Below are 62324 nucleotides of genomic sequence, written 5' to 3'. Positions count from 1 at the left end.
AAATTAACTTATCTCTCCCATACTCGGCTTGATATTGCATATGCAGTACGTGTGCTAAGTCAGTTCATGCACAACCCAAGTAAAGATCACATGAGAGCGGTGATTCACATTCTCCAATATCTAAAGTCATTTCTAGGAAAGGGACTTATGTTTACAAAGAACAACTATTTGTTGATTGAGGGGTACGCAAGTGCTGACTGGGCTGGTACAATTTCGGATAGGAAGTCTACCTTTGGGTATTTTACATTTGTCGGTGGTAATCGAGTCACCTGGAAAAGTAAGAAGCAGAATGTGGTCGCTCTATCTAGTGCTGAAACGAAATAACGAGGTATGGTAAAAGGGGTGTGTGAACTCCTCTGGCTAAGGAATCTATTAATTGAAATAGTCTTTGCGCCTGATCATGAAATTGATTTAGTTTGTGATAATAAAGCAGTGATTGCTATTGCTCATAATCCAGTTCAACATGATCGAACAAAGCATATATAAGTTGATCGACACTTTATTAAAGAAAATCTGGAAGCAAAGATAATTCGATTTCCTTTTGTCAAATCTGAAGATCAACTAGTAGATATACTTACAAAAGTAGTATGTAGTAGAAATTTTCATGACTCGCTCAACAGGTTGGGATTGTGAGTCATCTACTCACCAACTTGAGGGTGAGTGTTGGAGTGAGTTAGGAAAGATAATCATTGAGTTGGCAGCATTCAATTCTTATTATAATTAGCGGATCATTTGTTAGGAATATAATCTCTAAATTATGATAGGATAGACGGTATTAATTAGCATTTAATTTTTTACTATAATTCATATTACGTTGTATCATTATATAATGTATGTATTGATGAACAATAATATAGCGAGAAAATCTTCTACCTAAAAGTTTGAAATTTTCTGCCTAAAGGTTTGACAGTTCCTTCAATTGATAATGGTTGGAAGTGAGCAACTTACATTCCCTTTCAACTTTACTTGAATTGTTTGTCCCAAGGATTCTCTAATCTGCACATTCACTTTCTTGGAGGTTGTTCATTCATTTCTTTGAACATCCAAAGAGTCAAGGTCGATAACTTTGGTGGCAAAAGAACTGATGCACTTTTGGTGGCAAAAGATGTTCCTTGTTTTAAGATGATCGGTCCGATTTTACAAAAAAATTTTCTTATACCATAGTTAAAAATTGAACCGTGCATGCCTAGAAGATAACTAAACGTCCTTACCATTACATCATAGTCCCAGGGGCTGTTGGAGAGAAGGGAAAAAAGAAATTGATAATTGAGTGAAGATAATTATATTAATTGTTTAATTCTTTGTATATGATATGTTTGTACAGAGTATAAATGAAAAACGATGGTTGCATTAATGATATTACGATGATAGAGTGGTTGATAAATGAAAGGATCTGAATGTTTGTTCCATGTGGTAATATTTCTATGCTATTAGAGAAATTCACACTCAAACAAAAAAAAAAAAAAAACTCAAAAAGACATTTTTAAAATTCATCAAGATATATCCTAATATTCTATCAATTTTTTATACTCTAACAAATATTGCTATGAAATATTATTTATTATGAAACCAAAAATTTTAAAATCACAAGTAGAGACTTGCATGGTCAAACACATTACACACATTAATGTGCGAATGGAAATTATTATGATCATAATAATGTTAATCATACCAGTATATTAAGTAAGACTTAATATAAATTTTTAGCGGTCTTTAGGGCACAACACACGAGCGCGATATTCTCCAAGTGCCCATATCGGAAATATATTTCGAAATGCTGCATAGCTGTTTGTCATATTTTTATTGGAGACTCCGATAATCTCCTACACGAACAAGAGAAAAGATTAAATATTACTAAGTTCTTGAGCAATGCAACAGGAAATATTGCAAACAACAAGAATGAAAGGGGAATTACAAAACAACTAGCAGATAAATTACACGTGAATTTTTGAAAATCAAGATATACATGAATATAAAATTTGTCATTAAGCTTGATGTTTTATTTTAAGAAAAGTGTCTTACTTGTTGGGGAAATTCGCCATTCTCCATTTGCATATTTATTAATACCTTTGCTGCTCTATGCAATGGTTTTGGATCTCTATCACCCTGATCCAACACAAATTTGAAAAAAAAATAATAATAATGTTACCTCATCTATTACATCATTAAGTTCAAGAACATATTATTAACACAAAAACTAAGTGGTTTCCATAATGAAAAAAAAAATTAAGGAAATAGTTATGAATGATGGATATAGATTCGTGTATGAGTTTTAAATATTTTGGAGAATGGAGAGGCATTTTTAGATTCTTGTGTGATAGTCATGTGCTTCAAGAAAATTTTATAAAGGGTGAACAATAATGTATAAGAATGTTGATATAGAAAGGTAAGATTATTTGAAAAAATAGGATTTGGATGCCACTGTACTATAATTTTTACCCGGCCCGAGCTAGAACTGTAATTGACCAGACTTGTAACCGGGCTAGTTATGATTCCAGCTCAAATTAATCGCTGTTCTAAATAATTAGAAAAAGAGACACTTATTTATTTATTAATTAATTTATAATCAATTATCTCTAAATAATATTATATATTAATTAATTATTTAATAACTAAACTAATTAATATTTTTTACTATATAATTATTCTTAATAAGTCCCAGGCTAGAACCGGTGGTTCCGAATTATCAAACCGTTGAATCGTTGATTTCATACCAGGGTTGGGTCTAACTTTTGAAGTTATCACAATGAAATATACAATATTTCTTATGCTAACCCTTTGAGCAACCCCCAATACTCCATGTCAACAACAACCTCATCTCCAAATTCTAACCTTCTTGCACATGGTAATTTTGAACATTTGAATTATTTCAACTTGGATCTTAAGACAAGAATAATCTTCATTGAATACAACATTTCACTCATTTTGCATTAACTTGGACACTATTTTCATTATTTTCTTCCTATTGACCATACTTCCAATCTTTCCCCATAGGGATTTTATATGTTGTACCATTCACTCGATAAAATTAAAAATTGCTTGCAAATTTGTAGTCCTAGGAAATCCAAGCCCTCATAAGATTTGTAATCAACAGAAAACTGACCTGTCCAGCATCAATTAGAGCTAGCATGGCCCAGCTTGTATTCACTGCATGAACCCTGTTGCCCTCAAGATTTGTGTAGACCTGCTCAAAGAGAACACTAGAAATATCTAAGTCACTCACCATCTAGATAATGTGAAATCTAAAGTGGTCAGTAACTTTCAGAATCAATCAAGATGCAAATGTGACACAATTATTATAATTGTAAGGTAACTTATATAGAAAAATTGGAATTTGATGAATTATAGTGAGCTTCTGTGTTTGTTGTCTTAGCTTGAACCTAGACATCATTCAACATGTTAAAAAAAAAAACAGAGAATATTATACACAAAAATGAACTAGAACCCATATATTGATGCTGATTCTGGGAAGAAACTTGAAAAGATAAATGGGTAATAAATTATGAATTAACCTTGTTTACACAGGAAAGGTAGCTCTCTCCCCAACCACCAGAATCCAGTTGTTTAGATAACAGAAAGTTGCATGCCTTTCGGATACAAGAGCTGCTCTCGTATGTCCTTCCAGCAGCAACTAATCCCTCTACTCCAAACCATGTGCCGTAAGTGAAGCAAACACCCCAAGATCCATACCTATTAATTAGAAGTAGTTAACAGTCTACTCAAAGTTTTAAAAAATGACAAAAGAGAGTCCTACAAAATATATTTAAAGGAGACAAGCAACTATATATAAATGCAAACCATGAACCATCGTCTCGCTGCATCTTTTCAAGAAAACGTGCTGATTTATTAATGCAATTATCTATCTCCTCTCTCCGGTGGCCTGGATATATCTTTCTAAATGATGTCAATGCCTGAATCGCTGATGAGGTGCATTCAACATACCTGTAAAAGACATTTGCATTTCAACTACATATAAAAAAATTGAAGTAATAAATAGGAAATGTTATATTAAGAAATAAAAGTGATGTAATCTTACGAATAGTCGATAAAAATGTCTCCAAATGTTTCAGAAGGGTTAAGAATCTGTACGAGAAAAAACAAGAAGAGATTTACAAAGTCAAGATTAGCATGACTTTGGTAGAAGATTGTCCTAGTTTTATAGATAAAAATTCAAAGTTATTATGAACCAATCAAACAGACATAAATACTTTCTGCGGTATATCTAAGGCTAATGCTTATCAAGATCATCATTGTGAATCAAACATGAGGTTTATAGTCGAGTTTGCCTTGGAAGGAAAGTTGATATATACAAGGCCAACAACTAAAGATAGATTTTTTTTTGTAAAATTACACATTGTTCCATTTCCCAACTCTGTCCCACGAAATCTCGCATTTTACACAACTGGAAAGTGTGGAAAATGTCCCTGGATTTACTTTTTTCTTCTAAAACTAGAAAGAGATCAGTTTGTTGAGAAAATTTCACTTTTTATTCTTGAAATTGTAAAGGAACATACAATAAGATATTTCAGATATAAACTAGCCACTCCAATTTGTATGTGCCAAAGTTCATTTCTTTCCTTTATTTTTTTGCTATCGTGTTCCTCTCAAGCTTCCCTTGACTATCCAAAATTTCTATGGTTCTTGAATTAACATAACAATGCCTTGAACTAATGATCTAAGGAATTAATTTCAATTTTACATCTTTAAAAATACTTTTAATAAGTGTTCATGTGTCTCATCTCATCAACCTTTATGCCTCAATTTAATTGGAAAATTAACAACTTCAAGGATAAGCCCGCGTTATATATATAAACAACTCCTATTTGTCCAAAGTGAATTAATCTATGAGCAAATTCCAAATTCATGATTGAGAAACATATGCAGAATGCAATAACCACAAAATGTTCTTGGAATACATACCTCCAACCAAGCATAGGATCTTGTAAGTTCATAACTGGCAAAACCATCCTTGTTCTGCAACATGACTACAATTAGAAGAAAAGTTACTGTTAAGTATTTGCATCTATTTCTAGTGGTATTACCATTAGTGAAAGGATGATATTAACAGCATCATAAAGCTTCCTTGCTTCAATTGGATCACCAACAATCTCTGGAGAAACCTTAGATAACAAGAGGACAGCCTATAGAAGAAAGATTAGCATCTCCATCATGAAATTTAGCTTGACAATAGAAGATAGCAGTTACCTTAAGTCCTTCTGCTGTGCAATCTGAGACAGACCACCCTTGATCTGCAGTGGAAAAGGGCCATGCACCTTTGGAGATGTGGCGATACCAAAAATCAAGATCACCAGGGCAATCTTCAAGGATCTTCAATCAGAAAAAAGTGAAAATCTAATGTATTTACATATATAATAAAGGGTAAATATTCAGCAGAACTTTGCATACTTTGAGAACTTTGTTAAAAAATGCTAACCTGTGAACTTTTTAAAAATTCACGAGCCTTCTTGAGTGTTAAACCAAATTCCTCAAAAAGATCAGTTGACATAATTGCATGAATAGCAAAAGCTGTGTCCCACAACTGGCTACCATTATAGCCCTACAAAATTAACAATATGGCATCAACTTCTTTAACGCATACAAAAAAAGGTACCACACACACTATTCAGAACTGTACATGGTTATAGGAAGTAAAAAAACTAATAAGAGTACATGCGCTGCATATTCTAGCGTACCTGCATTTTCATTCCATCTTCAGCTACCCATAGATAATCATATATTCGTGGAAGATGTAACTTAAATGCCTTTGAATTTGGGTCTTCAATCCAAACACAAAGCATATTAAGTACCTATATAGATGAAGTTTCAGAAGAAAGCAACATTTCTCACATAATTGCTGCATAAATTGTAAAACGTTTACCGTGTTGGTCAGAAAGAAAAACTGGCTTGAGTTTTTCATTCACATTCTATTTAACTCATATACTAAAATTCTACAAAAAAAAAAAAACTTGGATTTAGGAACGAAATTTAGGGACAAAAATTTTTTATCCCAAATCTGCAACAAATTTAGCGGCAAAACAAGAAATTGTCACTAATTAGCAACGAAATAGTTTTATCACAAATTAGCAACAAATTATATTTCGTTGTAAAATTTATTGCCAATTAGGGGCGAAATTCAATATTTGTTGCAAACTTTGAGACAAAATTCTAGATTCATTGCAAATTTTGCAACGAAATTAATATTCGTTGCAAACTCTACGATGAATTAAGGATTCCTCACAGAATGCGCGAAAATTAAAAATAAAAATAAAAGTATCTGAAATCGGTCGATGGACCAAAAGATCTCGAAATGACATGAAATCAGTTTCTATGTATTCATCTAATTCTCCTGATTACATCCATACCTTCAAATATCAATTTGACTTCATATATTGATATTAATAAATTTTTGAACATGAACTAGATTTTTCACATACATTCATGTTCAAAAAATCACTAATCTTAATATATTGGATCAAATTAATATTTAAAGGAATATAATCAGGAGAACTAGAGGAAGATTTTATGTCATTCGAACTCTCTAGGTCTATCAATTGGATTTGGACATATTTATTTATTTATTATTAAAAAAAGGCCCATTCTATGACAATACAAGGATTCGTCGTTAAATTTGAGACGAATCCATGGATTCATCGTAGAATGAGCATATTTTCAAAAAAAAAATGTCTCAAGATGGTTGATGGACCTAGAGAGCTCAGAATAATATAAAATCAATTTCTATGTATTCTTTTAGTTCTCTAGATTAGCCCCCAGGGCGTAGCGCAGACGGTGGGCGCATGGTATCTCTGGCGTAATGGCCAGGGGTAGATTCTCAGGAACTGACGACCTGAGGTTTACCCCGCCATGCGCCTATGGCCTGTGTACTTGCATGAACCTCCCTCCATATCCGTGGGGCCGGCACTAGGGGGGCCGCTAAGGTAGTGGATCTACCCTTTTTAGTTCTCTAGATTATATTCATGCATTCAAACAACAATTTGACTAAAAATATTAAGATCAATGATATTTTTAAACATGAATGTATCTAAAAAATCTAATTCATGTTTAAAAATTCACTAATCTCAATATATTAGGCACAATTGATGTTTAAAAACATGGATATAATCAGGAGAATTAGACAAGCATGTAAGAACTGGTTTCATATCCTATCGAGTTCTCTATGTTCATCAATCGACTTCAGACATATTTTTTTGCATTTGTCAGAGAATGAGCATTTTTTTTAAAAAATGTCCGAAGCTGGTTAAGACCTAGAGAGCTCGGAATAATATGAAACCAATTCCTATGTATTCCTCTAGTTCATGTTCAAAAAATCATGTTCCTAGGAGTTCGGAATAATATAAAACCAACTTCCATGTGTCCGAAAAATTAATTCATGTTTAACAATTCATCGATCTCAATATATTAAGTAAAATTGATGTTTGAAAGTATATAATCAGGAGAATTAGAGGAACACATAAGAACTAGTTTCATATCATTATGCGCTCTCTAGATTCATCAATCGGCTTCAGACATTTTCTTTTTGAAAAAATGTCATTCTACAACAAATCCATAGATTTGTCGCAAAATGAGCATTTTAAAAAAAAAAATGTTTGAAGTCAATTGATAGACCTAGAAAGCTTCAAATAATATAAAACCAGTTTCTATGTATTCCTCTAGTTCTTTTGATTATATTCATGTCTTTAAATATCAATTTCACTCATATATTAATTAGATAAATGATTTTTAAATATAAATGTGTCTAAAAAATATAATTCATGTTAAAAAATTCATTGATTCAATATATTAGGTAAAATTAATGTTTGAAAACATAGATATAATCAGGAAAATTAGACAGACATGTATGAACTGATTTCATATCATTCTGAACTCTCTAGATCTATGAACTAGCATTGGATATTTTTATTTTTATTTTTTTAAAAAAATGATCATTCTACGATAAATCCATGGATTCATCCCCAAATCTGTGATGAAACCGTGGATTCGTCGCAGAATGAGCACTTTTTTGATAAAAAAAAAAAAATAAATATGTCTAAAGTCGTTTGATGGATCTAGAGAGCTAAGAATGATATGAAACTAGTTTTTATATGTTCGTCTAATTCTCTTGATTATATCTATGCCTTCAAATATCAACTTGACCATATATATTGAGATCGGTGATTGTTTGAAAACGAATATGTCTGAAAAATCTAATTCATGATAAAAATTCATTGATCTCAATATATTATGTAAAATTGATATTTGAAGGTATGGATATAATCAAGAGAATTAGATGAACATATACAAATTTGTTTCATATCATTCCGAGTTTTGTAGATCCATCAAACTGCTTTAGACTTTTTTTTAAAAAAAGATGCTCATTTTGCGATGAATCCATGGATTCATCACAGATTTGCCGATGAATCTATGAATTTGTTGCAAATGGGCATTTTTTAAAAAATAAAAATAAATATATCTGAAGCTGGTTGATTAACCTAGAGAACTCAAAATGATATGAAATCAGTTCCTATATGTTTCTATAATTCTTCTAATTATATCCATGTCTTTACAAATCAATTTGACCTAATATATTTTTTTTTATGTCTAAGTCAATAGATGGACTTTAAACGACGGATGCCTTAGTTAAAATCCTAAAAAGAGTTATTGATTGAACATGTTAGAGTTATTTTGATATTAAAAAATTATTACTCTCAATATATTTGGTAAAATTTATATTTTAAGGTATGGATATAATCAGGAGAATTAGACGAGCATATAGAACTAGTTTCATGTCATTCTAAGCTTTTTAAATCCATCAACCAACTTCAGATATATTTTTCTTTTTTAAAAAAATGCCCATTATACAATGAATACTGAGCTCTCTAGGTCTATCAATCTACTTTGGACATATTTATTTATTTATTTTTAAAATGCCCATTCTACAATGAATCTATGGATTCGCTGTAAATTGGTGATAAATCAACGGATTCGTCATAAAATGGGCATGTTTTCACAAAAAGAAAAAAATGTCCAAAGCCGATTGATCGATTTAAAGAACTCAAAAATACATTAAACTAATTCTTATATATTACTCTAGTTATATTCATATCTTCAAATATCAATTTGACTCAATATATTAAGATTAATAATTTTTGAATACTAATATGTCTGAAAAATCTAATTCGTGTTCAAAAATTCATTTATCTCAATATAATAGGTAAAATTGATGTTTGAATGTATAGATATAATGTGAAGAATTAAATGAGGGCATCTCAGCAAAAAGGAATTTCTCATAGAGAAGACCTCAAGTTGGGGTCTTCTACGTTCATTTGGTGATGAACTTTTTAATCGCAAAATGTTATTGTGTATCAAAATTCTGGGACGAAAACATGTTTTTGTCCCAGAACCTATGACAAAATTCTATTTTCGTCACAAATATGTGACGAAAACAATCTAAGATGAAAAATATGTTTTTGTCATAGATTTGGGACAAAAAAATTTTTTTTCCCAAATATGCGACAAAAAGTGTTTCGTCGTAGATTTAAAGTTCATGAAGCCGTGCACTGGATTCTTATTGTTCCCAGGATTTTGGTGACGAAAACTAATTCGTCGCAAATCTGGAATAAAAATCAATTTTCGACCTAGAATCTATGATGAAAATAGATTTTCGGTGCAGATTTGAAGTTCACCGAATTTGCGACGAAAATAATTCATCGTAAATTTGCGACGGAAATATGTTTCGTCATAGATTTAAAATCATAAAACTTTGTGACAAATTAATTTTCGTCGCAGATTTGCAATGAAATCTGCAAGTTCTTTTGACAGTAAAAGAATCTATTGTTTGCTATAAAAATTAACAGAAATCAACTTCTGCAAAAAGTTCTTTTGACTTACCTTGTTAACTGGACCAAGGCAAATATATCTACTATTCTCATCTTCATAATGAATATGCTGGATAGCAGTATTTATAGCCTTCTCTCTCAACTTGCTACAAGGCCAACGCATTAAAATAGGTTCAACAATTTTATGAAGGAATGCCCAAACCATGTCTTGTATAAATGGATGTGGATAGTATAAATCTTCCTGAAACATACATCACCAAGCCACAAAATAATGAGCATTTAGTATATACTCATTAATAAGCATCACAACTAATTATAGTCACCAATTACAAAGTTATTTAATTCATTTATTTAAGCATTAGCAGGATTTTCTGGTAAATTAATATACTTTGTAGTTGATCCTATCTAATGGGATAAGACTTAATTGTTGTTGTTGTTATTTGGTAAATGCACTTTGTACTTAAGAAATTTGAGGATGAATATATATTTAAACAAAAATTTAATATATAGTTAGATCAGATGCATGATTGAATATAATCAAGACCATATATATACTATGAATTTGTTTGGTAAATGCACTTTGTGCTTAAGAAATTTGAGGATGAAAAGGTAGACAGGATTACCTTCTAGTCATTTATGGAGGGAAAATGGGGATACAATTACCTCTGATCTATTAAGAGATAAATAACCAAAGCAATAAAAAAATGACTAGTGAGTGGGGCAATAGATTTCAGGAGTATCCCATTGAGGGTAAGGAGTTGACAAGAGGTAGATGATGAAGCAATTAAATTCTATGGAGAGAAGAGACAGTAAAATAAAAGCTACCACCATCATGAGAGGAGCAAGCCTATGGACATTTAAGTCAATGATTCCAAGTTCTTGAGATTTACAACTAGACAAAAAAAACCAATTGCTCTTGAAATCAACAGAGAAATAGAGGATGATCCAATTCAATAAATCACTCATTTAACAGCTTTGAAGAAAGAAATTATAGAGAACAAAAAGTACAACATTTCATGTGGGCAAGGCATCCATCATTATTCAAGTATCCATGAACCAATTTTATGCTAGGAATCTCAGGGATGCTTGGATAAGAAGTTGGAAGTTAAAGATACTTGGTTGAGAGGATCCTAAATTACTCCCAAAGAAATCTACCTAGACAATGGGAGGAGTAAGGACATATGTTGAGATAATAAACTAACAAGCATTCTCAGCACATATCTTCGACCAATTGGCACTTAGACAATCATAAATATGTTAGCACCATAATATACATGAAGATAGTGTATGCTTCAAAATGGAGCGCTAAATAAAAAACCCTTCATCCAATACGAGTTCAGGATGTCATCACACATAAATATCAAGAAATGCAGTTTAGGTCATGAAAAAGTATGAAATGTGTTCATATCCCCATGCTACAAAATATTGCATAAAAGAGACCCTGTTTGTATTATAATGCTAGAAGTCAGAATGCACATTCACAAGGGAATCATTATAGACCTTATATGCCCATGCTACAAAATAATGCATAAAAGCAACCTCTTCTGTATTACGCACTATGATAGCAGTCGAGGGGCTCATTGTAGAACTTAACGTTTGGTTCATTACTAATAGACAGTCTAGCTAGCATCTCATTTCTACTGATAGTAATCTAAAATTCACCGTATCTCTTCCCATCAACATTTATTTGGACTAGATGTACTTATGATAAGAATCGCACAACCATAGAACTATTAGTTAATGTAAGACACATTTAGGTACACTATATAGGAAAAAGATGCAATGACATGCATGATAACAGTACATCCAATTAGTCAGAACTAGGAGAATAAGGAGTAGAGGAATTGCACACCTTTGCACATTCATTACGAGCATGATTCCAATCTATTTGGTCATATGGGCAATGGAATAGCTCATTTCTTAGTGATAAGATTATTGGTGTAATTGGGCCAGTAAATCTTTTCCCGTATATATATGACATGGGCAAGTAAACCATCCGGCAATGGCACCACATTCGTCCTATAAAACAAAAATATTTGATAAAGTTCAGAGCTTTGTTGTACCATTCAGATTTATAGTTTGGAAATGAAAATTGATTGTATAAAGGCACCATACTAACATTTAAATGCCTAAAAATATAACCATGATTAGAGCTTGCTAGATTCCTTCTCTTAATGCAATCTCTTCTTTGAACTTATCTTATTTGATGCATCCTAAAGGTCATTTAAACCACTTGATAGTAACAATAGTCTAGTCTTTATTCCACTAAGTGGAGTGAGTTATATAAATCCTCCTACGTTATTGGACTCAATCTCCTAGTATATCATCATCTATATTTAAATAAATTCTATCCACTTTTATCGTTGTTAACCAAGTTTTCTTTGTCTCCCTCTTCCTCTATTAATGTGCATATTTATCATGCTTCTCACATTACCTAACTGGAGTACTTATTGAACACCTAAGTATGTGTCATTACCCTCTTAAACGCATCTATTGGACTTTTTCCACATTCAAACCATAGATTGCTTATATAAATGAAACTTTCTAATACATAAATGCTAAGAATACATATGGCCATGATTATATTTGACATGATGCCTTCCCTAGATGTTATCTTTTTTCCACTTGTTTGAAAGAAACTATTTGCTGAATTATAAATGCCAGTACTCAAACCACCTGACGCATCTAGATATTCCTACCTTGTAGAACAACAAACAAACCAAATGGAGGGAGGAATGCATGCATGATGATGCCATCCGTGGCTAAAAAGGCATAGACATAGTAGAGTAGGTCTTCCATGTATAGAAGTGAAATTGACACTTGTTTCTCAAAATAGAATGGACATTCTACTTATGTTTTATTTGTCAAAGATTTCTGCAGGTGATATCTGTGGATGATGGAATTAATTAAGTAATACAACTAGTCGGTAGAGGAATAAACCGCATGGAATGATGTTCTTAAAAATTCATAAAGGAATGGCAACCCTAATAGAGAGATAATGGAGTTCTCAAATATATACAAAAAATTTGCACCATATATAAAATTACCATCATAGTAATGCAATTTCATACAAAAAAGTTGAAACCTTCTCTAATCTCCACCTTACTAGTCATATAGTTCATCTTAACCCTAGTAAGTATCCTACACAACTTTTGAATAGTGAGACTATCTATGTAGAAATTTGGTCTTTAAATTTCCAAGTTGCATAAAAGTTACCTCTATCCAATAAGTTTTATGCTGTAACGAAAACTATATATTAGGCACATTGCCTGCAATAGAAAATTGTATAGTATATGTTATCACGAATGTATGAAGAGTTACGAAACAAGTCTTGAGAATTGAAAAGGTTTTAGTATTGTTTCAGTTGTGCTCAGAATCATATCTGAAGTTCATGTCTAATGAGCAAAAGTCCTCATATATGTTGTTATTTACTATTACAAGAGCAGGCAGTAAGTGATTGTGACAACATTCTCCACAATACAGAATTTTCATGTTCTACTAGTTACCATTCAGCTTATCTAAGACATCATCTTTGTTTTTGCATCCTCTTTTTAGTTGGAACTAGATATTCTACTCATTGTTCTCTAACAAATGCATACCTGGATGAACAGGTACAAAGTATGGCAGTAACCACATTTCTGGTGGTAAAGGGTTGTTACCAGCCCAGTCAAACACTCCAAGCACCTGAATGAAATTCAGTACGTAGGAGTCAAAGCTCTTCTCTTGGACATGTGATATAAGTAACAACTAGAACGAAAAGTGGTAAAAAAATCCTATTAGGTTTCATTAGTATCACCAAATGTTTCCATGGCAGGAACCCCATTGGAAGCAATGCATGTGGCTATAACTGAATGTAACCGCCCCACAAATGCTTAGTTTAGTGAGGTAACTATCTTTGGCTTGTGGAATACATGGATATCAAGCTTTAATATAAAAGAAAGTCACTATTACTTACGGATAACCACATCTTTCCCCATGATGTTGTACAAGTTGCACTTCCATGGTCTAAGATCCATTTTCTCCCTTTTTCCATTGCCCCATCTCCATCATCAGGTCCTTGCCCAAGCAACCTTAAAGTAACATAAGTCAATGTCGAACCAAACATAGTACTCTCACCCTCAATATGCAAACCCCACCCTCCATCTCTGTTCTGCAACACATAAGCAGACACAAATGACAATTTAGCAAAGAATTTAGATCAAGTTTATCAAAAAAAATGTCAAGAATATGAAACCTGATGGTTGTAGAGATAACGACGGATCTCCTTCTGGTGTTCAGGTGTCAGAACAGTATTTAGAGTTCCAGTAACTTGTAAAGTTATTATCTGCACAAATCAACAGGCAAAAATTTAGTAGACACCTGATATGAATAATAAAATTGCGTATCTTATCTGGTAAGACATATCTAGAGCCAAAATTCAAGTCTTGTCCAACAATAGACTGAGTCAAGTTTTCAGAAAAATAAAACTTCATAAGAGTAATCAAGGCACAATATTGAAGAAGCATAATCTAGAAAAAGGGTCATATTAAAATATTCAAGGCACAATATTTTATAATTTTCCATATTAAAATATTCAAGCAAATTTAAATACCAATCCCGGCAACAAAAACATTGGGCCTGCAAAATCCCCAGGCCAGTGTCCATCATGTGCTTGGTGAGTAGAAAAAACGCTAATGGCCTTTTTTAAGGAAGTGACTAGAGCTTCTTCCGTGACATCTTCATCATCTTCAATCCTGATGATAGGATACTTCATCTCAAGTGGATTCTCCTTTGCGAACTGCAATAAAGTAAAGAAAATAATAACTGCAATCACTTCCATAAAAAGAAAAATACAGAGGCATAGTTTTTCCAAAACTGAAAACATATTGCCATATTTTCGAAATAAAGTTAAAAGATTTCATGAACCAGCTAGCAACTAAACGTTGGAACCTGGAATTTAATTATGCCATATAAACAACTCAAAATTATGGTGTCATTTCTTTTCTCAGTGGGAAAAGAATCTGCAAGAGTTGTTTTTTTTTTTTTTTTTTTTTGACCCAAATGAAAGAAATGACTTACACAATTGAGTCCAAATATTAGATGTGCAATGTCCAAACCACCATCCACTGGCACCTTAGCGAGCTCGTGGGTGTTCCTAGAGCTATGGTGTCGTAGTAAGATATCCAGGTTATCACCCAGGTACTCGCGGTTCGTTCCCCAACTGTAACGTATTTACTGAAATTTTTCCTCCAAATGGGGGGCACAACCAAAGGATGTTGGACTTCTGGGCTGGTCGCAGTCTGTGCTTCTCGATTTATCCTGGTAACCGGTGGAAAACTTCCGTGGGATCGTGCCGGTCACCCCAAGGATAATCAATGAGACTAACTGGAATTATCATTTTCTTAACTAGCCCGTGGGAGGCAGAGTCCAAATATTACAATATACATGGTAGGTGGCCAAGGAGGAATATTGTGTCCCATAATCTTCCTATCCCATTAGTTAAATGACAAAAGAAAAATGTCATTTTGAAGCGAAAAAAAAAACCTTGGTTAGAGTTTGGGGGTTAGGGTGAGATGGGATCTTCTATCCCATAATCTCCCGGTCCTCTTGTCCCATTAGTTGAACGATAGAAGAAAAATATCGTTTTAAATAAAAAAAAATAAAATCTTTGTTTAGGGTTTAGGATTTAAGATGTTTAAATGTCTTTCCTATCATCACTCCAGCTCCATCGATAACTCTAAATCCTAAACCTTAAACTCTAACCCTTAAATTCTGAACCTCAAATCTTAAACAGACATTTTATTTTTTCAATTCAAAATGATATTTTTCTTCTATCGTTTAATTAATGGGAAGGGGAGACAAGGCAATTATTTTTTCTGAACCTCATGGCCTTATGGCCAGGATTCAATCATCTCTCCCGACCGCCTAACTGGGATCGATCCACCTCTCCCTATCATTCAACAAGGATCGAGCCTTCTCTCTCTCTACCATTGACCGTGGATAGAGTCATCTCTCACAAATTTTATAGTTGGGTATGCATTGGTCACATGTCCTTGCCCTCAGCTTTAGCCAAATGATCTTGCTTCAAATTGACAGCATGACCTCATATCTCATTCTTTTAGCTAGGCTACCTGGCCTCAGCACTTCATTCATCAAGCTCGGCCACACGACCCCACCTCAGTCATTTAGCTATGTCGCACGACCTCAACTCTCATTACTTTATCCTTGTCCACACGATCAAACACTATTGTTCAATGCTCGGTCATTCAATGGCCGCTTAGCCTCAACCTTAGCTACAACTGTTTAAGGGGATGCATCCATAGCTTCTTGCTTAAGGACTACCCAAGTAAAGTTGCCAACTTCTTGACTCAACTACGCCACTTGGCCTCAAGGTGCATTCAGGGATCCAGATCGGCCACCCGATCACCATGTAGATACTTGGCAACCCAACCACCATGGAGGACTTGGAATTAGACCTCTATGTAAGTACTCGACCACCCAACCCCTACGCTCAATAATCTAATGTAGGTACTCAGCCACCCAATCACCATGTAGATACTTGGCAACCCAACTACCATGGAGGACTTGGAATTAGACCTCTATGTAAGTACTCGACCACCCGACCCCTACGCTCAATAATCTGATGTAGGTACTCAGCCACCCAACCCCTGCACTCGACAACTGGACCTTTAGACTCTTTAGCCCGACTTATGCACTTGGCAAACCGACTCCTGCACTCAACAATCCGGTGGAGGTACTTGGAAACCTAACCTCTGCACTCAGCAGTCCAACTTCTGTATAGATACTCAGCAACTGAACCTCTACATTTTCATTCTTACTTTTTTATTACAACTGTTGGATGGGTGAATAAACTAGAGGGAGTGAATAGCCTGCAGTTAAAAATTAACACTTCTCTTGCTAACTAACTAGCAAAGACACATCTAATTAAACATAAATAGAAGACATAAAAGAAATAAGAGGCAAAGGGTTACTTGTTGCAACCTACGTGGTTGTTAATCCAAGATAATGAAAGCTCAACTAAAATCTTCTTCGTGAAAACAGAGTAGCCTCTTACAAACTTTGGAAGCTCAAAAACAAATCAGAAACTGATTACCGAGTGTGTTATTAACTTAGAGGACAAGGCATCCATTTATAGCCTAGTGGTTGAAATGACTATTTGCTGACGTGGCACTTCCTGGGCGCCTTGAAGCAATCCGGGAGCCCAAATTCAGTTGAGTTGATACACATGTCAACGGATCTCTCTAACAGTCCTGACCTTCCCAAGCTCCTAGAAGGGATCCGGGCACCTGGAATCTACTGACGTAGACTCCATACTGATCTGGTTTGACAACAGCTCTGCTAACGTGGCTACCCATTCAAGGTGCTTGGAATGAATCCAAGTGCTTGGAATCTGGGCGCCTAAAATAGATCCGAGCGCTTGGAATGGTCAACTCAGAAGTTGACCATTCTTACATCCGCTTGCTTGGGTGATGCTCTGGTCACCCAAAGTTAAGCTCACCCTAACCCAACTTTAGCGTTCTCCTCAAATAGGATATTTCCTCAGCTTCTCATCCCCGGGTGTGTCGTGCGCGCTCTTCTCGTCTCTCAGTGTACTTTTTCATAGCTTCTCATCCCTCGGATGTACCGAGCCCTTCAACTCTCTTTCAGTATCATCTTCTCACTCACGGCGTCATCTGCTTGACTTTTTATGTTCCTAAGTCCGTGCATACTTAGACACAATGCATCAAATCAGCAAGACTTAATTTAATTTGGTTGACCATATCAAAACTAATCCAGAGTATTTACAATATTCCCCATTTTTTATGTGCATCAACCCAAATTAAGTTTAGGGTAAAATAAATAAATAATTTCAAAAATAATAACATTAAATATTGCAACTAAGTATAAGAAAGAAAATTATAAGTGTAGATGTTTACAAGAAAGAAACTTGTAAACTTCCCCTTAACTTAACCCCTATAATTTTCCCCTCTTTGATCACATCGAAAAATAAGGAAAAAATATGATGAAAATGATAAAAAAAAAACTTAAAAATTTTCTCGAGATTGTACATAGATAATCCAAGGTTATGTCTTTTTACCAAAATTATTTTGCACAGAAAATAATTTCTAAGAATTAAACCTCATTTTTGAAAAAATAATTTAAAAATAATTTTTAAGTTTTGAAATATCCTCAAAATTTTATTCAATATCAAACAGAACTATTTAGACCATTAAAGAATTTTCACAAGAAAACTATTTTTATTTTAACCAAAATAATTATTTTTATACAGAAATATGCATTTTGAAATAAGATGCTTAAAAATATATTTTGACTTGTAAAAATGTTGCTAATTTTTCTAAACATTCAAAATACAATGGTTATCTACAAAAAAAAAAAAAAAAAAAAAATCAAGTTTTCCAAAATTTATTTTTTTTAAAAAATTAATATTAAAATTCATTTTTGGGTAAAGAATTTATAAAAAATTATATATTGATTAAAAATTTTAAAAATATTTATACTAATAGATAACATTTTTTTTTATCATAAAAAAATTTGAAATGAATTAAAATCAGACAGAATGCTTGTGAAAAATTATTTCCAAGTAAATACTAACTTTCTAGCAATTAAAAAATTTAATAAGTTAGAACAAATTTAGCAATACAAAATAAATTATTGCCTAGTAGATTAATTAAATATTTTTTTAGAATATTATTTCTTGAAATTTTTATAATTTAACCCCTATGATTACTAAAATGCCAATTAAATCTTTCATAATATCTAATATTTCTTTTTGGAGCTAATGAATTTGAACCTATAGAATCTTTTTCTGATTTTAATTTTCTATTTGTTCATTTAATTTTATATTTCCAGTTATAACTTTATTAAATTCTTTCTTTAAGCATGCATGGTCTTTCTTTCATTTTATATACTTGGTCCTAGTTTTATATAATAATCTACTTAGCAATTTAATAGCTTCATACAATTGGTCAGAAGGTAAGAAACGTAACTCATAGTTTAATACTCTCCTACATCGATGCTCTCTTCTGAAGTAGTTTCATCGTCTTCCTTTTGGTAGCTAGCCATTAGTGCTAGACTGACATATTCTTCTGTCTCAGACTCAAATGAAGACAATTTGCTCCACATCGCTTTGAGGTTCTTGTGCTTTAACTATCTTGACTCTTTGTCTTTTTCTTTTTATTTTGTTTTCAATTTTGGACAATTGTCCTTGATATTCCTTTCTTCTAAGTAAAATGTAAGTTTAGTAGGTTAGGTAGACTTATAGGAGTGTAGCTTGATTCCAAGAGATTGACCCTTAGGTGATAGATTTGGAGGAGGGACCTCCAAGCAAAAGGAAAGCCTAATAGGTCAGGTAGACTTACATATATAGGTTAGGTTGTTTGTTTGTATTTGTATGCTTGTTTTACAGGAATCTAAAGCTTGAAGTAAAATAAAGAGCAGACAAATGCAAATGAGTGAACTAGACTTGACTCGGGTCGAATTGGAACCAAATCGGTTCAATAGACAAACCGGTGATTTGGTAGACCGAATGGGTTCGGTCCAAATTGCTGAGTTATGAAATGCTGACATAGAAGATGATGTGGTAAAAGATATTATTCATCTTTATAATTTGGATGAGGATAATGATAAGTTAGATGATGTGGATAGAGATAAAGCTTCATCTAGATAAGAGTTTATCCAGATAATGATCTAATCCAACTCTATAAAGGATGACGGCTAATCTGGAAGTCCTGAGCGCATCACACTCCTCCTCGAGCTCCTCGGCCGTAAAACTGCACAATATAGCTTTCTGAATGCAAAGATAGTAGTAGTATGAAGAATTGATACCTTGAATGTAAAGTCTTCATCTTCTTTCAAATCTGGTGGACCGGCTAGATGGGTAAATAACATATAATTAAAAATTAACACTTCTCTTACTAACTAACTAGCAATGAAACACCTAATTAAACAGAAATAGAAAGCATAAAAGAAATAAGAGACAGATACTTGCTTACAATGTAGGTGGTTGTTAATATAAGACAATAAAAGCTTAACTAAAATCTTCTTTGTGAAGGTGGAGTAGCCTCTTATAAACTTTGGAAGCTCAAAAGAAAATTAGAAAAATGATTATTGAGTGTTTTATTAACTTAGAGGACAATGCCTATATTTATAGCATACTTGTTGAAATAACAGTTTGTTGATGTGACACTTCCCAGGCGTCTAGAAGCAATCCAAGCGCCTAGACTCGGTTGAGTCGATCCACTTGGCAACGGGTCTCTCTAATGATCCTGGGCTTCCTAGGTGCCTAGAAGGGATCTGGGCACCTGGAGTATGCTAATATGGACTCCGTGCTAATCCACTTTGACAATGGCTCTACTGACATGGTCGCCCATTCAGGGTGCCTGGAATGAATCCATGCGCTTAGAATCCGAGAGCTGGAATAGATCCATGAGTCTAGAATGGTCATCTCAGAAGTTGACCATTCTTCCATCCGCTCGCTTGGGTGATACTCCAACTGTTTAGAGTTGAGCTCATCTGAACTTAACTCTGTCCTTCCCCTCGAGCAAGTTTTCTCCCCGACTTCTCATCCCTTGGGTGCATTGGGTACATCCTTCTCATCCACCAGTGTATGTAAGATCTAGTAGGCTAGCTAGGAGGCGGGTGAATAGCCCACAATTAAGGTTAAAAATTTTTCTTGCTTCTAAACTTAGCAAGGAGAAACACTCGTTCATGTAAATAAAATGAATGTATAAAATTAAAGAAACGAGGCAGAATTTACTTGGTTTGAACCGAAGAGGTTGCTAATCCAAGGTGATGCAGAGCTCCACTAAATGATCTCATTTTGACAAATACGGAGTAGCCTCTTAAAATCGTTGAAAGCGCAGAATGACAAAACATAATTAATGAACTGAAAGTATAAGTATGTTATTTTGAACTTCGAGAACCAGAGCTCTATTTGTAGCTTACTAGTTGCAACTAGTTGTTTACTGACGTGGCACATTCCGAGCTCCTGGACTCGGTCCAAGCGCTTGGACGTGGTCGACTTGATCTACTCTGCAATGACTCTTCATCAATGATTTATCGGTTCTTGGGTGCCTGGACCCGATCTGGGCACCTAGAGTTTGCTGATGTAGACTTTATTCTAATCCTCTTCGACAATAGCTCACTGATGTGGTAGTACATTCTAGGATCTTGGACCTAGTCCGGGCGCTTGGAGTCCGGGCACCTAAACACGGTCATCTCAGAGTTGACCTTGGATGATTCTCCGACCATCCAAAGTTGAGCTCATCTGAGCTCAACTCTAGCCTTCTCCTCGAGTAGTCTTCCTCTCGGTTTCTTGTCCCTCAAAAGTATCGAGCAGGTCCTTTTCGTCTGCCGATGTACTCTTCCATAACTTTTCATCCCTCGGATGCACTGAGCCCGTCGACTCGCTTCCCGTGTCATCTTTCTCGCTCGCTACATCTTCAACTTGACTTCTCGTATTCTTAAGTTTCTACACACTTAGACACAAGGCATCAAACAGCAGAGTCTAACTTAACTCGGTTGATCAAATCAAAACTCACCTAGGATACTTACAATATACTCTTCCGCAGCTCCTCATCCCTCAGATGCACCGAACCCATAAACTCCCTTCTCGTGTCATCCTTCTCGCTTGTTGCGTCTTTCGCTCAACTTCTTACGTTCCTAAGTCCCTTTACACTTAGACACAAGGCATCAAATCTGCATGACCTAACTTAACTCGGTTGACCACATCAAAGCTAACCTAGGGTACTTACAATAACAATATGATTTTGTCTTTTGATTGTTTTACATCCTTGCTATCTTATTCTCTTTTTACTGCTTTAAGGCCACCCAACCTTAACTCTGTAGCACAATCCAAATTCTATTATGTTGCTCATTGGTCGCACAACCTCAGCCTCTATAGCCTAGCCACGACTCTCAGTGCTTCAGCCTACCACGACCTAACTTTAGTTCTTGATCTAGGTTGCTTGACCAAATTATGTTTTCCTACTTAATCGTCATAGCCCTAGCCCTTCATTTATCTATCTTAGTCACAGCCAGACAATCTGACGTCTCTTGCTAAGCATTCAGTTATTCAGCAGCTACATGGCCTTATGTCAATCCTCCAGCTTGGCCACATGACCTCAACTCACAGTCTCAGGCCTAGTCACGTTGCCTTATTTCATTCTCTTAGCTTATCCACATGGTGACTATCATGACCATACAACTTTGTTTTTGTTATTCCACCTAGGTCATAGGACCCCCATTGTGCTATGTTGCTTCATGGCCTCAGGGTCTTAGCTTTATTCCTTAGGCCACACGGTCTCAAGCTAGGTCGCACAACCTAACTCTGTTCCTTAGCATTTAGCAGTTCAGTGGCCGCATGGCCTCAATTCAATTTTTCCTCTTAGCCACATGGCTCTGACGGAGTTATTTTACCGAACAAGCCTGAGTTAGTTAATCAGTCTTTACTACACAGTCTCAGCTCGTTTAATGGCCCCATACATCTCAGCCTCACTGCTTAGTGTTCTCCCAATCTCTCACAGAGCTTGGTTTAATTATTTGGATTGTCTCTACTTTAGCTCCCATCCTCATGGTCTATGGGATTAAGCACCTCTCCCTAGATAGGGAGGGATCAATGTGAGCAATAATATGACATAGAACTGACCTTCTTGGTATTCTTATTTGTTAGAGTGTATACTAAAAGTCTAGATTTTTATAAATATTTATTTTTGAAATAAAAGAATCACATTAGCCAAATGTCTACATTTATATACTAATTATAGTTGTTCAAGTAATTTATATTGTAGATAACATGGTGTGTGGTGTTACACACAGAAGATTATGTTATCAGTTCCTTATAAATTATAAACAGTAGCTCATGACTAAGATGAATAGGAACAAACCATTGGAATAGTCGTAGTGTAATTTAGTTTTAGTTTATCTTGACTATAAAATTACACTAGTACACTATAAGTGTATTGAGATCATTTGAGGTAGCTTCTTTTTGTACTGACTAAATAAAAGAACAAAACCTCTGTTATTATGGAAGTGTGTGCTCTTAATCCTAATATAATAATAAGCACATATACTTAATATTTATTTCTTTAATTTATCAAAGGGTGCGATTTAGTTCGATAAATCAATAGTTCCGATAAGTTGGGAAATAATATTATTTATAGTGTGTGTTGTTGATTATAAAAGAAAACTGTGTCCTAGGAATCTAGGTTGATGATGTCCCCAAGAGGAGCTCATAAGGATTGTCATGTAAACCCTGCAGGTTAATTTAGTTCAACATGACAATGAAGTTGAGTGGTACTACTCTTGGACTAGATATTAATTAAAGTGAGTTGTCAGTAACTCATTTAATTAGTGGACATTCAATATCTTAAACACAGGGAGACTAACACACTCATGATAAGAAAGAGCCCAAAATGTAATTTAGGATTGGTGCGGTAGTTCAATAATAGCTCTTTAGTGGTATGAGTTATTATTGATGAACTTGAGTTGGGTGTTTGGGGTGAACACGGGAAGCTTAAGTTCATCAGGAGACCATAACCAACTCCTCCTCTCGGTCCCTATTGTAGCCTCTTATATATAGCCTTATATTCATCCAAAGCCTAGCCTCTTAGCCCATGCTAGGGGTCAGCCCCTATTCTTGCTTGGAGCCCAAGCAAGGGGCCGACCAAGCCAAGCTTGGTGCTTGAGCTAGGGTCGGCCAAGCCTTGCTTGGTGCCCAAGCAAGGAGCCGACCAAGTGTGAAAAGGGAAGAGGGATTTTATTAAAAAAAAAAACTTTGATAAAATCTTTCCTTTTATGTTTCATCCACATGATTTTAAAATCTTTCCTTTTATAGATTTTCTACAAAGGATTAAAAGATATATTAGATATCTTTCCTTATTTGTAGTTATCTATAATGTGAAAGAAAGATTTTAATTTTTGACAAAACTTTTCTTTTTGTAACCATGATATAAAAGGAGTTTTATTTTTTTCTCTTATCTTTTATAGATATCCATATAAGGATTTAAAATAGAGAGATTTTAATTTATAAAATGTTCCTTTTATAACCAACCACAAAAGGAATTTATAAAAGAGAGATTTTAATTTTTATTTAAAATCTTTCCTTGTTTGGTTTTACAAGAGGTGGCCGACCATTAAGAGGAATTAAAGGAAGTTTTATTTTTGTTATAAAACTTTCCTTTTTTGGATTCACCAAGGAATATAAAAGAGGGGGAGAGGGTGCCTTCATGAGACACACAACCTATTCTATTGTTCCTCTCCTCCATCCTTGGTGGCCGACCCTACCTCTTCTCCTTTTCTTCTTCATTGTGGCCGGCGGCATCTTCTTTTGTGGAGCACTTGGTGGCCAGTAGCTTGGAGGTGAAGAAGTAGAGGAAGGAGACATTGTTTTCTATCATCCCTTGGAGCATTGTGGTGGTGGCCGAAACTTGGAAGCAAGGAGGGCTTTGATGGTTTTCTTCTTGGTAGATCGTCGACCACACGACGTCCAAAAAAAGAAGAGGAATATAATATAAGATCAAGAGGTTGTTGCTTACAAAGAAAGGTATAACTAGTAGTTTTATTCCGCATCATGCTAGTTTTCTTTGTATGGATTTTGAAATACCAAACACAAGAGGCTAATGAATCTAGGATATCGAATTTATGTTTTCCATTCTGTGTTTCTTTTGTTTTTTAAACTTGTGATTCGATTGTTCTTTTTAGTTAAACCTAGGGTTACTATAAGGAAATTAAATATTGAATTTCGTTGAAAGACTTTGTCTAGGAAGTGGTGATTGCTCCCATATCCAAGAAGGCCTAGTGTCTCTCCATGTTTAACCTGGAAGCCGATCTCTGAAATTAATATTTAATTGAATTTGTAACATGGGTGGATTTGGATTAATAATATTAAGCATCGTTTGTGATCCAAGTCTAAACCTCTAAGAACATATAAGTTGAATTTGGAATCAATAATGTTAAGTTCTGTTTACGATTCCAAATTTAATTTCTAAAGAACATAATAGGTTGTTAGGAATGGTTCAGGACTTGTACAAAATTTTTGTACAGGGGAACCAGTACGATATTCCGGATAGCAACCAACAATTTGTATCAGAGCTAGGGTTTGCCTCTGTGTGTTTGGTTTTCAGTTTAATTATGCACATGTCATATATATTTTAGGCAGGATAATAGTAGGATATGTTAACTCTGTGGTTGTAGACTTCAACTATTTTGGCTTAATGTGATTATGTGTGATTTGACCCTTGTACATGTCAAGGGTATTTTATTGTGTGTGCATAATTGTATTTATTAAATACAATAAGAGCTGTATTAGCCCTAGGATTTTATATTTTTTTGTTTGATCTAGACTTCATGTACATTCCCTTGAGGAATATAGGATTGATATATGTAAAATTCTATTTTTGTCACATATCGTATCCTTGCAAGACGTGGTACTATTGGAGCACCAAAGGCACAGCAGAAAAGGAAGCTCGATGGACCCGACGACATGAAACCTAGGGCTGACAGCACACGGAGGACAGTGATAGAAGAAGTTATAATAGTTGGAAAATTAATTTCCATATTTATTACTTTTATTTACTGTGATGTGTGTGTGCATGTGATGTGTACTTGCATGATAAAATCCTCATCTTAAAAAACTAAGTGGGAGAGGGATTAGTAAATAAATTTCACAATCTCCATTACTGGTTTGTAAGTGATGCAACAAACTTGCGTGTTGACTCTGAGTGCCTCCCTCCACAACGGATGAGTTTGTTTGCGGATCACTAGATCAAACTTCTTTTATGGATGGTTATAGGAAATTATTTAGGAGCGTGTGATCTTCTCCAACTGAAGGGGCACAATTCTATTTAATGGACTAAGTATCAAGTAATGGTATGCACTTAGACACATTTAATAGTATACTCCCCAACAGAGTCACTGCTATTATTTATGTGACTAAAGGGATACCAACTATTAATTTTATTTGTCATAAAATTAGGATGACAAGATAATAAAATTAATGGGTAAAATCTCCTCTTGCAAATGTTGAATTTGTATACGTCCACACTAACGTGGCATGCATAATTCACGGTGTTTTGAGGTGTTGGTAAATTTAAATAATATTGTTTGAGGAATCAATATTATTCTAAATTTAGAGTCTTGACTAAAAGTTTATTTTGTGATTCTTAGGATGTCTTTCAACCCACTGACTATTATACTGAAAGAGAACAAACTTACTGGTCTCAATTACATAGATTGGAAAAGAAACCTTGACATTGTTCTTACTACTGAAGGCTATAAGTTTGTACTGTTAGAGGTCTGGCCTAATATGCCTAATAGTGATTCTAGTGAAGAGGAGATTGAGAATCATATGAAATGGGTAAAAATAGATGAGATGGCGTGGTGTTACATTATGGCTTCAATGTCAAATGTGTTGCAACATCAGTATCAGGACTTACCAACTGCTTATGATATGATGAACAATCTCAAGGAACTTTTCGGACACCAGAGTCAGGCTGCTAGGCAAGAGGCAATGAGAAAATTGATGACAACCACTATGTCAGAAGGGACACCCGTAAGAGATCATATCCTAAAGATAATGACTTACTTGAACGAGATACAAATCCTTGGAGCTGAAATCGATGGGGAAACCTAGGTCGATATTATTCTCCAAATGTTACCCAAAAGTTTTGAGCAGTTCCGCCTGAACTATAATATGAATAAGAGGATGTATTCATTGGCAAAACTACTGACAGAACTTCAGGCAGCAGAAGGGTTATTTTGTCATAATTCTTAAATTCACTTTGCTGAAAATATTTCTACTTCTAAGTCGAAAGGCAAGAAGAAGAATAAGAAACAAGCTGGCTCAGTAAAGAAGGTGAATAGATCTCTAGGTACTGGACCGAAAGCTGGAGCAAAGAAGCCGAAAGGCAAGTGCTTTATTTGCAAGTAGATTGGACATTGGAAGGTGGACTATCCTCATAGGAGAGAGAACAATAAAGGTATATCTTATTCTCTAGTAGTTGAAACATGTTTAGCGGTATTATTTACCAGCACCTGGTGTGTAGATACAGGAGCCACTGATCATGTCTGCAATACATTGCAGGGGTTCCAAGAAACTCGGCGACTATTTGAGGGAGAGATAACCGTCTACATGGGAAATGCTACAAAAGTGGCGGCTGTTGCAGTGGTAGACATCTACTTATCATTCGATAGGAATAGAACTTTGGTTTTAAGAAATTATCTTTATGTACTAACTTTTAGAAAGAATTTAATTTCAGTTTCTAAATTGTTTGTGGATGAATATTCTGTTTCTTTTGATGACAAAGTAATTATCAAGAAGAATAGAGTTATTATCTGTTCTGGTACATTAGTAAGCAATTTGTATACTTTAAATCCAATTTCTCCCACAAAGTAGCAAATGGAAATTAATAACACATCTTCTAATTCTAATAAGAGAAATGAACCTTCGGAAATGAACCAAACATATCTTTGGCATCTGAGGCTTGGTCATATTAACTTAAGTAGGATTCAAAAGCTAATAGCCGATGGACTCTTAGGTTCGTTAGTGTTGGAAAACTTTCCAACTTGTGAATCTTGCTTGGAAGGTAAAATGACCAAGAGACCTTTTAAGGCCAAGGGGTATAAAGCCAAAGATGTGTTAGAATTGGTTCATTTTGATTTGTGTGGTCCTATGTCTATCCAGGTAAGAGGTGGTTTCGAATATTTTATCTCTTTCATAGACGACTATTTGAGATATGGATACATTTACTTGATGTGCCGCAAGTCTGAATGCTTTGATAAGTTCAAAGAGTATAAGGCTGATGTGGAGAAACGTCATGGTAAAAGTATCAAGACACTACGGTCTGATCGTGGTGGCGAATACCTCTTTGGAGAGTTTAGGAATTACTTATCAGAGGATGGGATTCAATCCCAATTGTCTGCACCTGGTACACCCCAACAGAATGGTGTGGTAGAACGAAGGAATATGACTCTTATAGAAATGGTTAGATCAATAATGAGTTATTCAGAATTACCAAATTCATTTTGGGGATATGCTCTGGAAATAGCAATGTACATTCTGAATATGGTACTTTCTAAATCAATACCCTCTACTCCCATGGAATTATGGAATGGGCGTAAGCCTAGTCTGAGTTATATTCGGATATGGGGTAGCCCAGCACATGTGCTGAAGGGAGATACTGACAAGTTGGAATCACATACAGAAGTTTGTATGTTTGTGGGATATCCTAAGGAAATGAAAGGTGGTTTGCTTTATAATCCTAAAAATCAGAAGATCATTGTTAGCACCAATGCTCAATTTTTAGAGGAAGATTATGTAATGAACCACAAGCCCATGAGTGAAATTGTTCTAGAAGAAATTTGAGAGGACACGTCTAGTCTAGTACCAACAGTACAAGATGAAATATCACAAGAAACTACAACACGTATCACAAATGATACACAACCACAGACAGTGCCTCGTCGTAGTGGGAGGGTTGTGAGGCATCCTGAAAGATTCATGTTTTTGGGAGAGTCTTCGGACTTGATCCCTGATAAACATGAACCTGATCCCCGGACATATGACGAAACACTCCAAGATAAAGATGCAGTATCTTGACAAAAAGCAATGAATTCAGAAATAGAGTCCATGTACTCTAACAAAGTCTGAGAGCTAGTAGAACCATCAAATAGTGTAAAAGCTATTGGATGTAAGTGGATCTACAAAAGGAAAAAAGGGACAGACGGGAAGGTGGAAACCTTCAAAGAAAGGCTTGTTGCGAAGGGGTATACTCAGAAAGAGGGTATCGATTATGAGGAAACCTTTTTATCGGTAGTCATTCTTAAGTTTATCCGGATACTCTTATCTATTGTCGCTCATATGGATTATGAGGTTTGGCAATTGGATGTCAAGATAGTTTTCCTTAACGGAAGTCTTGAAGAAAACATTCATATGAAGCAACCAGAGGGGTTCGTTGAAAAAGGAAAAGAGCATCTAGTGTGCAAGCTAAATCGATCCATTTATGGACTGAAGCAAGCTTCAAGATCTTGGAACATCCGATTTAATGAAGTAATCAAGTCGTATGAATTTATTCAGTGTCCGGATGAGTCTTGTGTATACAAGAAGTGTGATGGAAACGTGGTAGTATTTCTTGTATTATACGTAGATGACATTTTGTTAGTTGGAAACAATATCAAAGTGTTGTCGGAAGTAAGGGTACAATTGTCCTTGCTCGTTTTAGCATGCAAGACTCCAAGAAAGGTTTTCTACCTTTTAGACATGGAGTAGCTTTATCTAAAGAGATATCTCCAAAGACATTAAAGGAGATGAGGACATGAAGACAGTTCCTTATGCTTCGGCTGTCGGAAGCCTAATGTACGCTATGCTGTATACGAGACCGGATATCTGTTTTGCCGTGAGCATGGTTAGCAGATATCAAAATAACCCTGGATAAGGACATTGGACTGCTGTAAAGCATATATTAAAGTACCTGAGAAGGACTAGAGATTATATACTATTTTACCAGTCAGATGATTTGCTCCCTATGAGTTACACGGATTCTGACTTCCAATCAGATAGGGACAATAGTAAGTCTACATCAGGCTATATATTTAATTTAGGAGGTGGAGCCATTTCATGGAGGAGTGTTAAGCAAAAATGCGTTTTAGACTCAACCATGGAAGCTGAGTATGTGGCAGCCTTTGAGGCAGCTAAAGAAGTTGTATCGCTCAGGAACTTCTTGATGGACTTAGATGTGATTCCTGGTTTGCCCAAAATCATCACAATTTATTGTGATAATAGCGGTGTAATAGCAAACTCGAAGGAACCACGAGCCCATAAGGAGAGTAAACACATAGAGCACAAGTACCACCTGATACGAGACATCGTGAATCGAGGAGAAGTTGTTGTCGCCAAGATTGTATCAACAGATAACCTGGCAGATCCTTTAACTAAGGCCCTTCCGGCGAAAGCTTTTGATCGGCATGTTGAAGAAATGAGAATAAGATGTATGGCAGCATTTATGACATCATAGTCTTTTAGTATAAGTGAGAGATTGTTAGAGTGTATACTAAAAGCCTATCTTTTTGTAAACATTTATTTTTGAAATAAAAGAATCACATTGGTCAAATGTCTACATTTATATGCTAAGTGTAGTTGTTCAAGTAATTTATATTGTAGATAACATGGTGTGTGATGTCACACATAGAAGATCATGTTATCAGTTCCTTATAAATTATAAACAGTAGCTCACGACTAAGATGAATAGGAACAAATCATTGGAATAGTCATAGTGTAATTTGGTATTAGTTTATCTTGACTATAAAATTACACTAGTACACTATAAGTGTATTGAGCAGGACCATTTGAGGTAACTTCTTTTTGTACTGACTAAATAAAAGAACAAGACCTCTGTTATTATGGAAGTGTGTACTCTTTATCCTAATATAATAACAAGCACATATACTTAATATTTATTTCTTTAATTTATCAAAGGGTGTGATTTAGTTCGATAAATCAATAGGCCTGATAAGTTGAGAAAAATATTATTTATAGTGTGTGTTGTTGATTATAGAAGGAAACTGTGCCCTAGGAATATAGGTTGATGATGTCCCCAAGAGGAGCTCATAAGGATTGCCATGTAAACCCTGCAGGTCGACTTAGTTCGACATGACAATGAAGTTGAGTGGTACAACTCTTGGAACTAGATATTAATTAAAGTGAGTTGCCAGTAACCCATTTAATTAGTGGGCATTCGATATCTTGAACACAGGAAGACTAATACACTCATGATAAGAAGCCCAAAATGTAATTTGGGATTGATGCGGTAATTCAATAATAGCTCTTTAGTGGTATGAGTTATTATTGATGAATTTGAGTTGTGTCTTTGGGGTGAATACGGGAAGCTCAAGTTCATCGGGAGACCATAACCAATTCCTCCTCTCGGTCTCTATTGTAGCCTCTTATATATAGCCTTATATCCACCCAAAGCCTAGCCTCTTGCCCATGCTAGGGGTCGGCCCCTATCCTTGCTTGGAGCCCAAGCAAGGGGCCGACCAAGCCAAGCTTGGTGCTTGAGCTAGGTCCGACCAAGCCTTGCTTGGTGCCCAAGCAAGGGGCCAACCATGTGTGAAAAGGGAAGAGGGATTTTATTAAAAATAAAATTTTGATAAAATCTTTCCTTTTATGTTTCATCCACATGGTTTTAAAAGAGAGTTTTAAATTTTAAAATCTTTCCTTTTATAGATTTTCTACAAAGGATTAAAAGATATATTAGATATCTTTCCTTATTTGTAGTTATCTATAATGTGAAAGAAAGATTTTAATTTTTGACAAAACTTTTCTTTTTGTAACCATGATATAAAAGGAGTTTTATTTTTATCTCTTATCTTTTATAGATATCCATATAAGGATTTAAAAGAGAGAGATTTTAATTTATAAAACGTTCCTTTTATAGCCAACCACAAAAGGGATTTATAAAAGAGAGATTTTAATTTTTGTTTAAAATATTTCCTTGTTTGGTTTTACAAGAGGTGGCTGACCATTAAGAGGAATTAAAGGAAGTTTTATTTTTGTTATAAAACTTTCTTTTTTTGGATTCACCAAGGAATATAAAAGAGGGGGAGAGGGTGCCTTCATGAGACACACAACCTATTCTATTGTTCCTCTCCTCCATCCTTGGTAGCCGACCCTACCTCTTCTCCTTCTCTTCTTCATTGTGGCCGGCAGCATCTTATTTTGTGGAACACTTGGTGGCCAGTAGCTTGGAGGTGAAGAAGTAGAGGAAGGAGACATTGTTTTCTAGAATCCCTTGGAGCATTGTGGTGGTGGCCGAAACTTGGAAGCAAGGAGGGCTTTGATGGTTTTCTTCTTGGTAGATCATCGCCCACACGACGTCAAAAAAAAAAAGAAAGAGGAATACAATAGAAGATCAAGAGGTTGTTGCTTACAAAGAAAAGATATAACTAGTAGTTTTATTCCGCATCATACTAGTTTTCTTTGTATGGATTTTGAAATACCAAACACAAGAGGCTAATGAATCTAGGCTATCGAATTTATGTTTTCGATTATGTGTTTCTTTTGTTTTTTGAACTTGTGATTCGATTGTTCTTTTTGGTTAAACCTAGGGTTACTATAAGGAAATTAAATATTGAATTTCGTTAAAAGGCTTTGTCTAGGAAGTGGTGGTTGCTCCTATATCCAAGAAGGCCTAGTATCTCGCCATGTTTAACCTGGAAGCCGATCTCTAAAATTAATATTTAATTGAATTTGTAACATGGGTAGATTTGGATTAATAATGTTAAGCATCGTTTGCTATCCAAGTCTAAACATCTAAGAACAGATAAGTTGAATTTGGAATCAATAATGTTAAGTTCTGTTTGCGATTCCAAATATAATTTCTAAAGAACACAATAGGTTGTTAGGAATGGTTCAGGACTTGTACAATTTTTTTGTACAGGGGAAGCAGTACGATATTCCGGATAGCAACCAACATTATTATCCTCGAGCAGGATGGATCTTCTGGTCTCTTTGGCATTCTTAGGGTTATCTCCGAACCAATTGGACTTTTGGCCATTCAACTATTCGTATATGCCCAGGGATTGAGTTCCTCTCCCTGGTTCGAGCTGATTGGTTTTTGGTCTTCTGGGTATTCTCATTATTACCCCCAAGTGGGATTGGGCTTCTACTTTTCTTAGTATTCTTATTATTATTCTCGTTCAGGATTGATCAGACTTTAGATCTTCTTGGTATTCTTATGTCCTTACAATGGTGGGATCAAGCTCCTCTCCCTAATTGGGATTGATCGAATTTCTAGTCTTCTTAATATTCTTACTTATTCCCATGACCGAGGGATCAAACTTCTCTCCTCGGTCTAGGCTGATTGGACTTATAGTATTCTAGACATTATCCTCGATGTATTTGAAAGAGCCCATTTGACTAAGATAATTTCTCTACCTACAAAGGCAATCAATACTCATTCTCAGTATCCTCCTACCAATTAATCAGACTTGAAGGGAGAACCTATTATGCATCATGGCTAAACTCAACCGAGCCATCTCTCTCTTTTACACCTTTACATGGGTCAACGCCCTCTAAGGGCTCCACTTTCTCCCGACCTCTCCATACTGCTTGATTACAGCAACTCCTAAACATATACTCCAACTATGTCGAGTGGACCTTCTCCGACCACAACCTCCAACAAGTACTGGGATGGTCGTCATCATTGCCCCATACTTAATCGGACTTCATTCGACTCTTCTCCTCAATCCGACTTGCAAGAGGAACATGTGATGGTATCCAGGGTTTCCTGCCCATGTTGACTACCTCTCCATAGCCCAACACGTCTTGAAACCCCTTCTTCCCTAGCCTTACTTATTTGATCCTCATGTAGAGGAATCTATGCTAAGTTAATCCTCTTCGACCCAACTCTTCTATCTAACTTCCACTCCTTAGTTTGACTTGGAAGAGAGACATGCGATGGTATATGGAGTTACTCCCGAGCACCTGACCTCACTTCCTAATTTGTTAGTCTCCTTTCCCGAGCACTGCCAACTCGCCAGTCTTCTTTCTTGAGCGCTCGGAGTTCATCCAACAACGTTCCATTCAGACTTGGAAAAGTCACTAGGGAATTGCACTCCTGAGCACTCAGCGTTCATCTAACTTTGTCCCTTTCGGACTCTGGAAGGTCACTTGGAGTCTATTCTCCGAGCACTTGGCATTCATCTAGCGATTTTCCATTCGAACATAGGAAGCCCAATCGCAGCAACCTACTACTCGGACTCAACCTCGGACAACTCGCTCACACCTAACCAATGACCCAACAACCTTCGAAAACTCAAACAAAATGTGACATATGGCCAACGGCCCGACAGTGTCAGAGGTACAATCCAATGGATGTTATCCCAACTGCCCTACCATCCTTCATGCGACCCGCCTATGGGTGTCATCTCGCTCATGTGGCAACCCACGTGGAGATTTCATTCCGTCCGCTATATAAAGACTAATGGACATAAGCAGGGACGATCCTAATAATTTTTGGGACTGAGTCTACTTTGTTTTTTTTATAAAAAAAGTTCCTAAATTATAATGGGAATTCATATTCTTTTAGTTTCATATTAACCTAAAAATATTTTTGCAACTGTATTTATTGATATCTCTATAATTATTTTTTTAATCTTTAGCTTTTTTTGTTTGAACCCATATATGTGCTTAGGAGGCATGGTTAACCTAAAAATTCAACAAATAATTTAAAGGAATATCTTTTGCTTATGTTAGAATTTTGTGAGGCATTTTTAGTAAGCATATAAATTCATACCTTAAGGGAAGATTTCTTACCATACATTAATGTAATTCCTAGTATTATCATAAAGTAGAGAAAATAACAAAGACTCCATTTAAAAAGCTCACTTTATATTCTTTGGTTGGGTTATGGTCTACAGAATTAATAGAGTCATAAACACTTTTTTTCTTAAATTTAAAATCTCAAAAAACATACCCAAATCTCGTGTTCAGCTATTAAGCAAGTCGAGATATTTACTCCTACTTTTGAAAATAAAATATTCTAAATTAATAATCAAAAGAAGTAAGTGGGAAAAGAAATCGAATCTTTTAACTATTAAAAAATGATTCTACCAATAGGTGTTTTGTCACTTTTTAAGAACGGAAAAGGGGGAAAGAAATGATAAAGAGTTCTTCAATCAGGTCGTAAGAAGTATTAAAGTGCGAGGGATTGTATATTTAGTGAATTTACACTAATATATATAATAGGTTTTTTTCTTTAAAATTATGGGTCCCTAAAACAAATAGGCATGAGTCGGACGTCTCTTTTGCCTTGCACGACCCTCTTGGTAAGTGAAGGTATGATGGATTTTTTTTTCTCACGCATAGAAACTACTCTTCTCCACTTAAGCCTCTCTCCCATTCTCTCATGCGTGGCTTTGACTTGATCATCAGAGGGGGTCATATCAGTTGCAATACATAGACATTACAGAAAAAATATTTGTATAGGAACGATTTTTTTTTTTTTTTTTTTTTGACTTTTAAGAGTGACTTTCAATTATTCCTATATTTTTACCAATGATTTGAAAACTGCTCCTCTTGTCGCTGTCCCTATATCCTATCGAAGCGGTTTTCGTAACCATTGGTAAAAATTAAAAAATCGTTCATATTATACTTTATAGGTATGATTTGAAATCGATTTTACACGTTATATATATAACAACGATTTCAAACCACTTCTATAGCTATATATTCAAGAGGGGTTCAAATCACTTTAAAACTCTTTAAGTGTTAGAATGATTTTAAATCGTTATTACACACCATGGATATCTTCGAATCTAGTCTCCTAAATTAGAACCTAATCTCCTAAGCAACTAGACTACAACTATTAATATTTTTATGTGTTAGTTAATTATTTAATAACTAGTCAATAGTTTCTTTTGTTATATTGTTATTCTTAGTAATTAGGAGAAGATTAAGAGACATATTTATTTATTTATTTATTTATTTATAATCGCTTACTGATAGATAATTTTATATGCTAGTTAATTATTAAATAATTAATTAATAATTTTATTTTACTATATATTTATTTTTAATAAATCCAACAATGTTATGTTTAGTAAATGATTTTGATTATCTATGGGAATATGAGACTAAGATGATCTATGGAAAGGACTTTGGTTCTAGTTGATGCTGGAAAGGAAAAAATTTAGATTAGCTTTACTTGCTATTAGAGGTTAATAAAAGCAAAAATTTAAGAGAAAAAATAGCAAGGTTAATATATTTTTAAAATAATGGTTCTATATAAATAATAATAATATTTAATAATATTCCAATCATAAATAATCTAATATTATTTTTTAATTTTAAAATAAATAATTTTTAATAAATGTCATTATAAAATATTTATAAAAAAAAATATTAAAGTTATATTCTAGTAGTGCGAATTGGAGGATGGATAGAATCGAAAGGTTTTTCAGAGTGAGATTTAGAATTTTGGAGTTGAATAGAGGAAGAAGAAAAGTTTTTGACGTGAGATTTAAGTTCAGAGTTGAATAGAAAAAGAGGAAAGATTTTTGACATGAGATTTAGAATTTCAGAGAAGATAGAGGAAGATGAAGGTGTGGAGGTTGTGTGCGATGCCGGGAATGAAAGTTATCAGTTTAGGAAAAAAATATTAAGGAAAAAATTTTAAAAAAAATACATATAAGAAAAGAAAGAAAATTTATTTATATAAAATTAAAAATTTTCTTTAACAAAAATAAAAATAAGAAAAGAATGGAAACCGATATAAATAAAATGAAGATTTTATAAGTTATTTAAAGGTTAATTTGTTTGACTAATAAATATTTATATTAAATAAATAAATTTAAATTTGAGATGTACAAAATAAAATTATATTAAGTAAATTGTACATTTTAAATGTTATTTTTTTAAAAAAATATTGATCAATTTTAACTTCAATAAGTTTAAAGAATGACTGCTAAAAATGTATTATTTGATAACTGTTATTAGATATTAGAGCAATAGAAATAGTTAGTAGCAGCGTTTAACATAGAACCACTGCTAAATGTACCCAATATTAGTAGTTTCAAGATTGCTTTAATAGTTGAATCATTAAGAGTGGTTTCAACAGTGATTTATTCAAATCGGTGTTAGAACTATTCAACAAGAGCTAGCGGTTGCAAAATCGTTCTAAAAAGGTAAGACATTAGAAATGATTTAGTTCAAACTGTTTCTATTGTTTGATTTTTAAGAATGGTGTTAAAATCGCTCCTAATAAATCATTCCTATACAGATATTTTTTTTTATAGTGGGAGTTAGATGACTCTTTTGCCTCCTAATAGACACGACAAGTATGATGAATTTTTTTTCCCACACGGAGACTACCCTTCTCTACTTAAGCGTGCGCACGCTCTTTCTCTCTCTCTCTCTCTCTCTCTCTCTCTCTCTCTCTCTCTCTCTCAGCCCTAAAGATAAGTCCCATATCTCAGCTTAACTTGATCATTAGAGGGACCACACCAGCTAGAACGCTTGCCCTCACTAATGTGCTTTGCTTCATAGGCACCGGATCTTGGCCAGCTAGGAGACGGCTGTAGCTTCAACTCCAAAGGCATTGGGAGAGGAGAAGCCCGAGCAAGTGAAGAAGAAGGACGCCATCAATTTTTTTTTAAAAAAATAAAAAATACTTTCACATATATACACTTGAAGAATAAGAAAATAATTCCTGCAACTTTTATCGTTTATCTACATCGTGCTAACAATTTTAGATTCGGGACAAAAACCAAATTGGCATTTCAAATGATTGGATTAATTCTTGGATGTTAATACCCAACTATTTCGATCGATAGCAAATCCATCTGCTTTTGGAACTGAATATGTTTGCATTACGTACCTGCAACCGCATGAGCAGATCGGCGCTGTGTTTCTTCTCAAACCGGCTCTTGCGGAAAGCTTCTCGCGCCCTCTCCACCTCCTCGATTTCCTCGGGCGTGCCGAGGCTGGGGTCGAACTCCCACACCTGTCTGCCGACGTGATTGTTGGTCGTGCGCAACCAGGGGCTGCCGCCCTCCGCCACCTTGAGCTTCCACATGTCGGGTGGAAGAAGGAGTTCACCGAAGGGTATCGGAGTGGAAGAAGGTGGGTGTAGAAGCTCTGAAGCTGCCGTGCGCTTCGCTCTTGGCTGGGATGGCGAGCATGTGAAGCTCAAGGACTCTTTATAACTAACGTTAAGTTTCATATTAATACGAAATGTCGAAAAATTGGAGGGGTATAATGACATTATAAAAATAATTCTATATCTCATAATCATAACCAGTATAAATTTTCAAATAAAATAAGAAACGTCCTCATGTTTATCTCGTGCTTAATTAGACTAAGTTTATCAAATAGGCCGATCAAACCGACTGCTCCGGTTCGACCTATCGACGCCGACGATCTCTCCCTCTCACTCATCTTGCCTCTACGTCTTGTGCTTCGTGTTGAACGGCAATGAAGGTCGATCGATCTCCAACTGCCAACGGTGAGGATCTACCATTCAAACACCCAAATAAATAAATAAATAAATAATTTCTTTTCCCTTAGGGATTAATTGTTCCTCCTTTCTCCATGCTTCCTTGATTGTTTTAAACACTTTCTCTCGGATGGATCTAATGACTAGCATATGAAATATTATCACTAATGAGATTTGGGGTTCGAATCTCGGTAAAGTCGAGGTAAATGTCTCTCTTATGTGCTAGTCACTATTCCAAAAATTAGTAGTCGTTCATGATTTATCTCCTCCGTGTTGACCTTGGGACGAGTTGATGGAGACACTGAGGACGAACAAATTCACCTTTTGCCATTAATGGATTGTTTTAAATACGCATGCTTTGATGCCCATCTCTCTCCCTCTCTCTATATGCCAAAAAACTGTTGGATTCTTTTTTTTCTTATTTATCTCTTGATTAAGGATATGTTCTTAAGTAATGTAATAATAATAACATAAAAAAATTATTTCTTTCCAGAATTTATTTTATTTTTTTTCAAATGCACTCAAGAGGCTCAATTCATAGAAATATTCTTAATATTTTTAAGCTATTATCATCTTAGTCCTAACCATGAACCTCACTAATTAATTAATTAATTAACATGAAGGAAATGACGGCGTGGAAGAAGGTACATCATATAGGCAATACATTGTTTTTCCTATCAAGTAATGATATAAATAGTTTGAGTGTGAAATAACAACTGTTTGAATCTATTGAAATGGAATTTAGCAGTTTTAAAATGAAAAAGGGTGTTTTGAAAAAGAATAAGAAGGTAAACTCGAAGGGCGTTAATGAAAATTTTCCATTACATATTTACATGAAGAAGGAAAAGGAAAACAAATATAAGTCCTTGAATAATGCATTAGCAAAAATCAACCAAGAATAATATTCTTATTTATTATTATAGTTAGGAACGATACCAGCTAGAGGGTGAATAATTTGTTTCATTTTTTTCAAATTTGAATGACAATAAAAACTTGAAGCAAAGATATTCTATAATGTTAATATTTAGATTTTAATTTACTTAGTATCCATCTTATTAAGATGACTAATCTAAGGGTCCACTTATTTCTCAACGTTTCACTATAAAAATCTCCTTTTCGGAGACTTTCCGGAGGTAGAGACGCCTCGTACGAGCTGTTCTTACAAGAACACAACAACAAAATGCAAACAAGATTACAAACTAAATCGAAAACGACTTTACAACAATGAATATTACTTTGTTTGCTCTTTTCTTACTTTGAATTACCTCTTGGTGGTAGGAAATATAGTAGTACTTGTCTCCCAAACACACAAGAACTGGCGTCTTCAAAACATCGTGAAACTCTCTTTTCTAGGATTCCTTTTAGGTTGGAAAATATCTTTGAATCGATTGGTCTTACCTCGAATCGCTTGTCACATCGAATAAGACCATTCAAACCTGCAGAACAACTCTTTTTTACTTGACCAATCAATTGTGAGTTATACTAATTGATTGCAATCGGTTCACTAATTGATTCTGAAGCCTTCTGTTCTCTCAAAAAAGTATTGATACTCGGCCAATTGATTGATAAGGCTGAATCAATTAGGCTAATCGATTTGATAGCATTATGTTTCCTTGTGAAACAACTACCAATCGATTATGATTCCTTACGTCCCAATCGATTGCTTCAATCAATTCCAAATCTTATTGTGCTTTATGAAAAATGCTACTAGATTGCTTTAATCGATTAGCATTGCTCAATCAATCAATCCAATCGATTTGAACATACAAAGCCAAAATTTCAAGTTTGGGGTTTGCCAATCGATTCCATTTCCTGACAATCGATTACTAACCCTAATTTTAGCTTTTCCAAGACTGAAGTCACGTCTTGCTTGTATCCGATTGACCTTAACATACTATGACTTCCTTTACCTAACATCTAGTCATTCGTGACCTGCTGGGACTTATTGTTGCCTAGCATCTAGTCACACTTAACCTGCAAGGGCTTCTTCAACAAGTGTTTGGTCCTCCTTGACCCACTTGAACTTTCTCTTGCCAATTTTTCATTAGACTTTCTATCACCAAGTGTCCGGTCAACCTTTAACCCACTTAGGCTTTGCCCTTGCCAACCTTCTCGTTAGACTTTCTCTTACTTAATCTCAAGTTAAGACTAGTTACTCGGTATATTTCTCACCTGCCTAACCATAAGTTAGGAGTTTTCATTGTCTAACCTCCAGTTAGAACTAGTCACTAGGTAGACTTCTCACCTACCTAGCTTCCAATTAAGACTTTCCATTACCTAACATCCAGTTAGGATTTTCTAAGTCAAGTATCCAATCCTCCCTTAACTTACTTGACTTCTCTCTCACATATTATCAAATATTGAAGCTCATGTTCAAGTCAATTCAAATATAGTTAATCTGATCAACCTTTATCCGAGCACGATTACACCAATAATTATTATACATTTCACATATTTTCACTTTATTCTTTCCCATCGTAATATTAATATGTAAAATAAAATTGGGGAAGTCTGAAAAAAAAATATTACAATCAAAAGATTGACCTAGGAATAAAAAGAAATAGTGAAGAGTAAAAAGTAGAAATGTGAGAAAATAATTGCATTAAATTTTTTTAAAAAATATTGTAAAAAAAACTAAAGAAGTAAAAAAAATATAAAACTAGAGAATGTTGACAAATTGTTAGTGTAATCATTCTCCAGGTCAATGTTGCCTAGTTTGACTAAGCTCGAGTGGAGTCAAGCTTCAGTTTCGATGTTTGAACAATATATTGTGGATAACATGTTTGGACAATATATTGTGGGATATATATGAGAGAAGTCAAGTAGGTTATGGAGGATCGACACTTGATTGTTAAAGTCATAATTAGGGTTAGACAATAGTAAAGTCCTAGCGGGGCTTAGGTAAGGAAAGTCCAAACTAGGATTAGGCAAGAATAATGTCCTAACTGTGGTTAGGGAAAGAAAAATCTAAGTAGGTCAAGGAGGACCGCATGTTGACAACGGAAACTGCGGTTAGATAAAAAAAAAGTCTGAGTAGGTCAAGGAGGACCGTACGTTGGTAAAGCAAAATCCAAACTGCGATTAGGCAAAGAAAAGTCTAAGTATGTCAAGGAGGACTGCACATTGTCAAAGAAAGTCTTAACTACGGTTAGGCAAATAAGTCCAAGTGGATCAAGGAGGATCGCAAGTTCACAAAGGAAAGTCCTAACTGCAGTTAGACAAAGAGAAGTCCAAGTGGGTCAAGGGATCACACGTTGGCAAGGTAAAGTCTTAACTACGGTTAGGCAAGAGGAAAATCTAAGTGGGTCAAGGAAGACCGCACTTGGTGACCTGAAGTCCAACAAAAAGTTGGAAAAGTCTAAGTGGGTCAAAAGGTTGACTAGACACTTGGTAGAGAAGTCCAAATAGGTCACGGTTGACCAGAGATTGGGCAAGGGAACCCTAGACTTGGGTTAAGAAAGTTAGGTTTGGGTAATCTGAGATGTAGAGGCGCTCTCAATCGATCCACTAATCCATTGAGAGCTGCGCCTATCAATCAATGGATCTATTGGGTGCATTTTCTTCGCGATGCACAGAAGCATGGTGAATCGATCTGGTGATCGATTCACCTTGAACTTAATTGATTGGGTAATCGATTAGGAAAAGCTTGTGGTAAATAGAGAGCTTCTGGATCGATCGACTGATCGATTGAACTGCTCCAATCGATTAGGCGATCGATTGGGCACACTTTTGTCGTGAAGCATAGTAGCTTCCTCATGAGAGCGTGATTGATTGGGTGATCGATCAAGAGGAGCTTAATTGATCAGGTGCTCAAGTGGGAGGCGAACAAGAGAGCTGTTGTGAGGTTTGGATGGCTAGATGTGCTCGTATCTCATGTGACAATCGATTGGGGGTAAGGTCAATCAATTAGAAATCCTAGATCGTGAGGTATAAAGGCATTTGTGAAGATTCAAATGCAACTCTTCATATCCACTATTAGATTTTGAGGAATGTCCTAAGGTAATTATAAATATAGATTCACTATTTGAGTACATATTATATATTTGAATGATCTTAAACTAATTTACTGGATATTCACAATACAATTCATAGCATAAGAAAATTTATGATTGGATCACAACTTGTGATTATTTCTACATATGCAATTATAAACATATTAAAATTTTTCTAGTCATCGAATTGGTACATTTAGACATTATCAATTTTGTAAGACTAGCACGGATTATACTCATTGGTTTGACCAAGCAGCTATTTCTCACTAGTTGGACACATTGGGATGTTGAGAGTTAGACATGGATGCTAGTTGTGGTAACTAATTTATTGAAGTGACTTACTATAAACCTTCGTATGGTTCTCTACATATATGGATATATCTGTGAAGTTCTTACTACAGCTCGATTGTAAGTTTCCTTAGACTTGAGGTATACAAGTCATCTTAGTTATGGAAACTTATACTTTGACATCTTAAGCAAACATCTCTTGGAGGTGTGAACCCGAGATGATTAGGTACAAATCAAAGTGTCCAAAGGTATTTGGATAGCTCATAGAGGATTTACCCTCCTTATGTGGAGACGTATACCCTATGATCACTTGTTAGGATTATTACTCAAAGTCTTTGGCTAAAGCATCACATGTTAAGAGTATATGACTCTTGTACACATGTATGAGTAATTTGAATCCGCAGAACAAGGAAGTATTACTTAGGCTAAGTGTGACGAAGTCAGCCTAGTGGGGCAGACACATAGACCATGTTATAAACCAAGTGGGTATAAACGAGTGAAAGGAATGAGATACGACTCACTCTAACTTATGAAGGGTTCAGAATTAATTATGAGATCAACTGTGATTTTTAGTTAATTGGGAATCATGATGTACTACTAGGTGTCACTCATGATCGTTCCATAATTAAGTAGTTAATTATGGACGACCAAGATAAATCGGGAACTTATTAGGTCACGTAAACTATAAGTCTCTAGAAGACATAAAACAAGTTAGAGAATATGATTCTTAGATCAAGAGATAAATGTTTGGTTGGACCATATATAAAATAAATATAGAAATATTTATTGAAACGAAAGCATGGATGTGCCACATCTCTTATGAAAGAGTTGGACCCTATTTGATTCAGTTATGAACCAATTTAGTTTAGCTATGAGCCAACTTGATTTAGTTGTGAATCAAACTAAGAGGTTAATGGGCTAATTTTTGGTTAAAACATAATGGATTGGATTTAGACTTTCTAATACAACTTATTAAAGAAGACTATATATTAATATGGTTAAGAGAGAATTAATACACAATTCATTATTGGCTTAATTATGTTTTGAAAATCTAAACCCAATACCTCTCTCTCTCCCTCTCTCTTGCCACTGACCACAACAAGAGGGTCTCCTCTTGTTGTCGTGAGCCATCTAAAGGAAGAAAATCTTCCTTTAGCTTCTTCCTATTCTTGCTCCTCTTTCGCTTGTGTCTAGTACCTTCCGAAAGCGAAGCTTGTTCTCTTTGAATTATCTTGAAGAGCTCAACGTGGATACTAACATCACAAAATGTTGTTGTCTTTCTCGTTACATGTCATCCATAAGGCATACCTAAAATAATTGTTATTCAATATATTTTTATTTTATAATCTTGTCTGCGCAATTGCATCTTGCATGTGTGTGATGTGCGTGATGTAATAAATTAGTTTATTTATCGTTAAGTCTTCCACTGTGAATGTTTATGAAATGTGTTTTTAGCACACACCGCATCGGGCATATCCCATAATCCACTCTTCACCATCGGTTCATGGAAGATTCAAGACAAAGTGCTACTATATTTCTGAGTCTACAAGAGACATCTACAAGTTACAAGAGACCAAGCAAGGTGTTCATTGTATTGTTTATTTATTTCCTTATTGTATTTTCTTGTTGAGAGCTTGTATAAAGTTTCTCCACCTCCAGAGTATTTCCAAGGAGTATTTTCATAGTGGAGAGTGTAATCTATGTGGATCCTTGGATTAGTCACCTTGTTGAGGTGAATACCAAGTAAATCCGGGTGTTAGCATTACTTCAAGTGTTTTATGTTGCAACTTATTATTGAAGAAGTGATTGGAGCTAATCACACCCTCTAGCTCGCCGGAGTGTCTTAATTACAAGTGGTATCAGAGTAAGGTTGCTCTTCATTGGACTCATCGCCGAGAGAGCAACAAGCTAGTGGAAGAAGAATACATTGAAGCTTGAAGCCCTAATTTCAAAGTCAAGAAATTATCATTCAAAGAACTCAAGTTCAAGAATGGAATTTATAGACGGATTAGGATATGATATTCGAGCACCTCTACCATTTGACATTGAAAGCTTCGACCTTTGGAAATCAAAGGTTGAAAAAAATTTTATGATCAAAATTGAGCAATAGTTTGCTCTAATAGAGGAGTTTCAAGCTCCAACATATTGCAAAGGGAAGCTTCACAAGAGAAGCAAATGGACCGAGAAGCAACTAAGAAAATCCGAGGTAAATGATAATATAACTAAAATTTTGATTAATTTATTACTTAACAGTGTCTTGTGCAATATAGGGGATTATAAGAGTGCAAACGAGTTATGGAGCAAGTTAGTCAAGTTTCATGAAGATTCATCCCTCCATATTGTCAAATCAAGAAAAATTCAAAGAGGGAGACTCATTGGATTAAGAGGAAAAGGATTTGGAAATTGAAAGATGTTCAACATCTAAAGAAGAAATTGAGGAAGCATCCATCACAAGGAAATTGAGGGTAGAGATAATTGATAATGGAATAACAAGAAATTTCATCATCAGAAATTAATGAGAAAGAAGAAAGTGTCACCTCTACAAGTAAAATTCATAAAAGTATAACAATTTCAATTTGTCAAAATAAAAATCATATCATTTACTTTGAGTATTGGAAAAATGAATATTACAAGAATAAATGTCCAAAATTGACCAAATAAAAAAGTCAAACTATTAGTACCCCAAGATTTACAACAGAGAAGATAATCACTCCCTAATTTGCTGGAGTATCCTAACAGAGAAGAACTCAGCCACAACAATAAAATAAAGTAAAATAAAAACATGTTAAATTATAATCCAAAAATTTAGAAATGTGTATTAAAAATGCATTGCCCGATTTCTTCAGGGCTAAATAGGCCAATTTCTTTTGGAAAAAAAAATTATTACAAAAATTGACCTTTTTTTTTTTTTGATAATTTAAGTTACAATCCAATTAATCTCGAAAGTGAAAGATTTGATCTATAAAAATTTATGATTAATTCGAAAGGCAAGTGACAGTATACGATGGCCTAGTCATCCTATAGCTCAAGGAGATGAATCTTGAATTTTTTTTTAAGCTCTCCGGATTTTGTATCCTGTATAGATGGGAAATTTCCAGCTGTGCTTACCACAACACGTCCGACATTACATGTGAAATATTGTAATAACATTATAGTGACATGCTTTCCTGCTCAATAAATTGAGCTACCGACTTGGCTCACGTACCTCATTATAGTCTTTTAAGGTTTGACATCGACTTTCAAAGTACTGTGCATCTCAACCTGCCATAATAATTATTCGACATCTCAACCGTCCATAATAATTATGTTCGTGCAATCGGTCTGTCAAAATTAATAATTTGAATTTTGATATTTAATCAATAGATAAGTGAGATATTTGTAAGAAATTTTCTTACAAATATTATCTGTATTATGATATTATGATAGGATATTTAAATTATTACTATCTCTAATTATATCTTATTTATAAGAATTTTTTCTTTAAATAAGAGATATAAGTAAAAGATGTTAAATTTCTAGGTTAGTCCTCACTTCTCTATAAGTGAGCTTTACACTGGCTGGGATGGCAAGCATATTGTTACGCTCAGGACTCTTAATAACTAACGATAATTTTCACCTTACTTACAGATACGAAATGCTGAAAATTGGAGTATAATGACATTTGCCAAACTAACTAAACTTCTACCATGCAAGGCACGTTAAAAAAATGGAGAAAATTATATTTTCAGTTCTGTAATTTACATCTTTTTTAATTTTAATCTTGTTATGAGTTAATTTACGTTCTTAATCCTGTAATTTGTAATATTTTCCAATTTCAGTTTTTTTTCCTCTAAAATTGAAATTTTTCAATGAAAAATATCTAGTTTGTGGTTGGAATATAAAAATCACATGATTCATAAAAAATCAAAATCCCTAAATTCAATTTACAACTCATCATTTTCCTTTGAAAAATTTTAATTTTAGAAGAAAAAGGATTGAAATAGGAAAATATTACAAGTTATAGGACTAAAAATGTAAATTGACTCATAACAATATTAAAATTGGAAAAAATATAAATTACAAAACTAAAAACGTAATTTTCTCGAAAAAAATGGGAATGCACATGTAGGGCACGTGTTTTTTGACATTAAAAATTATTTTAAAAATAAATACATAAATAAAATGAATGCAAAAAAGCAAAGTAAAAACAAAATTAAAATAGTGCTGCCAAAAGTGTTTTATTCTGAAAAAAAAACTATATTTTAATACTGTAATTTCAATTAAATTTAAATAACTTCAATTAAATTTATGAAATCCTAAATAGTGAAACTCTTTCCTTTTAATAAATTGGACTACCGACCTGGCCCGTTTCTATAGTTCATAACATGTGACATAGTTCTCATACATGTGACATGTCCCATGGTGGATCCGTCACCTCAATCACTCCCTTAAGAAAATTTTCATGCGAACAGATGGAAGATACATAGTAGAGTGAATTTTAGATCATCATTTACGAAATTCAAACTCTAATTGTTATATTAAAAATATTATATATCCATCGTTAGTACTATGCTCTGGGACATATGGCATGTACCAAGCGTTTGACATTGTGAGCACCAAGTTCGACTTTAATAATTCAACTTTATTCGACAGCACCCATAATAAATTCCTAAGTAATTGACATTCCGAGCATTAACTCATTTTTTTAAATGCCCAGCATCCCAAGTACCTAACTCAAGTGCTTGGCATCTTGTGCATTCACATTGGCTTCCCAGAGTGCTCGGACGCCCGAACAACAATCTCAACTCCTCCCCTCTTAATTTGATAGCTGAGATATTTCAACTCGAGGGTACCACCGAGCTTCATATAGCCAATCCCTTTATAATACAATTAAAATTTCATATTAAAAATATATAAAAATAATAATGAATTTATAAGATAAATAATATCTCTATTGGTACGAGGTCTTTTGGATAGAACTCAAAAATAAATATATAAAAACTTAAACCTAAAGTAGACAATATCATATTATTATAGAGATATTATTTTTTTTTATTTAAACAAGTGGTATCAGATGTTAGGACACTTGAGAGCTAGAGAGGGCCGAATAGCTTCAATCATTTCTTGTCGTTATTTTATGCTCGTCGTTGAAAGCGCAGTGGAAACTTCAATCAACTTGGATGCCACATGCATTACACCATGATTTTACTTGGCATCCATCTCCTTAAGGTGACTAATCTAAGAGTCCACTCCTCAGTCACAACATCCACTAAGAGCTTCCTCCTTCTCAAAAACCTTCCAGAGACGGAGATACCTCTTACAAGTTTGAGCACAAGAATACAACAAGAAACAAGAAAGCAAAGGCAAATATATTCGAAAATGACTTTACAATTAAAATCTTACTTGCTTGATCTTTTTGTAGCTTGGAAATGCCTCTTGTTGGTCTGGAAATGCAGCAATACTATTCTCCAAAACAGCCAAGAACTGACAGTGAAAAGCTTCTCGAATCCTTTAAAGCCTTTAGATCGAGGCTAATTACCGCCTATCAGCCGACTGATCTTATCCATTAATCAATTAATATAGTCTCTGACCATTGAACGACCTCTGAACTTTCTAAGACCTATTTGATTTTGTCGATAATCAACTAATGTAACTATCAGTTGATTGATCGAATTAGTCGAATCAAACAAGCGAATTTGACTCTCTTCTGTTCAATTCTAATCGGCATCATCCGACTGATTAAACCATTAGTCGATTAATGTCATCAGTTAAGTCTAACAACCATATCGACTTGTTTCTATTTAGTTTGTAGAGTCATCAGTCGACTAATCACACCCATCAGTCGATTGATTCCATCAATTGAGTCTAGCAACCAAATTGACTTGCTTCTGTTCAATTTCTAAAGCCATCAATCAACTGATCAAACTCATCAATTAACTGATACCTGAGTTTGGTAAACATAGATCTTTAAACAAGATCTATTTCACAGTAAAATTATTTTGTTCTGATATCTGAGTCAAAAATTATGACATTTGAAATTTTGCTCTGCCGGAACTTCCTCATTTCATGTCAACTCTCTGTTGGAATTCCGACCGCCAAGTGTTCGATTAACTGTGACCCACTTGGATTTTTCGTATCGTGCCAAGTGTCCAGCTTCCAGCTAACCTAATTTCGACTTTCCATCTCGTGCCAAGTGTTCAGCTCCCAGCTGATCCACTTTAGACTTAACCTAATTCCCAACTAGGTTTACCTAGTTTCCAACTACGTCTTCCACCATCTATCCCCGCTAGGACTTCCATTGCCTAGTTCCCAATTAGGACTTCCATTATCTAGTTCTCAATTAGGTCTTCCACTTGTAGGATCGAAGCGTACATGACGAGGGGGGGGGGGGGGGGAATCACGTGTATTTTAAAAATAAAGTCTTTTTTGAAACTTAATAAAAAGTACAACAGAAAAATTAAATAAAAGCAAAAACACAAGACTCGATTGGTTACTTGGTTCGGAGCCTTCGACGGCTCCTACTCTAAGACCCATGATCCCTCAGACTATATCAACGGGCAATCTACTAAATTCTCTTCTGAAACTGCTAGAAGAGTAATCTGACACTTTCCTTTTGCAAGTATAAAAAATATACAATAATAAAATCGTTACCAACACTTCGGAGAATTGAATCTGATTGGGCTCATGTATTGGTGTCGGTCTGCCGACAGTGGTCGGATGTCACTGAATAATAGCACAGTAGCAACAGAGCGTGGTCTAAGTGGCAGAAGAGTCGTAGTACCTTGTATGGAAGTTCTGTGTCTTCTGCTGGCTAAATACCCCTTTTATTAGATATTAGAGGCGCCTCCAATGCCACTACAGTCGCCTTCAACCCCAAACCTCATCCCCGAAGAAGCGGCCCCTCATCCTCAACGAAGCCTTCTGTCTTATCTGCTCGAGGGCACCCTCATTGAGCTCCAAGGTGCCTCCATTGCACTCTGAGGCACTTCCAACACTCTGAGGTACCTCTCCTCACGTGGTTTGACATAACAATCTTCCAAAGCTCATACCTTTTGACTCTGAACTCGGAATTAAGCTCTGTCAGTTGCCACACATATAAAATTTGAAGATCTACATTTGTCTCTCTCTCTCTCTCTATATATATATAAAGGCTCAAGGGCACCCTCATTGAGCTCCAAGGTACCTCCATTGCACTCTGAGGCGCCTCCAACACTCTGAGGTACCTCTCCTCACGTGGTTTGACATAGCAATCTTCCAAAGCTCATACCTTTTGACTCTGAACTCGGAATTAAGCTTTATCAGTTGCCACACATATAAAATTTGAAGATCTACATTTGTCTGTACATTACAGAGTTAAAAGAATATATATATATATATATATATATATATATATATATATATATATATATATATATATATATATATTTATGAGTTAGATCCTATCTTATCTATACCAGGATTTAGTTTCAGTCTCAACCTAGATTTTCAAAATGAATCTAAGTTGAACCGACGCCTATAGTCCCTACTAGGACTCATCCTCACTGGATCACTCTCTTCCAGTGCATACCTTACTTACCATTTACAATCACTTGACTTGCCTCTTGATCCATCATGTCTTCCTGCTAGTTGTCAGGTCTGCAGACCCAACTGGACTTTAGCCAGTTTGTCAGGTCATGCAGACCTAGCTAAACTTCCTGTCAGATATTAGGTCACTTCTTGACCTATCTGGACTTCATGGCAATTATCAGGTCCTCATACCTAACTGGACTTCAACTAGGAGTGACCAGACAAGCTTCCTTAAGGGGAACCGGAGACTTTAAACCATCATACAATCGATCGGGGACCTTAAGGAGTGACCAGACAGACTTCCTTAAGGGGAACCAGAGACTTTAAACTATCACATAGTCGATCGGGGACCTTAAGGAGTGACCGGAGAGGCTTCCTTAAGGGGAATAGGAGACTTTAAACCATCATACAATCAATCGGGGACCTTAAAGAGTGACCAGGCAAACTTCCTTAAGGAGAACCAGAGACTTTAAATCATCACATGGTTGATCGGGGACCTTAAGGAGTGACCGGAGAGGCTTCTTTAAGGGGAACTGGAGACTTTAAACCATCATACAATCGATCGGGGACCTTAAGGAGTGACCGGATAAGCTTCCTTAAAGGGAACTGGAGACTTTAAACCATCCTTTTGATCAACCATGGGTTTTTGCATCAACATTACTTATTGTGCATAAAATTAATTTTGCTCGGGCATATAAATCCGACCGGTCCATCATACAGTCAAAAGAAGCATTCATATTACAGATGTTTAATCTCTTCTGGCTATATAAATCCGACCGGTCCATCATATAGTCAAAAGGAGCATTTATATTGCAGATGTTCAATCTCGCTCGGGTATATAAATTCGATCAATCTATTATATCGTCAGAAATAGTCCAAAGGAGTATTTATACTGTGTATGGTTATTTCATCTAGAAATATACGTCGGACCAGCATATTAGACAGGTCGGGGATTCCTTACATATATATAAGCAAGGCATTTAACTTATCATATAAACCTGGAGATCATCAGAAAAAGTTCATTCAACATTATATATCACTCAAAAGATAACTATAAGATCTACTTCGATTATAATTTTTCTATGGGATTTCTCTACATATGGCGAATATATTGAAAAAAATTCATTTATATGAATACGTGGGTGGTTCTGAAGATAGAGAAGGTTACACAAGAAAATACAGGTAATTACAAATTTTTATTAACATTTGATAAACAACAAATAGTATACAGTAGTTATAAAATGATAAGAAAATATAGATACAAGATCCCAAGTTTACTCAAATTTGCTTAGGAGGTCTGGAAGTTCCTGGTTAAGTTGGCAGCGGCCTATAAATAGGGGATGAGGTTCTACAGATAGGATACCTCCCCTCTCTTAGTTGTTGGATTACTCCTTCTGTTGGACCCCATTGGCCGGCTAGAAGGGGGGTTGAATAGCCCTGCACAAAATCAAAACAAATGAACTCTTCTTGGACTTAAAAGAACACTTGCAAAAAAATAATTAAATGAACAGAAAGGAAAGAGGCTCTGGAATTTTTACTTGGTTACAACTAGGGAGGTTGTTAATCCAAGGAAATGAATTGCACTACTTTCTCCTTCAGGCGGAGAAGCCTCTTTACAATAATTTACGCACAAAAATGAAGAAGCTAAACAAAGTGGAAAGCGTATACAAGTGTTGCTCAGTAATTCTTATTGTTCTTTAGCTTCTTGACCAAGGCTATATTTATAACCTTGGTCAGGGCACCTGGAAACGTTCCAGGCACTTGGAGTGGGATAGAAATCTATCCCCCACGCAACGGACAACGTCCACGTCGATGGCGATAAAGTTTGGGTTTCGGGCGCCCGGAAGGGTTTCGAGCCCCCGGACTCTCAAAGTCAACCCTGTTGACTTTTTTGATCCGGGCCCTCTACTCCGATGCTACTCACTTCGGTCCGGGTCTTCCGCTTCGGCTCCGCTCACTTGGGTGATTTCGACCAACCGAAATAAGGCTCACCCGAACCCAATTTCAGCCTTCTCCTCGAGCAGACTTCCGCTCTGGTTTCTCGTCCCTCAAACGTTGCGTATGTTCTTTCTCGTCCACCGGTGTACTCTTCTACAGCACCTCGTCCCTCAGACGCACTGAGCCTATCGGCTCTCTTCCGTGTCGTCCTTCTTGCTAACCGCGTCTTCCGCTCAACTTCCTGTGCTCCTAAGCTCTTGCACACTTAGACACAGGGATAAAAAATCAACAGGACCTAACTTAACTTATTTGATCACATCAAAATAACTTGGGATTCCAACAATCTCTCTCTTTTTGAGGTGAGCAACCCAAGTTAAGTTAAGATAAACAAATAAAGTTAAATCAAAAATAAATTTGGTAATAAAGCATAAAAAGTAGAAAATTTTATATTTAACTACCTCCCCCTAGACTTAATCTTTTTCTTCTCCCCATTTGATCATATAAAAAATGAGGTGCCAAGAAAAATATAAGGATAATTCTAGTTTTCAAATAATTTTGAAAAAAGGTATCAAGTTTTGAAATTAAAAAAAAAAATCTTAGCAGTTTTAGAAGCTTTAAGTGTTGCAGAAAGCTTCTAAGTAAGAAAATTTCAAGCAGAAATTTTTTTTAAGTTTAAAAAATGAAAAAAATCAAGTAAAAAAAAAGAATTTCTAACTAAACTTTGATTTTGAAAATATTGAGAACAATTTTGATAGCTCTAAAAATTCAAATGTAATAATTTGAGAAATATTTTCTAAGTAAAAAAATTTTTAAAAAAACTTTAAGTTAATTTTTTTAAAAAGTTAAACAGATTTGCATAGAAAAATTTTAGAATTTTCCAAAAAAATTGAATAAATATTCAAAGCATTTTCAATTTTAATACTTTATTAGTTAGTCAATTAAATATTTTATTTCAATATTTGGCTTCCAGACTATGGCGAGGCACTAGGTCTTCTTGGTTATTAGATCATCAACCACTTCTAGATAAAGTCGCATAAGGAAATTAAACGTTTAATTTTCTTACTGAAAGCGCTAAGTCTAAATTAAAATTCAAGTTAAACAAGACTTTGGAACCCAATATAGGTTCCAGTCAACTGGATTAATTAGGAATTTCTTCGGAACATATTTCTTTGAAATATTTTTAATTTATTCTTTGTGATATCTAAAATACCAATTTAGGTTATTGAATTTTCTAAAACTTGTATTATATGAGCATGCATGATTTTTCAAGTTACTTATTTATTTTTGTAAAATATCATTTTCTAGTTTTATTTTATCAAACTCTTCTAATGGGCAAGATTTTGTTAAAATTAATTTTTAATTTCTTTTTCAAGTTTGCAACAATCTTTGGTTAATACTTTCACAAATTTAAATAACTTGTCAGGTGGGAGAGATTGTACTTGACTTACCTTGTCGATTTCGTTATCTGTAGCTCCTTGTGAACTACTACTTTTTTTTCGATGTAGCTCCTCCTTCATCGATGCTCTCGATGCTCATTTCGAATGAGCTTGCCTCATGTTCATTTTCTTGATGACTTGCAATTAATGCAAGTTCGGAGAAAGCCTCGACTTCCGATTCGGACGACGTATCATCCCACGTCGCCTTTAGAGTCTTGTACTTGTTCGTTTGAACAGACTTCTTTCCTTTGTCCTTGTCCTTGTTCCTAAGCTTGGGGCAGTTGTCTTTGACGTGCCCTTCTTTGTTGTAGTGATAGCATCTGATCATCCTTTTCTTTCTACCCTACGGATGGTTAATTTTTCTTGATTTAAATAACTTTTTAAAATGCCTTACCATCATTGTCGTTTCTTCATCCTCAAGAGAAGATTCTGAATCTTGTTCGTCCATCCTTGCCTTAAGGACAATGTTGTGCATCGGTTCCTTCTTCGTATCTGCACATCTCACCTCATGGATTTCAAAAGTTGAAAATAACTCTTCTAAGGTAACAGTTTCTAGATCCTTAGAGATATAGTAGACATCTACTAATGATGCTCATTTCATATTTCTAGGGAAAGCATTAAGTGCGTACCTTAGCAAATTTCGGTTGCTTACCTTTTCTCCGAGATTTTAAAGTTTGGTGATGAGCTCCTTTAACCTCGAGTGAAGGTGCGCGATCGTTTCGTCTTTTTTAAATTGCAAGTTGGTGAGTTGGTTACGAAGTAAGTACCATCTCCTGAGCTTGCTTCGGACGCCCCAACATGTAGCTTAAGGAACTTCTCCCAAAGCTCCTTTGCTGAGTTGTAGGTGTCAATCTGGTTGACTTCTTGTGGCGGAAGGACGCTTAGCAGATGAAACTCTACCATGCCATTTGCCACGTAGTCGGCTTGTTCCTTTTTCATCCATTGATACTTTTCCTTGCCCTTGGGTGCTTCAAAACCAAATTTTATTATTAATGATAAATCGAAATCAGTTTTGAAAAATACCTCTATTCTCTTTTTCAAGCTTGCGAACTCCCCCTTGAATTTTGGTGGGTAGATGCTTGGTCTGGCCATCATTTTTGCTTCGATCGACGATTAATCTTCTTGAAGCGTCCTGGCTCTGATACCACTTGTTGGACCCCGTTGGCCGACTAGAAGAGGGGTTGAATAGCCCTGCACAAAATCAAAACAAACGAACCCTTCTTGGACTTAAAAGAACACTTGCAAAAAAATAATTAAATGAACATAAATGAAAGAGGCTCCGGAATTTTTATTTGGTTACAACCGGGGAGGTTGTTAATCCAAGGAAATGAATCGCACTACTTTCTCCTTCAGGCGGAGAAGTCTCTTTATAGTAATTTATGCATAAAAATGAAGAAGCTAAACAAAGTGGAAAGTGTATACAAGTGTTGCTCAATAATTCTTGTTGTTCTTTAGTTTCTAGATTAATGCTGTATTTATAGTTTTGGTCGGGGCACCTGGAAGCCTTCCAGGTGCCTGGAGTGAGATAGATATCTATCCCCGACGTAACGGTCAACATCCACGTCGATGGCGATAAAGTTTGGGTTCTGGGAGCCCGGAATGGGTCCGAGCGTCCGAACCTTCAAAGTAAACCCCGTTGACTTTTTCGATCCGGGTCCTCTGCTACGGTGCTGCTCGCCTCGGTCCAGGTCTTCTGCTCTGGCTCCGCTCGATTGGGTGATTTCGGCCAACCGAAATAAGGCTCACCTGAACCCAATTTCGGCCTTCTCCTCGAGCAGACTTTGGCTCCGGCTTCTCGTCCCTCGAATGTCGCATACGTTCTTCTCGTCCACCGGTGTACTCTTCCGCGACACCTCGTCCCTCAGATGCACTGAGCCCATTGTCTCTCTCCCATGCCATCCTTCTCGCTACTCGCATCTTCCACTTAATTTCCTATGCTCCTATGCTCCTGCACACTTAGACACAGGGATAAAAAATCAACAGGACCTAACTTAACTTGTTTGATCACATTGAAACATCTTGGGGTTCTAACACCTTCAATAGAGTGGGTGAGAGTTCCTACAATGTGCCTAGCATACTCCTTACCAAACTTAGGAGAACTTAAATAAGATTTGCGCTTGCTTTGCCAGTGCTCTTCCTCGCCTGCCTTATATGCTTGAAGCTCAGATTATAGGCTATCCTTTTCCCCTTGTAACAGTTTTCTCTGCCTTATCCTCCTCTAATTCTTTCAAAAGCAAGCTTATCTGCAAGTCCTGGGCTCATAATCCTTCCTATTGTTGAAATAAGGTAAAATCTTTATAAGCTAACTCTAGGGCTAACTCAGGAGACTTCGAGCTATATGACAGCTATAATTGGTCTAGAAGAGCGATTTTGTGAGTAGCATCCGAGAAAGCTTTATCCTTTAAGGCCTTTTCAACATCAAGCTTAGAATTAAGCCCTTGTAATTGTAGCTCTAAGTTTTTCTTTTCTTCTTCTCTAGATTATAGCAATTGACTGCAATCTTGTAGGGCTTTTTCTAGGCTAACGTTAAACTCAGTCTATGACTTCACTTTGTCTCGTACCTGAATAAGTTCATTATTAGGGAGGTTGGAAGTAGCTTGTAATTTCTCCACTTTGTCTTTCAAAGTTCGGTTAGTCCTTTCTAAATCCTCAACTAGCTTGCGCAAGTGTAGGCTTAAAGCATAGAGCTGAATAGAATAACAACATGGTTATATTTTGTGGTTACCAATTAAGAAAGTTTAATCAGAAACTTACCGCAGTAGATTGACGACTATGATTATCAGCACATTCAGATATTGTATTCCTTTTTATATGTGCTTGAGACTGTAACCAGGACTCAGCGAATGATCCTTTTAGTTGAAGTAGTCCATATGAGGTGGGAATATAAGTTTGGCCAAGTTGAGATGGTAGCCCATGAGATTATTTGAAAAGGATAGAGGAGCTGGTGGAAGTTGTAAACGGTGAAGAAGAGGAAGGAGGAAGTTTGGAACCCTATGGAGAGGGGTCAGGAGATGAAAAGCTAGCTAATGAAGGATCTTGTTCAATAGATGTTCTAATGGGCCCGGAGGTAATTGATCTCCTGCAATGAGTTCTTTTGGCACGAGGCTTAGTGGAAGAAGAAGGTAGAACCGAAAGAAGGGGCAATGAAGTAACAGGAATAGTTCGTGCTTCCTCAATTGAAGGAACAGTTGGAGGAATATCAATAGACATAGGAATAAGAAGTCCCGGCCTCATCATATTCAGAGCAAAATTAGAACGAGCATGTGTAGGAAGGGCAGGTTCCTTACCTCTGCTGTGGGAGATTTCGGAAGAAGTAATAGGAATTTGTTCAAAAGTAGCTATGGTGGAAGAAAGTAGACATGGGGAGGAAGCACGAGGCTTTTTAAGCTTCACAATAAAGGGACCTTCCTGATTTGATGAGATGGATGAATCTTGAGGTTGCTCAGATGGAGGTAGTAAACCAAGAGAGGAGGAAGGGTGATTGAGACGACGATCCCTTAATAATTCTTCCCCCATTCTAGTCAAGACTGCTCTTGTGAGTCGAGTATTCTTGTACATGAAAGCAGGAAGGACAACATCAGCTGAAAAAAAAGAGAAATTCATGTTAGGAACAATATAATGATGGTAAAAAACATGTGTTGTTGGAGTGTATACTAAAAGCCTAGCTTTTTGTATACATTTATAAAGAATCACATTGGTCAAATGTCTACATTTATATGCTAAGTGTAGTTGTTCAATTAATTTATATTGTAGATAAGCTGGTGTGTGGTGTCACACACAGAAGATCATGTTATCAGTTCCTTATAAATTATAAATAGTAGCTCACGACTAAGATGGATAGGAACAAAACCATTAGAATAGTCATAGTGTAATTTGGTATTAGTTTATCTTGACTATAAAATTACACTAGTACACTCAGAGTGTATAGCTGGACTATTTAAGGTAGTTTCTTTTTATACTGACTACATAAAAGAACAAGACCTTTGTTATTATTGAAGTGTGTGCTCTTAATTCTGATATAATAACAAGCGCATATATCTAGTATTTATTTCTTTGACTTATCAATGAGTGAGATTTAGCTCGATAAATCAAAAGGCCCGATAAGTTGGGAAATGATATTATTTATAGTGTGTGTTGTTGATTATAGAAGGAAATTGTGTCCTAGAAATCTAGGTTGACAATGTCCCCAAGAGGAGCTCATAAGGATTGTCATGTTAAACCCTGCAGGTGGACTTAGTCTGACATGACAATAAGGTTGAGTTGTACTACTCTTGGAGCTAGATATTAATTAAGTGAGTTGTCAGTAACTCATTTAATTAGTGGACATTCGATATCTTAAACACAGGGAGATTAACACACTCATGATAAAAAGGATCCCATATAGTAATATGAGATTGGTGCGGTAGTTCAATAATAACTCTTTGGTGGTATGAGTTATTATTGATGAACTTGAGTTGGGTGTTCGGGGCGAACACGGGAAGCTCAAGTTCATCGGGAGACCAAAATCAATTCCTCCTCTCGGTCCCTGTCGTAGCCTCTTATTTATAAAGTGTTATATCCACACATACCCACCTTCTTACCCACCTTAAGGTGGCCGGCCAAACCAAGCTTAGATGGGTCAAGTAGGTGGCCGGGCCTAGCTTGGAGCCCAAGCTTAGGTGGCCTGCCACAACACAATAAAAGGATTTTAATTTTTAAAATATTTTCTTATGTGGAAGTCATGATTTAAAAGAGAGTTTAAAAATTAAATCTTTCTTTTTATAGTCTCTAAAAAAGATTAAGAGAAAGGTTTAATATCTTTCCTTATTTACAGTTAAAAGGAAGATTTTAATTTTTGATAAAGCTTTTCTTTTTTGTAACCATCCTCATGGTTTTAAAAGAGAGTTTTAAAAATTATAAATCTTTCCTTTTATAGCTTTCTACAAAAGATTAAAAGAAAGATTTGATATCTTTTCTTATTTGTAGATTGAAAAGGAAGATTTTAATTTTGAGAAAACTTTCCTTTTTGTAATCATCCACATATTTTAAAGGAGATATTTTAATTTATAAAAGTTTCCTTTTATAACCAACCATGAAGGGAATTTTAAAAGAGAAATTTTTATTTTAAAAATTTCTGGAAACAAATTAGGAAGTTTTAATTTTATATTTAAAACTTTCCTTGTTTGAAGGGGATGGTGGTGGCCGGCCATTAGAGGTTTAATAAGGAAATTTTAATTAAATTTTCCTTCTTAAACATTGGCAAGGAATATAAGGAAGTTTTATTTATAAAACTTTCCTTATTTGCCAATACCAAGGAATATAAAAGAGAGGGTAGAGGTGCCTCACCTCAACACAATAATATATCATCTATTATTCCTCTCCTCCTTGGTGGTGGTCGACCCTTCATCTTTTCTCCTTCTCCTATTCTTTTTCCTTTGAGGCCGGTGGCATCTTCATCTCAAGGAGCTTGGTGGTGGCCGAATCTTACTAGAGGAAGAAGGAGAGATAGGAGGCTTTGTTTCTTACATCCCTTGGAGCTTGGTTGGTGGCCAAAGTTCTTCATCTCTAGAAGACTCTTGGTGGCCGAAACATGCAAGGAGAAGAAGGAGGCTTGGGTGGATTCTCGTCTCGGTAGATCATCGCCCACACGACATCCGAGATAAGAAGAGGAATACGATAGAAGATCGTGAGGTCTATAAGCTACAAAAGGTATAACTAGTTATTAAGTTTCCGCATCATAATTAGTTCATCCTTTTGTTTAGATCTTGAAATACCAAACACAAGAGGCTAGTGATTGTAGGTTTCGAATTTGTGATTTGAATTTGTATTTATTTTATTTTTCAATCTTGTGATTAGATTGTTCTTTTTGGTTAAACCTAGGGTTACTAAAAGGAGATTAAATATTGAATGTCTTTGAAAGACTTTGTCAAGGCAGTGGTGGATGATCCTATACCCAAGAAGGCCTAGTGTCTCGCCATGTTTGACCTGGGAGCCGATCTCTGAAATAAATATTTAATCGAATTTGTAACATGGGTGGATTTGGATCAATAATATTAAGCATCATTTGCGATCCAAGTCTAAACCTCTAAGAACAGATAAGTTAAATTTGGAATCAATAATGTTAAGTTCTGTTTACGATTCCAAGTTTAATTTCTAAAGAACACAATAGGTTGTTAGGAAAGGTTCAGGACTTGTACAAAATTTTTGTACAGGGGAACCGGTACGATATTCCGAGTAGCAACCAACATGTGTAAGGGGAATAATCTTACCAAAGGAGACGCCCAAGGTTGTGTCAGCTGTGCTAATACCAAAAGCAAACAATAAGCCTTCAGCGATTAGGGCAAGCAAGTTAAACTTTACGCCTTTTAATTTCCCGATAGAAGAACGACGAATAGGATCTTGGAAGATATCGCCTAATTGGGGAATAGGAGAAAGATTTCGATGCCAAGTTATCGAGTATAGCGGTGGAGAAGGAAGATGCATAAAAAAGAAGTTATCCCGCCATTCTCCTTGAGGGAGAATTCTATGGAATAAAGTGGTTTTAGGGCGTGATTGAAACTTAAAAATGCTATCTTCCACTTGATGAGGAATGAAAAAGTGATGGAATAGCCAAGGAGATAAAGGAAAATCCAGTAGATGAGAAATGACAACAAAACCAACCATAATAGAGAATGATTGGGGAACGAGTTGATTCAGGGGAAGGTCAAAATACCTACTAACATCAATAAAAATGGGATGAATGGGAAATCTAAAACCACATAAAACTTGTTCCCATAAAATAGCCACATTCTCTGGAGGAGGAAGATGAGGACGATCCCTGGAAGTAGGGGTGGCCAGGTATAGAGGAAAGTTATAGTTCCATTAAAGCTCATAGGCTTCCTGTGCAATAAACTTGGAAGAGCATTGAGTGTACCACTCATCAGAGGTCGACATTGTTAACAGGAAGGAGTAGTAAAAATAAGGACAGTTAGCGGAAGGCGAAGAATAAGAGATACACAAACTAGAGGAAAAAAGATGAAGTATTAGGGATTTTCCTCTCTTTTCTCTTTAAAAGCCTTGATAGAGTATCGAAAAAGGTGTTTCAAGTAGAAACATTAGATTAAGGTGACAAGAAAAGTGGGACCGAAGAGGAGCCGTTGGATGGATTGGTAAGGCGGCGGATATAATGAGATAGGTACATATCCAACGTCATAAGCACACGTGTCACCAATAAGGAAATAGTATTGCTAGCCGATACAAAAGGTTATATTCCTGAGATATTAAAACCATTACCAAGGTTGAACTTAAAAATCCTGAGATCCCAAAAGAGATTAAATATTATATACTTCTTGTATTATGAATTTGGTCGATTATTACCAACTGATCAAATTTTAGGACTAGTTTAGAATATATATATATATATATATATATATATATATATATATATATATATATATATATATATATATATATCACAGTCAGTCGTTGCTGGCCGATCGAGTTTGGAAATAAGTTAAAGATATATGTATATAAACTCAACCGGTCATTAAAGACCGGTCGAGTATTAAGTTTGAATAAAATTAAATATAGAAGTGGACTTCCCCAGCCGGTAAAGGTTAGACAAAAATTGTTATCAAAGAATGATGTGTGAATTAAAATAAGGATAATATGCTTATAGGAAGATTAATAATAACCCTAAAGGCAACGAAACAAATCTGAGCGAATGATGAAACTTAAATAAATGCCAAGCCTAATTAAAAATAGTAATTTAACCCTTCAATAATAAAACCAAATCAACTAAAGTCAACCTAAAATCATGCAAATTTCTGAGTACTCATCAAATGGAAACAACAACGAATGGTGTCAACAGTTAGAACATCATAAGAAATATGAAAAAAGTTAACAATTTTTCTTCATTACAAAAACATCTTAGAAATTAGATCTAGGATTAGAATAGCTTAGGGAACAAGTCAGGGGGCATATTATCCAACAATTTTCGATGGTCAAGAAAATTGGCCGGAGGATCAGAAGTTATATGCCCTTTATCCTTTAGTTGCTTTATACCCCCCTCAGCCCCATGAGTGAAAGCTTTAGCAATCGAGGCAGCAATGAGAGCAATGAATTAAGGAGATTTTAACAGTATTCTTTTTCTCTTCTCAAATATATCATCTTCACCCGCCTGATAACCCGTCAGAGCATCTTGAGAGGCTTTTAATTCAGACTCTTTGGAGGAAATGTTTGCTTGAGCTGTGGTTAAAGATGAACATAAAAGGTTTAGCTCATAATCCTTAGATTGTAAATCAGAGTCTTTAGCAGCCAATTCTAGAGCATGAGCATTCTTCAGTGCTTGTAATTGAGATGATAATTGGGCATTTTTAGCGGTATACTTATCCAGTTTGGATGTTAGTTCAGCACGAAGGTTTGACCTCTAATTTAAGTTGAGACTCAAAATTCTCTGCAGAAGCTTTCCATTGATTCAGATTCTTAGATTCAGCCTCCAGAAGTTTGCGAGTCTCTTGTAGTTGGATAGATAACTCTGTTAATTCTCTAGAGGTATGAGAAGAGGATGCTCCAAAGGTTTGCTGCTTTAGTGTGTTATTTTCTTGAGACAAATCATATAGTTGGCGGGCCACACTCATATTAATGATCCACCACTGTAGAAAGAAAAGTTATTGTTAGAGTGCATTAATGAAAAAACAAAGGGATGAAGGACATGTTACCTTAGTTTCTTCGAAAGAAAATTTATCAGCTAACTTAGTAAAGGTGAGTTTTTCAAGTTGTTGGCATGCCTCTATCCAAACAGTGGTCAAAGAACCCCCTAATAATATTGAGAGGGTGAAAGAAGAGGCGAAGGAGGATGATAGAGAACTGTGAAATGAAGGAGGAGAGAAGAGAAGAGAAGAATAGGAGGACCCTGAGTTCCTTGGTTAGGTAGAGGAATTGGTTCTGGAAAGGTCATCATGAACTCAGGATCCAAACTGGCAATTGGAAGGGAAGGATCCTCTAGTGGTTGAATAGGTGGGGAAGTAAGCATAGGGTATAAGGAAGAGAGGGTAGATTCCGGAGAAGGGGGTGGAATATCTCCTGTAGGTATATCCTCAGGAGCATAGATATAACACATTTCTTGGGGAGGGGCGCTAATGTTAACCTCTACGCAGGGCGTTTTCTGGTAGGAGTAGTTTCTGGCGCTTGTTCTAGTGGCTCTAAAGGGGCATCCTCCGATAAAGGAGGTAAACTCGTGGATGCTTCCCCAGAGGTGGTGTAAGAACTAGAAGCGAGCGTAGGTTGGGTAGATGGCTCAGGTAAAGGAGCATCAGAAGCTTGAGCTGATACAATGTTAAGCTC

At 35.4% G+C, this 62324-nt stretch overlaps 1 protein-coding gene across 1 annotated transcript; it reads right to left on the bottom strand.

Moving 5' to 3' along the window:
- Positions 1-1603: 1603 nt before the first annotated feature.
- Positions 1604-37511, bottom strand: LOC122025360 (cycloartenol synthase 2-like). The gene is made up of 18 exons (XM_042584165.1): positions 37205-37511; positions 14425-14610; positions 14068-14157; positions 13789-13983; positions 13433-13517; positions 11686-11852; positions 9886-10074; positions 5694-5807; positions 5435-5557; positions 5206-5328; positions 5043-5141; positions 4921-4974; positions 4037-4083; positions 3799-3942; positions 3513-3690; positions 3104-3184; positions 2023-2106; positions 1604-1823 (listed from the first exon to the last, which is right to left on the bottom strand). The coding sequence occupies exons 1-18, from the start codon at positions 37400-37402 to the stop codon at positions 1704-1706; spliced, it is 2277 nt and encodes a 758-aa protein (XP_042440099.1). The 5' UTR covers positions 37403-37511; the 3' UTR covers positions 1604-1703.
- Between the last annotated feature and the right edge of the window lie 24813 nt (positions 37512-62324).

Source organism: Zingiber officinale, chromosome 9B, assembly GCF_018446385.1.
Source record: "Zingiber officinale cultivar Zhangliang chromosome 9B, Zo_v1.1, whole genome shotgun sequence".
Lineage (NCBI taxonomy): Eukaryota > Viridiplantae > Streptophyta > Magnoliopsida > Zingiberales > Zingiberaceae > Zingiber > Zingiber officinale.
Note: the sequence above shows the minus strand (reverse complement) of the source record. Positions and strands in the feature narration are given on the sequence as shown.

Excerpts from the sequence above, each read along its gene's own strand:
- LOC122025360 (XM_042584165.1), bottom strand. The coding sequence starts at position 37,402 with ATGTGGAAGCTCAAGGTGGCGGAGGGCGGCAGCCCCTGGTTGCGCACG. Across the intron at positions 14,158-14,424 it reads TGTTTTTGTTGCCGGGATTG|ATAATAACTTTACAAGTTAC; the intron begins GTATTTAAATTT and ends TGATTTGTGCAG. Across the intron at positions 5,142-5,205 it reads GCACAGCAGAAGGACTTAAG|GCTGTCCTCTTGTTATCTAA; the intron begins GTAACTGCTATC and ends TTTCTTCTATAG.